The sequence below is a fragment of the Gekko japonicus genome, unplaced genomic scaffold, assembly GCF_001447785.1.
Source record: "Gekko japonicus isolate JY-2015 unplaced genomic scaffold, Gekko_japonicus_V1.1 scaffold1789, whole genome shotgun sequence".
Taxonomy (NCBI): domain Eukaryota; kingdom Metazoa; phylum Chordata; class Lepidosauria; order Squamata; family Gekkonidae; genus Gekko; species Gekko japonicus.
In genome coordinates this window covers 278,628-338,431 of record NW_015176026.1, presented here as the reverse complement: position 1 = coordinate 338,431, position 59,804 = coordinate 278,628, and the positions used below count along the sequence as shown (strand labels likewise).

The 59,804-nt window shown below is 43.5% G+C and overlaps 1 protein-coding gene and 1 pseudogene across 2 annotated transcripts; both read right to left on the bottom strand.

Annotated features, from left to right (window-relative positions):
• Positions 1–12,190: 12,190 nt before the first annotated feature.
• On the bottom strand, positions 12,191–43,772 carry NDST1 (N-deacetylase/N-sulfotransferase (heparan glucosaminyl) 1). 2 transcript variants are annotated; one of them, XM_015426606.1, is made up of 14 exons: positions 43,248–43,772; positions 37,659–38,141; positions 34,854–34,941; positions 34,070–34,224; positions 32,567–32,752; positions 29,874–30,002; positions 28,534–28,716; positions 27,800–27,896; positions 26,968–27,091; positions 24,682–24,856; positions 24,341–24,511; positions 22,658–22,767; positions 19,708–19,810; positions 12,191–17,576 (listed from the first exon to the last, which is right to left on the bottom strand). In XM_015426606.1, exons 1-14 carry the CDS (start codon positions 43,755–43,757, stop codon positions 17,457–17,459), a joined length of 2,634 nt encoding a protein of 877 aa, XP_015282092.1. In that variant the 5' UTR covers positions 43,758–43,772; the 3' UTR covers positions 12,191–17,456. The 2 variants fall into 2 exon arrangements, with proteins under 2 accessions (XP_015282092.1, XP_015282093.1); XM_015426607.1 differs by lacking the exon at positions 37,659–38,141.
• On the bottom strand, positions 21,207–21,821 carry LOC107123368 (annotated as a pseudogene).
• Positions 43,773–59,804: the final 16,032 nt, after the last annotated feature.

The window sequence follows — 59,804 nt, the reverse complement described above, 5'->3', positions numbered from 1 at the left end:
AAAAACTTTGCAGGAAAAAGTTAGTTCACTTTTAAAATAAGCCTCTATGTGCTGGCTCAGCTCTCTCTCTCTCTCTCTCTCCAATGAGCATTTAAACCATCCTCTGCTACCAATTTGTTGTAAATAGTCAAAAATTGTTTAATACTCAGACTATTTGATGGATCTTGCTCTATTGGAAAGAAGAGAGTTCTTTGCTTTTAAAAATACTTTATTCTAAGGGAAAAGGGTTCACGGGATTGCTACAAATCAACATAACACTAAGAGCTATATTTCTATGCTGCCTACAGACAAAACAAGCACACACGTAATGGTGGAGATTTCCTCCTTCTTCTTGACCCTTGAAAGGAAGTCACCTGAAACAAATGACCAATCTGTATTACAGTAGAAGCTACTTTTCCCGGGCTAATCCCCCATTGGCTCAGTGCCAGGTATCCCTTCCAGGTCAGTCTAAACAATAGCAAACTAGGAATACAAGTTAACCCCATAATGACTGAATCAGACCTTGTAAACACATACATTTCCAACAATAAGAACATTATATTAAATATTGTGCAAAGTATGGACACTATCTTAAGCATCATCTTTTGACAGGTCTGGTGGCTCTGAGGAGCTGCGATCTCAAGCGCAAGAGGGCGGCAAGAGGGAATGGCGCCTCTGATTGGTAGTCAGAACTGCTGGAACCAGTCTGGCTGGCTCAGAATGGGGTTGATTGGAGCTGGTGTCCTCCGGAACTGACCATACCAAAGGGGACTGAGTATGCAGTTTGGAGGTTGGAACTGATGGAACTGAGTGGGTGGAAAGTGGTTTTTATGGCAGTGAAACGGACGGTTTCAAAGGGTCCACAGAGAAAAGCACCTTTCCCCATAAGGTCGCCTTCAAATGAAAAGCTCTATCCAATTGGGCTTTTGGGGTGAAACCTTGGCAAATTTTACATGCATCTACATTATGCGCCTTGCCCAAGCACATTAAGCACAACTTGTGCTCATCACTGTGTGTCATCTTAGTATGGGCCGGTAGCTATGGGGAGACGATTGAAGGCTCTGCCCCACTTCTTAAAGGCCCCCCTTCTTTCCAAAAGCATTTTAAGGGATCCTTTGAATGCTTTTGAGAAGAGGGGGGCTGGTGCAGGCCCCTCTCCCTCCCCTCCTTCAAGATCTAAAGGACCCTCCAGCTGATTGGCAGGCCACATGCCCCCCACTGATCAGCTGAAGGAACCTTTAAATCTTGCAGAAGGAGAAGGAAAGGGGCACACGACATCCCCCTTCATTATGGCAAGTAATGGCAACCCCACCAGAAAAAAAAATTGCCCCACAAGACACAAAATCCTGGCTACAGGCCTGTCTTAGTAGTACATCAACTGTACTTCTTGAAGAGACTTTTGGAAGCCATGCCAAAGGGGTGGCAAGAGGCAAGTCTGGCAACCCAGCGGGTTATCACACAAGGGAGAAGGAAGAGGGGGTAGGTCAGTGAGAGCTGCCTCACCCACATGACAATGAAAGGAGCAATAATCTGTTAGGTTTAATCAACGAAAAAGTCCTCCAAGGAACAGAAATACCAAATGGAGGCATACAAGTCAAAAAGATCCTGTAAGTACAGAGCAAAGAGATAGAACTCCTCACCAAATGGCTGCAAGAAAGGAACTCAGGAAAGGGGGCACGCCCCTTCGGAGCATGTAGTGGTTTGGAGAGAAACCTCCGCGCTTGCTCCAAAGGCAGGGGGTGCACCCTTGGTTCCTAGAAGCTTAAAAAACTCCAATTGCAGCTGGCCTGCACAGTCACAATCTGGGGCCACACAGAAGAAAGAAGATGAACACATATGCTGTATATGTATAATCAAGGAACTGTCAACTAGGCTCCTCCAGCTAAAACGTACAATTTTATCCTTTGTGCCCTGATAGCTGTTGTACGCACCTCTTTGGGTATACTTGTATTACAGTGGTCATGTAGATTTCACCAGCTAGATGTATGGTTGAATTACTGTTTACCTCATTGAGACTTGTAGGCATTAATTTGCAAAGTGTATTTGTAAATGAGATCTTGGTAACAATCAGCACAAGAGCACCGGAAGGCAGGCAACTCAAAAAGAGGATTCTCTCACCAGCCTGCAGATAGACATCCTCCCCAATTATGAATGCCAACATGTGAGACGATGGCATTTTCTGCACATGGACAGCCTTGTCTTGTTGCTGCAGTCGTCGATACAGTGCAGCAGTAATGGGGCTTCCATGTGGTAGTAATTTCCCTGCCTCAGTCCCTTGGCCGTGACCATCCCCTGTACCTCCAGCGCTTTTTCAAGGTTCTCTTTAAACGGAAATAAATATCATTAATATATAAGAATCAGTACCAGGTCCTCCAAATTCTCATCATTCAGATGGTTATACTGTTATAATGATAACAATATTCAACTGCCAATTAAAAAAAATACAAAAAATCATGGTGGGGGAGGGAGAGAGGGAGATGTTGCAGGCGTTGGGACAGGGAAAATAGCTGCCGTGTAGGCAGGACTGTGAAAACCTGGACCTTCTCACCCACACAGCAGCTATCCAGGTTTTGTGGCAAACTTTTCCAAAACTTCAGAGGAAAGCAGTGTGGGAAAGATCAGACAAAAACCACTGGAAACCTAGGAGGCACAGGAATGCAGCATAAGGTGGTGGTGGGGGGAATTCTTTGCAACACCATTGACCCCTGAGAAAACAGTGTGGAAACAACCTACATGAAGGTATATCAGTAAACTGTATGTGCTCTTTATACAGACACTGACAGCTTTTAGTCAAAGAGACGCTGTCGCAAGCAGCGGCTAGAAAGGTTCTCTAACGGCTGCTACCATTCTGGTACGGGTCCCCTCGGGAGGGCCCAGAACACTCACCCTGCCCCTTTATAGACTCCTTTTCCAGTAGGTCTCTCCTCATAAGTGACCGAATGAGGCGTGAGGAGGAGCCAGGCAGAGTAAAAAACCATTTTTATTAAAGAGATTTGACGACAACTGTAGTTCAGTAACATATGGGGAAAATGAGCACAGTAAAAGTAGGTAAATCAGCAAAATAAGAAACCCTAACACGGGAGGCGGGGTCATTGACACAATGATGGTGGACGCCTTTCCCAGCTCTCTGGGGAGGCGTACCGCACAGCAACGAGGGTGAGAGGCACAGCGGGCTCTGCGCTTCCATGGGAGTTCAGGGAGAACTTCCAAGCCAAGGGCTTTGAGGGTGAGCCTCTTTTCCTGCTAACGGCAGGGGAATGGAGGCTCCCCTCCGCCCTGACGGTCCCTCTCACTGACTGCATCCTCTTAGTGAGGCCACAAGCTTTATTGTTCAGACAAGCAGTCTGCTGCTCATCTCTACGTTCATTAATATCCTTGATATTTTCTTGGGACAACATTATTAATCTTCTGATGAATACCTCTTCTTTCCAAACTTTGACCTCAGTCCTGGCCCCTTCAAGTGTTACAGGAGAGCACAGAGTTGCCCTGTGTCCTGTTTTCAAATCCATTGAAGTAGATCAGTTGAGATGGCCTGTGTATTTCTTGCATAACAGGCAGAGATTACACATTCACTTTGTTTTTTTGGACTGGCCTAGATAACGCTTAACTTGCCGTATTCAAGGAAGCTGTAGGATTTCCCCCCAGTCTCCTATAAAAAGAATTTCTTAATTAGTTGGTCTTGGCATGCTGATGTTTGAACATATGCAAATCAGCTGGGACTCAAGAGAAGTTTCTGGTGGAAACATTTTTCAGATATATTTTCATCAAGTATTCCTTTGTGTATTGACTGAGACGTGATGTACTAACGAAGAAAAACGCAAGGAAAGTGAACTCTTACCATTTCCACTTCAGCTTTCAGGTTCTATCAGTATGAATTCTAACACACAGTTATAAAGTTTTATTATAAACTCCAACTTCAGAAATGAGTAGAGCAAGCTCTAAGGTAAAGGACTTTTTCACAGTGGCTACAGAACTCCTTTCATCAGGTATCTACCGGGTACTTGATCTGTGTTTCAGGCATTAGGCCTTTCTGAATGCCATCTATTTCTTTTCTGGCTGAAAAGTTTATTTCTGGGAAATGATGGAGAAGGGAAGCAAAATAAATGGTATGAATTGGATCTTGAGGGAAAAGTTTCCAGAAGGAGTTGTCAGAGTGAGTCTTCTCTGCCTTGTCTATCCCCCAACATCTCGGTACGCACTTCAGAAATCCTTCAAAACTGGGGTTTGGGGGGGGATGCTTGTGAACAAAATGCATCTCAGCTGAAGTGAGAAAGGGGGAAGAAGGCAATGGAAAAGGGAAAAGGCAGCTTTGCCCAATTCCCCCCTCCTTATTGTGGTTCATTTTGTTTTTAAGAACTCCCCCTATCCTACCCACCCTACCCCTTTATCCCCTCCTTTTCCAGTAGATTTCACCTTATAAGTAAACCAGCAAAATAAGAAATCCTAACGCTTCTGACTATACTGTACCTAGCCTTCTCAGGGTATTTGGCCTCAAGCTGACTCATCCTTTTTGGATGAGGGATCCCTTCTTCTGCAGCAGCCTCACCAGCTCTGCTCCTTGGGAGTGAACCACCTCCCATTTTGGGGCAAGGCCTTTTATTCCTTCTTCCCAGGCACCACCCTCTACTCCTCTGCTAGTGTAAGTTTTCCCCTCCAAATCCCTGTTAGCCAACCACAGTGCCCAAAGGATGACCTGGAGAATGCAGGCCCTGATAGCTACTCTAGTACAGGCTTCCCTGGTGCCTGTATCTGCCCTATTATAGGCCCATGATCTTGATAGATGTGCATAGTAAGTATTGGGTCCAAGCCTTCTTCGGAAGCTGTCCTCACTTACAGCATGTACTCCATTTCCTAAGAGCTTGGAGAAGAGCATTCCCAGCAAACGTGCAACTACAATCTTATTCCAATACAAGACTAGGTCCCCCCCCCCCCAGCATGCCATAAAAGAGGGTGTCACCTTATATTTGGATACAAGTTTCAGTAAGAGGCAGTAAAAATATTTTTGGTATATAACATTTTAGGAAGGTCATGTTACACTCTGGGTCACCTTCCTTTCAAGTGAATACAGTAACTTGCCCTCTGTTTTTTGAATAGCTTCCGAAACAGTTCCAAAGTGGATCATGATAGAAACAGTCTCTGTTGGAGACTAATCACAGAAGATGAAATACAAAATAAGTAACCAATCTGTTTAGCTGTACCACCACCTTGTTGACAAAACTCTGAGGTCTCAGAAAAAACAGATACATTACATAACAAAGAAGACCAGAAAGCCCCAAAACACATTAGCTGAAACTACATCCCCCTGCCAGGGTCTGGGAAATGTATTTATCTCCTTGTCATCTGAACTCCTGAAAGAGCATTCCAGTGGGGAAACAACAACCCACAGCCCTCCCCCCAGAACTTCAGACTACAAACTGCTTCTACAGTTGCTACAGAGAAAAAAACCTAAGAACCAAGACCAGCAGCTGGGAAGACAGAAGAAAGAACTGGTTCGGTGGTCCTGCTGCTGCAGCACGGAAGGGAAAGGAGGTGGGGGGACTGCCTCACAGTTACGCAACATCCTTTTTCCAGTTTAAATACACCACTCTCATTGCTGAGCTAGTAAAAAGGGGATCATAATAGTTACTGAAATACTCACCATAAATAAGACCATAGATTCCCCCCTGCTCTGTATTGGTATGAGGGATGACGGCTGAACCACCGAGGTTCAGCAAATGTTTCCAGGAACACAACGGAGCCCTTGCATATTGATGACAGCCTTTCAATCAGGGGTGCCCAGACCACATTATGCCAAGCTCTTTAGAAACGCCTAGAGCAGGGGTCCCCAACGTGGTGCCAGAGGCAACACTGCATCTGCCAACAACTTTCCTGGCATCTGCCAAGTGTTTTTGAAGTGGGTGGGGCCAGGTGGGGCTTTTGCCCAGGAAGGTTCTGATTTGCCATGCAGGTTTTTTGAAAGATTGCTTTGGCGGCAGCTGTCCCACAGCACTCAATGTAAGTTAGGAACCACCAACACCTGGTTAACACATAAGCTTTATTCTGTCTGAGAGAGGTTCTTCTCCATTACTTGTGCAATGAAATAGGTGGTAAGTAGGTTTGAACATTTTCTTTCTCACATAGGCTTTGGTTCTATATACTTAGTTATCCAGTCTGGTTACATCGCTTTGCTATATTTTTTAGAAACTGGTATTGAACTCCATGTGAATTGGGCAGCTTTTCCATTGAAGTGCAATTTTTCACACATCATCGTAAGGCTTTGCACCAATTCTATGTTATTTCGATGTACAATTACCAAGATGCAAGTATTGATGTTTACATATTTATTATATTATTTAGAAGCTTATAGACTCTTGGTTAGAAGAAGACGTTTGTTGAAGTGGCATCGCATTCCGGAGACTACCGTCCCGTTGTTGTCATCTTCTATCTTTATGTATCTGAATTTACAACTTGAATGTATTATTATTACTTTTGTACATTTCATATTTACAACTTCACGGTTTTTGTTAAAGAAATATTGAGCGCACTATGAGCAGTTTTTGAGAATTCCAAAGGTGCCTGCATGCTCCAAAAGTCTGAGGACCCCTGGCATAGAGCATATCTGCACAGGCCTCCAGTGTTTGACCCAGCCACTTTCTTCCTTACTATACTTTACCCTGCAACTTCCCTATAGAATTATATCTAGTACTCACTGGACAGGAGAGGCAGGGAATGTCTTAGTGCTTTGCTTTGTCAATTTCAACAAAAAAGGGAAGTTAAATTTATGGGGCTCAGCCATGGCACTCTGAATGCTGAGGGATGGTATATAGAATTTCCCTCACCCTATGATCCATTGACATTAGCAGAATCCTCCTATCATACTTACCATGTGGAATGACTGTAAACAAGCTGACCAGAGTAGCACTACAAATACATAATGGTTTAGGCTCAGTTTCCCTTTCAGCCCTCTGATTAAATATCACAGAATTAGAAATTGGAGGAGCATTAAAAAGTCTGGCTGACCTATTGCTCTCACCTCACTCCAGGGCAACCTTTACAACTCAGACCACACATGCATTACAAAGGAATGCACAAAACCATCCAGAGATTTTGCTGGACTGGAACATTCCACCCTGTGCTGGCAACAGGACTCCTTTCCCATGATGATGGACTGCTCGCTTCACCTCCACCTTGCTAAGGTCCTGGTTCACCTTCCTTGGTTTAAAACATCTTCAGGAGAACAGCAGGGGAAATGGATTAGGCATGATAACATTATGTATTTATTTATTCTCTTAGACTTTTAGCCCACCTTCCCCTGCTGTTGCAAGGCTCACAACACAATACAGGTAACAATAAAAAAAGAATAATTTAAAAATAGGTTCTCAGCTGTGTTTGGTCACACTTGTTTTGAGCTTTCCTCCACTCGCAATCTAGCCTTCTGCTAAAAGTTGTCCGTTGTGTTGTTTTTGAGGGAAATCTATTGGCTGGGTAGGAATCCTCTGCTTACAGAAGTTCAATTCTTTGCCCAAGTTCTAGGAGGCCTTTAGCGTCAGGCTCTAAAAGTTCAAACAATTGCCCATGGTGTGAACATCAGTGTGCTGCAAGGGAGAGATTTCCATCGTGCGCATAGCAGTGAAGCAGTTTTAACATCTGCTCTAGTGCCCTCAACTGGATACAATATGCACAACAGAATATTGCTATAGGATGCCCGGCATTGTTTTGTGTACTATGCCACAGAACAAGAGACACAGATTAGGTAACTATATTCTTTTCAGTTCTAACTATTTTTGTTAGCAAAAGTGTACACCGAGGTTTATAGTTTCTGGATGAAAAGAACTGCATGGTGCTTAAGTGTTTGTGCTCAGTCAGCCTATTCTCTTAGCTGTACTTAGAGAAGCAAGCACTCTGTTCCCTTTGCCATGGCAGCAGGTAGCACACCCTTCCCAAATATTTCATTAGAAATTCAAACAAGAAGAGTCTGGTAGAGGGAGAAAATATCAGGGCTTGAAAGACAAATTCACAGCATTATAAGTCTGAGATTTTTTAAAAAGCAAAATCAAAGCATCCATGGTGACTTCTATGCGAAGAGTGATCTTGTGCAAAAGGCCCAAAATTTAATTCCTTTAACACCAATTACCTGCCATATACCATTTATGAGATATGATTGTGAGGACACCAGTTTTTAGAGACAGGAACAGACAGAATACTTGGATAATAATGATTATCTTATGGCGTTGTGTGTAGAATAGCCAGGAGATCCTAAGATTCTCTGGCAGCCAAAAGTTCTAGCTCTTTTAGCATTGTGCATCACTAGGTGGTGAGCAAGAGTTGTTTTAAGGCAAGAGACATTTCAGAGCTGGTTTGCAATTGCCTGCATCACAACCCTGGTATTCCTTGGAGCTTGCCCTTTCAAATACTAGCCAAGCTTCTGAGATCTGATGAGATCAGGCTACCCTGGATTATCCAGGTCAGGGCAGAATAAAGCAAGTTGCTTACCTGTAACTGGGGATCTTCGAGTGGTCATCTGTGCATTCACACCTCTGGGATATAGTGTGCCTGCGCCGACTCCGATCGGTATAATGGAAAGCAGCCAGTGTAAAAGCTTTCGCTACAAACACTGGGACCTGGAACTCTGCTGTTTTGGCAAGCTTCAGTGCTTCAGTGCCATTCTTGTCAAGAGTGCAGCAATAGCAGTTAGGCTGCTCAGTGCCCAACTCTGCCAGCCAAATCTGTGGCACTCCTTAGAGATATGCTGTGTATTACCACACCATCTGTATTATCCCAGCTCCAGCTGCTGGCTCACAGGCAACCTCTTGAATTAAGAATGCCCTTGATGGAGGGAAAAAACATTGCTATGTGACAAGCAACAGCTAAGGGGAGTTTTTATGACAATGGCAGCTTCTTCCACACCACCTAGAAATTAACTGTTATTGATGCAGCCCAAACTATTCAAGCTAAAAGAGAATTCCAACCCCCAACATCAACAAGCAATTTTGTTTTGTACAGGCATTGTCAATACTATTCTAAGCTCCCACGCTATGTGATCTAAAGATGTGTTGGTGGTAGAGTAGGAGCCTGCTAAGTAACCAGAGAAGCAAAGCTATTAGGAAGTTTGCCAACATTGCGAATTAAACAACGAACTAGCACAGCTGAAACAGCATAAACTAACACTGGAGGGCATGCTGTCAGGATCCATGCATGCACATACCCCCAACTCCTATGGAAAGGAGCATATAGGAAACCTGGAATCTCTCTCTGGTTTTTGGATGGCAGCCATGGCATCTCTCCTTGTAATCGTCTATCCAGTCCAGCATCCTATTTCCCACAGCAGCAGACCAGATACCCTGGGAAGGCCCACAGAAGAATTGGATTTATACCCCGCCTTTCACTCAGAGGCTCAGAGCAGCTTATAACCACCTTCCCTTCCTCTCCCCACAACAGACATCCTGTGAAGTAGATGGGACTGAGAAAGATCTGAGAGAACTGCTCTTGAGAGAACTGGTATTCAAAGGGTCGTTCCCACTGAAGGTGGAAATCCCCTTTAGCTCTATTGATGGGGCTATGCTTAAGGAATTTTTCTAATCCGCTTTTGAAGCCATCTGTACACATGGCCACCACTACATGCTCTAGCAGCATCCAGATTAGATTCCTGCAATGTGCTCTGCATAGGCTGCCCTTGAAAGGTAACCACTATGACCATCTTCGGATGCCCACAGCGTTCCAACAAGCCAAGGCAAGACTGCAAATGTGTATTAATGCCCTGCATAGTTTGGGATGAGCACACCTGAAACATTGCCTACTCCCTTATGAACCTACCCAACTGCTGTGGTCATCTTCTAAGGCCCTGCTTCGGCTTCCCCTGCCTTCTGAATGTAGAGGAGTGGCAACATGGGAGAGGACCTTCTTGGTCATTAAATAAATAAGTCCACAGGTAGCGAATTCCACAATTTAATTACATGCTGAGTAAAGTAGTATTTCCTTTGTCTGGAATGTATTGCCCATCAACTTCATTGAGTGGCCCCTAGGTCTAGCATATTGGGACCAGGAGACAAGTCCTCTTTAGCCATTTTCTCCATCCCATGAATAAACCGCTGTCATATAAACCATTAATAGTCTTGTTTCTAAATTGAACGTTTTAGCCTTTCCTTATAAGGAAGATGGCTCCAGTCCTCTTGATCATTCTGGTTGCTCTTTCCTATACCTTTCCCAGGTTTAAAACAGCCTTTTTGATATGCAGCCACACTATAGATCTACTAAGAGGTGGGTCCAGCAATTCGTCAGCAGACGTCAATGATGGCTGCAGACCTTTCCCAGCCTTCCACCAGCATTTCCTCCAGAGTTCCTCATGCAGCCAACTACAATCTTCACCATCTAGACTCAGTAGCATCCTAGAATTTAATTTGTTGATTGGCCCTTCATCCCGTCGATTTGACTCGGTGCTTCAGACACCCTGGTTGTGGGCAATAGCCACCCCGCGTCTTCCACAGTAAAATCAGATTAAAAGAGTGAATTCAGTTTCCCTGCAACCCCCCCACCTTCTTCCGTGGACAATAACCATCCACCCACAGCTCCAACAAGATGTTAGAAAGGTTTTGTACTGGTTATTTTAACAGCAATACACACTTATTTTTCTTGGAGTAACAAAGACGTGGAATAGATATCAACATTTTCTCCAGACTTCAGAAATTCCCCAAGCGACCACACATGTGGCACCAATCAAAACTGAGTTCCAAGATCCTACTCACACATGAGATAAAAGTATGCATTCCATACGGATACTGATTGAAGTGCAATTGCAGGAAATGTAACACATGGCTAAATGCAAGAAGTGACAGATCCCATATTAGGAAAAACTCCGTCACAGTAACAATACAGCTGCAAGAATTTTATATGCTAAATACTGGAAAACAACAGAGACTCCAACAAAACAAGAATTTGTGAATAAACTGTTTGAAACAGCTGAGAATGATAAACTGACATTAGAGATGAGAGCTGGAACTGAATGGACTTTTCAGAACACTTGGAAGAGATTTTATGACTGGTATAACAAGCATAATAACTTGATTTGTGGAAATCTGAGAACACAGAAAAGGGAAAGCCATTAAGATAGACAAGGGAAAATTACTGTAGACAAGGGAAAATTACTGTGGAAAATTAACAAATAGTTCATCGAAGATAGAATATGAGATATAAGCCTCTCGCTGTATGTTTTGTGTTTGTTAGTTGTAGGTAGGTGTTTGTCTGTTGCTATGTATGTTTGTGGTTTATAATGGGAAAAATCAATAAAAATGTACCCTTGGGTACTTATAAAAACAAAAAAATACTCCCGAGGAGGTGGCAATGGCAAAATTGATTCTGGTAGTTATACATTGCAACCAGTGTGTGTGTGACACTCTAATAAGCTTCAGATACAACTTTCTTATAAACTTCATTTTAATCTAGCAAATGTTTTTTTTTCTAAACTGATGCTGCCACCTGGTGGGGAACCCTTGCCAATCCATGCTTCTCTGGATCCCAGAATTTTTTTAATTATTGAGAAAAATTTCAAACCTCAACCAGTGATTGTATTCCAAATGGAAACTGAACAAAGCTTTCAGGATCAGTAGAAGATTTCAAAGTTAATTTCTAATCTTTGGTGAGTATTTAAAGTTTAAAATATTTAAAATTTTATGCTAAATATGTAGTTAATGGAACTCACCAACGGGGCTTTACTGGCTTCTAAATTACTGGATTCATAGCCATGTGATAATGTGAATTCCTGAAAAAGTATTATGAATTGGAAGAGGGGTGGAGTTTCTCCTAGACATTCTCTAACATTCTGCTTCTTAATTTGGATTTTTTTTGGGGGGGGGTCTGCTTAATTCTAGGGAACTTGACATCACACAGAAAGAAAGTAACAGGCATCCTGATAATTTTTTAATACCACATGTTAAATAAGCACAGCTCTGAACACACCAGACACTCTTCCGCAACACACCCATGTGGGATGTGTCAGCAGCTGTGGTTTGCCCCAAGTTCACATTCAAGACCAAAGTAGGAAAGTCCTAGAATGTTCCACAGTGGTATTGCATTCCATTTCAAATTCAGTCTTAAAAGAAGAGAATACAGTTCACTCAAGTATTTAAAAACAGATAACCCCATTTTATTAGCAGTTAATTCAACAGGACTTTACATTAGTGACACAGTTTTCAGAACCCAAAATGGAGTTCAAGTACAGATTAAAAATAAGGGGGAAATAAAGATTCTTAAAATAGTCCCTTCCCCTCCCTCCCTCCCTCCCACCAAGAAAATACCCTTTTCCCCATGGGAAAACCATACAGAATCTCATGCAAAAATAAAAATGGGAACTGACAGAAGGCTCCTCCTTTTCTTAAGAACAATCACCAAAAAAAAAAAAACATAAGGACAAGTGTTGTGTTTCTTTTTAAAGGCCAGATCTTGACAAACTCTCAGCAAGATTTGCTCATCCAGGGAGAGTAATGCCATACGACTCTTACAATGACCAAATGAGTTAGAGGAGAGACAGATTTCTTTTTTCATGTAAAGTGCAGGCAAAAATCACAGTACTATTTTGGAGCCAGTCTAAATTTACTTTTTTTAAAATCCAAAAGATGTCTAAGATTAGATATTTTGCATTTGTTGCTTTGACAGTGCAAATGCCAGAGCCTAAGAAGATGGAGACGGTTACCAACTGGACCCAAACTCAAGCATATGTTATTCATTTATAAAAAGCTTCTACACCAGTTTTCTAGTTAGAAATTGCAGAAAGCAGTTCACAATGGTAACAATAAAGTTCATAATGAGACTGAAATTTCAGTCAGTGGCTGCAATACCCTCTGAACATTACCTATTAAAGCCATTTGCCGAAGTCTCCCTTGAGAACTATCACCTGCACCTTCCACATACATAAGGGAAACCATGAATTTCCTGCCATTTAACATCTAAACCTGTGGCCTGACATTTATGACAGTAAGAAACACACAGAGAGAAACTGGGGTCAGGAATGGGACTGCTGCATTTGAAGCCTCCTGTTCCTAAACTGCAAAGAACATTCAGTCTACAAAAGCAGTAGAAATATTCCACAGAAATCACCGCCCTAAAATTGCTCATTGTATTTGTTAGATTTATAGTAGATCACCTTCTCCCAAGCTCTCTAGATGTCTCACTTATACCATTAGAGCCATGTTGGCATCAGAGGCAGATCTTACTTAGGGAGCTCAGTCTCTTCTTGCTTAGTCAGCCATGACAACACAGCCCATGTTCTGTTTAGCAGTTGCAGAGGTGGGGGGGGAGAGATGTTGATCGTTCAGTAGTGCCCCACCCCAGCCTTCTAGATACTCTGGCCACAGCAGGGTCCCTCTTCATAGGGCCAGTGGTAAAGCCAAGGGAAACAGTACACCCCTGCAGTATCGCCCTATCACCTCCCCTCTTTCTACCACAACTGGTCAACTTCATTATTTTAATTGAAAATTATTTTTCTTCTAAACCACCCTGGAAGCTGGCTTAGTCTGTAAATGGACCAAGTTAGGTGTGAGAGTGAGACAGTATATCCGTAATTTTCCCTCTGTTCCTGAGCACCAGAACTGAAGCAAGGCATGACCAACACAGCACCACGTCTGTGAGGAAACAAAAAGTCCACATGCTACCATCTTCTAGAAAAGTTATTCTAACACAACACAGTTACTTCAGAAAAATAATAATAAGTTGCCTTCAAACTAGTACCTTCCTCGATGGCAGTGCCTGCACCTACCGTCTCTTTGTTGATGCTCTCCCACTGGAGGTTGACTGTTCAGTGTTTCCTGCAACTGTATTTTAACAGCTAGCTCTCTTGCTTCTGCTACTTATAGATCTGTCTTTGTGAATTACACCAGCAACCCCAAAATGGTGGAAAATAAAAAGGTCCAGCAAACCTCTTTTGTGAAGGTAGCTGTCACCTCCACTCATGGCATTCCAAAAACTATGAAAAGCTATGATCCTGTTGTCTCCATCTGTATTAATTTTGCCCCAGGCCCAAAGCAACACCAGTACTGAGTTACACCAAACCAACTGCATGCTTCTTTTGGTGTTACAAGCTTTGTCCCATCTGACCAACTGACTTGCTCAATCTCATTGTACCTCTGAAGGCATGGCTTGCTAGAACTGGTATTCGCAGAATCACTAATCTGTAATAGAGCAAGGAAGATGGCTGCTGGACTCCATTTTCAAAACTGCTAAGCAGCTAAAGAAAGGCCACATGAAAAGCGCTTATGTAGTTGCTCTAACTGGATAACTCTGTTGCCAGGTACATTTCTAATGTGAACACATCACTTGAAAATTGAAGTAGGGCAGACAGCTAAACTACAAAGTTAAAGTCAGTCACAGGCTGCCTAAACTGGCACCCTGTAAAAGCCTCGTAATTTTTGCAAGACTTCAGCTCTTAGAATACATGCAGATGCTCAAGAGTCAGCTAGATGTGACTGTGGCGAAACTGCATACTGAAACATAGATCTGCTCCAAACATGTATAATGAACGTATGTGTGCATTATTACACAGTAAAAGAGAGTGTGCAAGATGCAGAACCATCACTCCTCTCCAAAGGTCGTCCTAGTTACACATATGTCTCCATTGCGCTCCAAAACCAGGAACAGTGATTGGTGGAGGTAAGGAGGTAAGCTATAAGCAGGGAGAGGGTTCTGTTCTCTTATGCCTGCATTCTAGCAGATAGCTACAAACAGGAAAGAGCTTTCTTGAACAACGGTGGGGAGAGAAGAAATGGACAGAGCCAAGATAATGCAGAAGGGGCTCATCTTACAATGAGCAAGGGAGGCACATGACATACAACCTTTGCATTTTCTTCTGGGTTGCTCCCATCTGAAAGGAGATACATGTGTCCAGCCAAGATTGCCTGGGAAGGGAGGATCTCTTGACAGCCAGCTTATTTCATTCCAGTTACTGAGAACTTACTGCTACAGAAGGCTGTGTGCACACATTGTATTTAATTTCTTTAAAAAGGTATTGCCCACCACCACCACACTGCAATTCACATTTAGTTTTCTACAGTATTATATCCTAGCTACATACTCCTTATTGTTTAATCCTGTTTGAATAAGGTCTCATGCAAGAGAATCAGCAACTCCTGACTGATCCACAAGGTGGAGCTCATGCACAGCATCAGGGTGGGCATCGGAGAAAACCCATGTAGAAGAGTAATAGAGTTCTACAGAGTCCTGTTAGTCTAAAGAAGCAAACATAAAATGGAGTCTTGTGGCAATCTGAAGACTAACATGTTTACCATGGCATAAGCTTTGGGGCCTTGAGATCATTACATCAGGAAGATACTTATGTGAAAGGGAATCAAACTGACTGAAGATGGCTGAGAAAACCTGAATGAAGGGAATTAAGTGAGCTGGGGGCAGGGGAGACAAGATAAGAATAAGGACGTCATGATGAAGTCTTCACACTTCACAGAGGGAACCTGCAACTGTTTCAAGACAAGACCCTGACCCTGAGCTTAGGAAGAGGCTTGTGTTCGTATGAGGAACTGTTCTCCTGGCTCACAAGACAACTGCTACTTTGAAGGATTTCTGCTTCTGAAGGCCCCTGAGGGATCAGGCCAATTGCCCATGAGCGCCAGCACCCTATTCCTCACAATGATGAGCCAAATGCCTCCAGGATGCCCACAAGCAAGGCATGAAAGCAACCTGATGAGATAACCTGTGGTCTTCAACTCTAAAACATAAGCACTGAGGAAAAGCCTTCTCTGCTGAAGTCTTCAGTTCCCAGTCTATAAATCTCCTTCCATTGGCCTTTACAACCAAACGGTGTGTTACTATTTACCAGAACTGTCTGCATTTGGAGGCAGAGTACCTATATTTCTAGTTCATTAAACCAACCCCTGCACTGTGTTGAAAAGGAAAAAAAAACAGAAACACATCAATCCGTGCTTCTTCCTTCCCAAATCCAACCTTCTCAGCTTCATCTGAAAAATGAGTCTTTCAGTCATTCCTTATAAAGGCCTTCAATAAATAACCGTATTAGACTGGATAAGCCAAGTGACAAAATCACTTATGGTTCTGCTTTAACTTGTCACTTTCGCCAAAATGAGGCAGAGAGGTAACGGCCAACTGCAAATATAGCTGAACAATTTTACCATCAGCAGCTTGCCTGCCAATTGTTATATATGTACACACTTGGCAAAACTGCAAAGGCTGACTTTGTTAGCAGAGCTTGTCACTCAGTCAAGAAGGGGCCCTGGCAGAAAATACTGGAAAAGCAAAGTCCATGGAGCTGTGGCAACAATACACTCATCCTTTAAAAGTTCTTCTAAAATGCAAACATTAGGGAGATCAACCAAATCTATGGGCCATATTACTCCCACCCACCCCAACACGAAAAGGGACAAAATAAAAACCCAGGAACTGAAATACAAACTATGGGAATCCAAAAAAGCTCTCACAAAGGAAGTTATTAAAATACTGTCTCTTTTAGTTCTCAAGAGGTTCAGTGTTCTTAATCTTTTTGGCAGCCATTAGCCCAGTGCCTATACATTTCCCCACCCGCTGCTGATGCCCTGTTCAGTTTGCTTTTTCGAGCTGGCAGGCCATGTGCTAAAAAGCAGCAAGGATACTGGATGGCCTCAGTCTTTTACCACAGGAAATACCACTCACATTTTAAAAAACCTGTGACTGCAGACAGGGATGGTTGGTGGGACATATTCAGACAATCTTCTTGGCAGATAATTTGTGAGGTGAGCGTGTGGGTATCCCCCCCCCCCCTATTCCTTATCTCCACCCCCACCCAACCCCAAAATAAAAAGATGGAAAAGAATAATCCATCTGGGATAACCTAAATATTGCCAGCACCAGCATCTTTCAATATCACCTTGTATAAAACAGAAGACACCTCCTTTCAGCTAAGAATTCTACTCAGTTATACTGCCTCAGTCCAGTCTGGGTTTGAGCCCAAATTGCATAACTGGGTCCATGCTTGCAGCAGGGTCCTCATCTGGCTCAGACTTCACACAACCCACGTTGTCGGGTCTCCTCCTACACTCACATGGCACAGCAATTAATCCCAAACTGGCCCCACAGGAGTTCTTTGTTCCCTCTTTTCCCCATCACCTGAGGAGAGGAGTCACTTGCTGTAATACTATTTCAGAAGAGGGAACTGAAGTGTGGAGGAGAAAGCAGATCCTCTGTGAGTCCTCTTCACCAGGAAGTGGCAATACAGAGTAGGAGGCAACCCTGACACCAGCTGTAGCTCCTGGGGAAACCGGAAGGGATCTGCAGAATGCTGACTGACTCAGGGGCGTGGCTAATCAACTTCTTCCAAGCCACAATCTCAACTGTAGGGGCCTTTCCCCATTTCCCCTGAAGACCTTGAATGGATATTGCTCAAAATGCTTCTTCTTCCCAGGTTGTGCATCTCACACCCTAACATGTCATTTCAGCTCAGCATTCAGGTTTGAGATCCTCCCCGTGGACTCATTCTACTATTGCTCAATACAGGAAATATGAAGTGGCTATCTAGTGTTCTGAAGTTCCTCCCGCAGCCAAGTTGGTAGAGTCTGGCCCATTTTGTACAGTAGCTTGGATAGCTCTATGTTGTGGTCCCGGTAATAGTCCCTCAGGAAAGCTCTCGACTGCAAGAGAAGGCGGGGGGGGGGGGGGGGGGAGGAGAGAAAAAACAAAAAATAACTGAATGCCATTGTTACAAGGGCCACTTCACACATTACACAGAGAACTTCCAGGTTTATTACCAAGTGTATGTTCAACAAGTATCATCAACCAATCACAGCTCCCTAATGAATGCTTGTAACATTCACACTTTACATCTTTAGGATAACAGCTAAAAAAAAAAATAATGTGCGAAATGCCCCTAAAATAGTAAATCTCACAGAACGGTTAGTGAAACTTTTCTGCTGAAAGGGTAAGCACTAAAGGGAAATGTTTTAGACTGATTCAGCCTTGCCAACCTGACATCCAGCACTGAGCCCATTAATGGTTACTGCTAGAAACACAGGAGCTGCTTTCCTGTGGTGTGTGCAAGATTTTTAAGGCATTCTGAAAGTCTGAATGTGTGTGTGTGTGTATATAGGGAGGGGTTGTGAGGCTCAGTGGTACAGCATCTGCTTTGCATACAGAAGGTCCGAGGTTCAATCCCTGGTATCTCCAGTTGAAAGAATTAGAAAGCAGGAGATGCAGGAGGCCTCTACTCAAGAGCCTGCACACCTGCCACCAGTCAGAGTAGACAATGCTGACTATGACAGAACAAATGTTAGCAGTCACAGGTATTCATAGGAACTACAAGTGCTGGGGTATTTTGAACCAAATAATCTGATCAGCCATTCAGGAAGGACTTGTGCAATTAGGAATCGTGTCCAGTGTTCCCTCTAAGCTGAGTTAGTGTGAGCTAGCTCACAGTTTTTTAGCCTCCGGCTCACACATTTTTGTCTCGGCTCAGGAAGGAGGGCTCCAGAGCAGACTTATCTATGCAGGAGCCAAATCACCTGCTCACAACTTTAATGCCAGTAGCTCACAAAGTAGAATTTTTGCTCTCAGGACTCTACAGCTTAGAGGGAACATTGATCGTGTCACCTGCACCAATTCTGTCAGGGTGATAGAAATGTAAGTTAATTGGCATTTAAAAGTTTAGAAATATGTTTACTCAATCTGTCTTTTTTAGACCCAGACCTAAGCATCTGTCTCCTGGTATTTCTGTGCATTCAGATTCACTGCATAGGAATCCCATCTCATACAAGAAGCCAGACGCATTCTCCATCATTCAGAAAAGCAGAAGTTAATTCCCACTAATCTGTGAGAGTTTACCTACAGTTCTAGCACTGGCTTGTTCTCAGTCCTCCATCTAACTGGCTAAGGAGTACTTCCCCGCAGTCCTGATGGGGGAAGCTTCGAGCCACACAGAAGGAATCCATGAGATTCACGAGGGGTCCTTTGGTAGATCCTAGAAAGTTAATGGTAATCTTTTCCCAGAAGCCCATCTAGATACAGCACATGGAGACCTTGAGCTGCCAGACACTACCAAAGATCTGACCAAACTCAAATTTTGCAAACTCTTTGAAATCACCTCAAAAGAACCATGTTAGCTTTTGAGGATCCTTGTGGAGCTTAATGTCTTACATGAGGCAACATAGGAAAGGCCTACAGAATCTTCTGTCTTTCTACTCTCCCCCACCACTTTTATCCTCTTTAAACATAAAGTCACATTAATTCCAATTTCTTTGCAAACAAATTCAATTTTTAATGACACACAGCATCCTAAAGATTCTTTTTACAAGCTTGCTCTCAAACTACTACAGCACATACCAAACTGATACCATAACCAGATTAACATTTGAGCTTGTCTGACTGTAACTTTTTAAGGCATTCTGGGCACATTGAACTCCCAAGCAGTGACAGCTCAGAAAGATTTCTGGATCTACAGGGAAAACCAGTGGGGATGCAAAATTAGGAGGTGGAGGGGGGAAAGCTCTGTGTGTTTCTCATACTGCAGATCTATCTTGAGGAAACAGGGGGGAATGGCCCACACAGCTTCTCCCTATTGCCCGCAAGGCTTTCATCTGTCTCCTTACTATACAGATTGTGAGATTTTACCTCAGGAACACTGTTCTTGCACTGATAATGTAAAATGTGAATGGAGTGCAAGTTGTGCAGAACACTGGAAATCAAAGATTCAGTAGTTACACAAATCAAACTTTGCATCTGCAAAAAAGTATGAGTAGGAAGAGCTCTTGGCAGTTTTTATATACTTACATCTAAATCCATCTCTGGATATTTCCTTCCTTTACTTTTCCCCAAGCACTTGGTTTTCCCACCTTCCAGTAGTTGGCACCAGAATCCTTTCTTGGGATCAAACCTGCAATGACGAACCCCAAAGAAGAATGAGCAAGCAAATTCACTTGCCCTTTGGGGATTTTTTTTTAATAAAAAAATAGGACAGTTTTCTGTTACATAAGAAATGCAGAAACTAAAACTATGCTGGATTGTGATACATGGCAATAACCCAGTGCAACAGGGACAGAGAACAATTAACACACACACACACACACACACACAAAACATTAGCACCATTTTACCAAATAGAGATATGAAATGAGTCCTATCATCATTCACCCATGTTAGTTCAGTTGGGCAAAAGTATAAAGACATTAGAAAGAATGCTAGAAAACCTATCACAGGTTAGAGCTTCTGTTTTTTTGTTTTTTGATGTGGCAGGAAAGATATTCCCATGCTTTTAACACTTGCCTTTCTGAATTGTCCTACTAATTTTATAGTCTCAGAGATTTTTCAAAGTGCTGGGAGCAAAAGCAGCAGCTGTGGTCAAATTGCCTCTTGTTCTTGATTTAGAGGCTTTCCCTCCCCTAAATCGAAACATACTGTGTAATCAGTTTTTTTTTAATTGCTTATCACTTAATTGCTTTTTATTTTAAGTATTTGTTCAGAAGCATTCAACGCTATTTGATTTACAAGTACTGCATATCTTCTTTTCAAGCTAGCTATCAGATATTTTTACAGTGATATTTGTCATACATTGTACTGCCCAAAACTAACTGATGGACTTAGTTGACGTCGGTAAAAAGGAAAGAAAAAAAAATGCTTTGTAGCAGGCTGCAAAATTTGTGACTGCTCCTATTCAGAGAACTGGAAATCAACACCCATCCACAGTTTTTTCCCCATCAGCCATACTCTTTATTCAGAAACAAGTCCACAGGTCTATGAATAAAGGGGGAAAAGGAAGGGTCAGTGAAATCTAAGGCCAAAAGAGGTTACAGCCCCTCAGTGGCAGACTTTCCCCCATGAAGAGATATTTCACAAGCATAGGGACAATCGACCCTTTCACTGGCCACTGCTTCCCCAAATTACCGCAATTCAATGTCTTCTACCTTTGTAACCTTGCAATGTCTTTTATCTTCGTAATCTTCACTTCAAGTATGGTATACCAAACTTCAGACCACTTTATTATCTTAGACATCATATTATCTTCTTGCCTTTATTGACTGTTTTGTTGCCTCAGAAAGCTTTTTGTTTGCTTGCACTGTTTTCCAGTTCTTCAGTCCTAGCACTACTTTTTCATGGTTTTTTAAATATTTTAATATGTTAAAAATACAGCAAAAATATTTTTGTTCAAAGAGGAAAAAATATACTACATGACAACACTGGTCGAGGTTTACTTGAAAGCTGCGCCTGGTTCCACAATTTTTCAATGGAGAGAGAATTAAGAATTCATCAACCACAATACCTCCATGTTGACTTCAATCATTTATCAAAGCCAAGATCATACTGTAAAGGTACATGAAGAAGCAAAGGAGATGAAAGCCAAGCTTAATCATAGCCCCCTCCATATGAGATTTCAGCTGTCCTCGATTATGAATCTCTGTGGGGTTAAATACCCCTATGTTTCCACTGGGAACCATAATGTACCTACATCAATCAATCAGTCAATCATAAGCTTTATTGCATTAGCTCACAGCCTTAGCAATTAACACCAAAATACCAACAAAATCAGAGTTATAATGCAACAATCACAATAAAAATAAAAACTCTAATATGCATTACAATTTTATAAACAATCATTAAGATTGCACACATATATATTCCACACACACACACACACACAAATCTTCCAGGTTGCTACAGGTAAACTGAAAAGGAAGACAAACCAGTGCAGTGAAATAAGCATTAATACAGTGACAATGGTATGGCCAATCAATTCAGGGATTATGAATTTATTTAATTTTGAGCAGCAAGATCTAGCATTAATGTAGTCGCATTACAAATCTGATAATGTAATTATGAAATAAACGGAAAGGGAAATCAGAGCACAGCAGTCTAGGAGCAAAAAAAAATATGAATACCACCAACTCCATCCTGCCTCCGCTATCCTACTCAACCACCATACACCACCATGCCTACTCTTCCCTTCACAGCCACTGTACCACTACCACCAGTCCTAGCACTACTGCATTGTTTAGTTTATTAGAGATCTCTGTTGTCTGACTGAATTGTTTTCATCACACTTCATAATCTGCCTTGAGTTTCAGTGAGAAAGTCAGGCTATAAATAAAGAAGATGATGATACTACTACTACTACTACTAATAATAATAATAATAATAATTTCATCACCATAGACAGGAATCCACAGCCTGTGTGCATTGGTGCAAGCATAAATGTGAAATTATCAGGGAGGGACTGCTTGGTGTGCATTTGGAGCACAGAACGGCAGGCAGAGAAAAGTTAAGTGTTCCCCTCTGCTGGCCTTTTCCATTCCCAACCTGGCCCCCCTCAAAACACCTTTACAGGGAAAAAAGAATTGCTACATGCATTTTGGCCCTAAATTATGGTTTGAGCCATAGGTAACAGAACTCCATGAACTAAGGATACCGTTATTGCCCTCTGAATACAGGGCACAATGAATTTAGTTCCCTCCTGTCCTGAAAAGCCACAATAGTACTTGGGCAGGCAGGTTAGCAAAGCCCCAGAATTGTATTTGTACCCACAATAGCGGAGGAAGTCTAGATTCGAGTACACTTTGAGTACTCATTCTTTGAGAACTCATGGAGTTCACATCTCAAATTAAAACCTAAATAATCAGGCTGGATGAGTGTGCGGACGGAGGGAGGGAGAAGAGAGATGTAAGTTATAAACATGAACAGGCGCAAGATTTAAAGGACTAAAGTAACTCAAGGAAAAGGATGGACTCACGCTAGAGTTTTGTGGTAGTCTATGATGTTTGTTACCCCGAGAAATTTCTGGACTGTTTCCATCACTTTGGCTGGTTCTGTGCGTAGCAGCTTGCCATCCAGAACAAGAATCTGAAAAGACAAACAAACACACACACACACACACACAAGAAACCTATGAAGTTGGCTCACTAAATTCAACTCTGATTTGAAGCTTAACATAGCCCAGTACAAGTACAAAGTACCCACTGACAGCCATCTCCTCTCCTTAGCTATAAATGAAAGCAGAACTTGTTGACAACCCAGCTTTCTACTGCTCCTTTCCTCAATGGGACAGGAAGGAAGGGGCATTATCAAGGCTCAGTACATCGTGTCAACGTTCTATACTTGTCTTTCCCAACAGATTAAGATGGAGTGGTTAAAAAAAGAAGGTATGGATATGCATTTTTTTACATACCTAAAATAAAAGCATTGTTATCAGCACTCTTGAGGAACCAAATGTCCCAGAAGCTCGCACTTATTGCTCTGGTTCCTACACCAAAAGGAATCTACAGCAACCAAACCCACCCCACTGGGAACACCATGGCAACAGCTCCCATGCCTGGTGGGACCATTTCCCTCCTCCAGCTCATAAGAGCCCTTCTTTGCAGCAGGCAGACAAGCAAGCCAGCTGCCCAAGAGCCCTCTGGCAAAACTGGCTTCCAGCTGCTCAAGGTAGGCTGTGGGGAAAGAGGTGCCTGAGGATGATGTCAGCAGGCAGCACCCGCTGCCAGAAACCCAGAGGTGGCTGGAGGCATCAAGCCAGCCAGCTTTCTTAGATACATCAATTGTTGCGTCTAAAGTATCTGACAGAAGGGTGTTCTCATTTTGCAGCCCGAAGTACAGCAGGCTGAGTGAATGGATTCCTTTTTACAGTCCAAGAAAATGCAAAGAGAAAATAACTGGGGACAGACCATTAGAATTGCCAATTCTTAATATCCCCTTAAACATTTAACAAGCACTGAACATAAATACAATGTGCGGGTGCAGAACGAGTGTGGTATAGTGGTCCGGGTACAGGATTAGGACTGGGAATAATCGGGTTCAAATTCCTACTTGCCATCAAAGTTTACTGAATGATCCTGAGCCAGTTATTCCTCTCTCAGCCTAACCTACCTCATAGTGTTGCAATGATAAAATGGAGGATGGGAGAACCACATCTACACAAAGAATCTGTGCTCTTTGGAAGAAGGCAGGTATAAAAACAGAATGGAAGGAACTGCCATATGGCTGGATTTTTAAAATCACTCTTGTGCCAGAAGAGGAACTGCAGGGGGTTGGCGACTGGGAAGATTGTGTTGTTGACCCCCCCACCCCACCCCACAAACCACCAATTTGTCCCCATGATGTTCCTGGGACATTTTAGGGGGACCAGTGGGCTGCAGCAGAGAAGGGGGAGGCACAAAGTTCTATGCCACTAAAACAAGTGCTTTCTGTTAGCAGAAATTATCATTCCGGTGCAGCCTATAACTCGGGACAGCATGGAATCCAGCCACAGAAAAATATGGCTCAGTCACCACTCCAGTTATGTATGCATTGTCCTTAAGACCTATGGAGAATCCCTCATGTGTGACAATGCCAACCATCTCAAATGTTTCCTCTCTGAAAGGCAAATACTCCCACGTTCGGTTCGTGAAAGATAATACAGCCCTTTTGTCCTTCTTACCTGATTGGCATGGAAATTATTCAACCAGCGTTCTATGTGGGTTGCATACCAGCCTGGTACTAGGCAGCGGTTCTGTAAGGTGCGGAGCTTCTGTGAGGCCTCAGTCCCAGCTGTGATCACCTCATGGAAGGTGTACTTCAGGGCAATTGGGTCATCATGTGCTCGCTGGTGCTGTTGAGACAGAAGTTTAGAATGTATTAACTAGGAAAAGAAACCAGCTGGAAGCTGTCGTCTATATGCTTCCTTTCAATTAAAAAGTATCTCACTTCTAGGTCTTAAACACAATACCACAGCAGAATTTCAAGGTACAGACTTCAAGGCCATACAATAGGGAGGCTTACCTGGTACCAGGAGTAAGCCCGATCTGCCGGGTTGATGAGAATGGTGATTATTTTAGCCTTGGAAAGCAGTGCGGCAGCCCGCCTCGGCGCCACTTCTGAGTCAAAGTAATTGGCACTCTTCTCAAAATAGAAGTCCGAAGTGGTGTTGGAGGGGATGGGGAAGAACTCCATATACCTTAAGAGATGCCAGTGGCAGAAGAGAAAGATGGGTGAAGGCAGTGAAGAAACTGTTTCTACTATTTCTCTAGTGTTTTGTTTCATATTGATATATAACTGTGTTTTGGATTTTTAAAAATTAAGGATTCAGGAAATCCTAAACCATTTCTATTTTAGAAGCATCCTGATTTTTTTAAAAAACCTGTATCAAAAAACAGTGTGTATGTACAAAGTTATTACAGAACTAACACAGTACTTCTGTATGAACCAGAGCATTTACTGAGAACACCCTCAGAGGCTCTTCTACATGATCTTGCCTTCCTCTTGAGATGAGCTAGGTAGTTGCAGCTTGGTTCTGATGCAACATCTCTGAACCCACCCCCACCGAGGTTTACCTGATGCCTTTATTGCAAGCATTTAGACCCCACAAGACTACTATTATTACAGTTAAACTGCTCCTAGCATAAATGCATAATTCCGGCCCACTGGATTTGCTACTGGTTTATTGTGATGTATGTTTATTTCAGTTTAACAGATGTGGTGTGGTTTTATTGTATTTTTAACTTCTGTTTTTAAGTTTTTGGTGGTGGTTGTTGTTAGTCATTTTTCCAAAATTCACTTTGCTCAAAGTAGAATGTATTTGTTTTAATTATTAATAATAATTAAAACAAATAAAAACAAATACTACTCTGCTTTCCTCTTAAATCACAGGCTGTGTTTTATCACATAAAGTGATAAGATCAATTGCTATCGGCCAGCGTGGTAGAGTGACCAGGGTGCCTTGGCTAGGATCTGGAAAACCCAGGTGCAAATCCCCACTCTGCCATGGGAGCTTGCTGGAAGGCCTCGGGGCCAGTCACGCAGCCTCAGCCTAACGTACCTCGAAGGGGGTTGTAGTGTGGATAAAATGGAGGAGAGGAGAACAACACAAGCTGCTTTGGGTCCCCACTGGGGGCTTCAACTGAAGTAACAAGTAAACATTGTAACTTAAGCTAATGAAAAAGGGGGAAAGGCAACTGCTGTCCTAGCAATGTAGCGAATACATAGGAACTGATAAACAGTAAATAGTTTGCTGTTGTTAGTCATCACACTAACATCATACATTGGACACGATATATTTTTTCCCTCATTTGCTCACGCTGAGGCCCATTAAAACAAGATATGCTTAAAAGACAGCATCAGGGAAGCTTCCTCCCAGTACGCAGATCAGACAAACACGTCCAACCAGTTCTGTGCGTCAAACAAATACTACTCTGCTTTCCTCTTAAATCACAGGCTGTGTTTTATCACATAAAGTGATAAGATCAATTGCTATCGGCCAGCGTGGTAGAGTGACCAGGGTGCCTTGGCTAGGATCTGGAAAACCCAGGTGCAAATCCCCACTCTGCCATGGGAGCTTGCTGGAAGACCTCGGGGCCAGTCACGCAGCCTCAGTCTAACGTACCTCAAAGGGGGTTGTAGTGTGGATAAAATGGAGGAGAGGAGAACAACACAAGCTGCTTTGGGTCCCCACTGGGGGCTTCAACTGAAGTAACAAGTAAACATTGTAACTTAAGCTAATGAAAAAGGGGGGAAGGCAACTGCTGTCCTGGCAACTGCTGTCCTAGCAATGCAGCGAATACATAGGAACTGATAAACAGTAAATAGTTTGCTGTTGTTAGTCATCACACTAACATCATACATTGGACACGATATATTTTTTCCCTCATTTGCTCACGCTGAGGCCCATTAAAACAAGATATGCTTAAAAGACAGCATCAGGGAAGCTTCCTCCCAGTACGCAGATCAGACAAAACACGTCCAACCAGTTCTGTGCATCACACTTCTCGGGGCGCTCTGAAGACAAAGTGGGGGGAGCAGCCTGGCTAGCCCAGCTCAGCACTGCTGCCATGGCAAAAAAAGAAGAAGCCTCTTTCTTTCCCCATTGCTCGGCTTTTCTCGTACTTCCCAGCACCTACGGCTAAATGCACTGAAAAATACCCAGATGCAAAATAGCTTTTGATACAGCGCCATCGACAATTAATTCAAAGCTCGGCTGCCAGCCCCGCATGCCACATTCCCTGCACATGCTGCTTCTCACCCTCCTGGCAAGTGGGGCCTGCATAAAATAAAATGAAAAACAAAGCCTACCAGTCAATGCCCTTGTGGTAGTTATGTCCATTGAAGAACTGGATCTCCTCAAAGGTCTCTGAGCTGGGGTAGTTACTGCTCAGGTCAGGGTGCATCCCCAGGAACAGATAGAGGGCCGTGGTCCCTTTACATAGAAGGGAAGGGGGGTGGGGAGAGAGAAATACACCAAACTGAGACTGGGCTTCCCCTTTTGGTTTGCCACACTTCTGCCAGCCGACGTGATCTTCCAAGAACTCAAAGGGATTAAGGCACATAAAACTTTGCATATTTATCCCTGAAAGGCTGCCAGGAATTCTCAAATCCCTTCTGTGCTCTAAAGACATCCCTCCTCCCGCCAGACCTTGCTCCTCATTTGCAATATACAGCAGCAGTTCATCCCAGCCTCTGGCATACGCGGCCTCTCTGAGAGTTCACCACTTTTCCACCCTCATCCACAAAAATCCGGTCCTCTGCTTGCGCTTAATCTAATTATTTCAGGCCAACGAAATGCTTCAGTCAGGTATCACCAGACCAATTTATACCCATGGTTTCAGATTTTTCCCTCTATTGCCACTGTTATTCAACCATAAATAGTAAGGGTAGCAACTTCCTAGATTTCAACTCTTATTCCAGCTTCACTATGGCCTTTTCTTAGTGGATATAGCATGTGGCTAATGGATTACTTAATGGCTCCAAAAACCAAGACAAAGCAATGGCCTTTCCTCCAACAGGCAGATACTATAAACAGAGACAGAACTTCCTTCATACCCAACAACGAGCCCAAGATGAAACAGGAGTGGGGATGGAATTAAAGGGTTCAAGCACACAGAACAATCCATTGACTACAACATACCTGTCTTCTGAGGACCAATGATTAGCAGCTTGGGGAACCGATCACAGGTCTTCTCTTTGGACCATATGTCCTTGTGGCGCTTGTCCTCACAAGGATCCTGAAAGATGACAGGGATGGTATCAGACACATCATGAAAGGAGAGGAGTATTTTAGGTCACAAACTACAAGTTCTGTTCTTGAGAGATTGTTCGAAAGCCAGAACAGCCTACATCCATCTACAAGAACAAGGACCTCGCCTGTTATGCGAGCACTCTATGCCTGCTGCATACATCCTGCTCTAAATGACCTGGGTTTCCCCATCTTAAAAGTGGAGGGAAAACACACATCCCAAACTTTATTGCAGTCCCTGCCTTCTCCAAAAGCAAGCAAAGAACTGTACAGAAATCTAACCACTAAAATAGATTCCTACACAGTGTTCAGAGTTACAACTACAGCCAGTAACCAGATTTGACATGCAGCCCATGTTGATGTCAACTGCAACTAGGGAGAACAGAAACCAGCCAAAACAGGCAAGTCTAGCACTATTACACAAACACTGTGAAGCCGCTCTTGCTGTTCATGTTTGCTACCAAGAGATTGCTCACTTTTATCATGGCTGCACTGGGTGCTGTGGATTCATATTCTGATGGGCCTCAGCATAAAACACAACTACGTGGCTTTTGGTTTCCAAAAGAACTGTTAAAAATCCCAGTGGAACAACACAGTGGACATGTACTGGAGTCATTTGGACCCACCTGCCATAGAGGGTCTTTCTCCTCTGAGAATATCTGGAAATACTTCTGTGCCAGTTGCACAGGTGGCAGTGTCTGCAATTTCAAGTTAGTCCAGGAGTTGAGGAAACGGACCAGGTGTCTAAAGGTGTACAAACCCAGGCGGTCATTGCCATAATTGGAAAGGTGAGTCATGAAGATACTGATCTGAGGGAAGAGAAAAAGAGGGGGTGACAAAAAAAAAATCGGAATCGATTGGCACGTTTAGGCAATATAGTATTGTACTAGTCACAATGTCTATTAATATTCCCTAGAAGATTGAATTATAACACTGAACCAGAGGAGGGCTTGTGGGAAGATGGGGACTGAAGGCTTTACAGTGATGCATGAACTAGCTGAAAACACACGCCCTGCTTTGCTGGAACAAGGTCCCATGCATTGCCATCAGTAGCAGACCTGATAAGGTAACTTACAAAATTGGACGTGGTGGAAATGGGCATACCCCCATTTGTCTCCAACATCTGATAAATAAAAGGTAAATTATCTCTGAATATGAAGGTTCCATTTCTTGTCTGCCATCTTCCACTATTTCCATCTTAGGTTAAAAACAAAAAGATACTCACCATTCATCGTTTACTTTTCCTTTATGCAACTAAGACCACCACAGATGAGAGCGATCATACTCTATAGTCACCTAAGATGGTGCCTTATGGCAATGCACTCTGTAACTTAATTATGCATTGTCTACAACAGAATTTCTCACCATATGCCCCAAATCTGTTGCCAAATCTGCTGTCCCCCCACCATCCAAGTTCTACTCCACAGTGTTTAGTTTTACCAATCTCTTCTTTCTCCTTACTAGGTTTTTTTTCTAAACTAAAAATGGAAACTCCTTTGAAAATCCTTCAGCTAAATCCATATCCTCTAGTAATCCTGTATAAATTGACACCTTTTGCCCAATAACATGACACAAGCAGAGAGGAAAAATAAATATAGTGTATCACAGCAGAGACGTACTTATGACTTGAGGAGCAGTTTAACAAAACAGGTCACCTGAGAGAAAGAGCATGTGACCCACATTAAAACACAAAGTCCTTCGCCCCCATTCAACATTCTATCTAAAATCATAACACGGCAGGAAACTGAACACAAATAATAAGCAAGCCAAAGTCAGCAGGGAGAACAGAAGGGCCTAGACACCTGGAAAAGCCAGAACTAGGCATTCATTCCCGCTCTGAATAAAGAGTTTGGAAAACCAGCCCTGTTAACAACATTTCTCCCCATTTCATGCCATCAATCACATGTCTTCCCCTAGACCCTGCGAAAAGGGGGGGCCTCTCATTTCTCCTTCAGGCAGCACTCACGGGGTTAAGAAGCACAGTCAGGAAAAGTTCGCCTCCATTGATGATCTTATCCAGTTCACTGGAGCCTCCGGGATATTCATTATAGAATATGGTGTGTGTGAACAAGCCACATGTCTGCCGTGGGAGAATCTGCCGAAAGATGGGAAAGGAAGCATATAATATATAGTAAAGTGATTTAAGAGAGAAGACATCAGCCCATTCCTGTTCGCCTTACAAATTCTGGGCATGTCTGCCAAGTTATCAGCTTTCCAAAGGATCCATTTTCACACACGTGGTTGTTTGACCAATACACACCACGTCCTTCAACAGTTGTTTGACACTATGCGTTGATTGCACAGCCAGCACCAGAAACCTCTTGCTAGAGTGCACAGATCAGGGAATTCCGCCACATGACAGAGGCAACAGGTTTACATCACACACACACACCCTCTTTATCAGATGACCTGGAAAAGTACTGACAATACCTGCTGGGCACTTGGAAGACACTGCTGTGCTGCTTCTGCTGCAAATAACTTTTTAAAACTGAGTTTTATGGAGAGGATTGATTTTTGTTTTAGACACAAGCTGTATGATGATTGTTAAAAACAAACAGTGGGTTGCCTGGAGACCTTTGAAACTGAGTAGGCAGGTTATAAATTTGAAAGTAAATAAACTTCCACAGATATTTGCAGCCACCTGTCTGAAAACCATAAAGCTCTTTTTTTCCTGAGGCACCTTTCTTGCTTTTGCTGACGTGCTCAGTCGTGCAAACTTTCTATTATGTTTTTCATTGTACACATACTTCTCCATCAGATTCTACAACTAATTGACACTTCTCCTGTTCTCCTAGTTGTTTTTTTAAAAAAAAATACTGCTAAATTATTGATACCATCCAAAACACAGCCCTATTCTTCTCCCTGACCTAATCTAGGAACCAGCATAAGCATTTAGCTAGATTCAGCCTCAGGGGAAATATTGATTTGCTCCTCGTTCACATTGGAAGGCTGTGGTATTGCAGAGGCTAGAAACCAGAAAGCCTAGGGTTCTTATCTCTGCTTTAACTACACACTCACTGGGAAAGTCACTAGCAGCATTCATATATTGTGATAAACAGGAGTGTGCATTCGGCTATATCAGAGTAAAAAAAAAAATCCGAAAAATACCTTATCAGTATTTTCTGGCTATTCTTTCAGCTGGATATAGATTTGGGTAATGGCCAAGCAAGCCCTGGAGGACGATGGAGGACAGGAGGGCCTGGCGTGATGTGGTCCATGGGGTCGCGAAGAGTCACTCAACTGTGCGACTGAACAACAACAAGCCCCAAAAATCCCCCCAAAATTGGGATTTTTTGGGACCGTCAGACAGTCAAAGTTAAAGGGTGTTTAAAGGGACTACAGTTCTTTTAAACGCCTTCTGAGTGAACTCAGTGCTTGGAGGTGTTTAAAGGGACTGCAAGCCCTTTAAATGCCTTTGAAGTTCACTTGTGACTTAGAGAAGGCATTTAAAGGGACTGCAATCCCTTTCAACACCTTTCCTCCCCTCCATTAAAACCAATGGAGATTGGGGGCACCTTCTTTGGTTTCCTGGTCCAATCTTTTTGAAACTTGGGGGTGGGGGGGAGTTGAGGAGAAGCACCAGCAACTATGGTGCAAATTTGGTGCCTCTACCTCAAAAAACCGCTCCCCGAGCCCCAGATACCCTTGGATCAATTCTCCATTATACCCTATGGGGACCGTTGACTATAATGGTCCCCATAGGGTATAAGGAAGCCAGAAAATTCAGGATTTATGAATAATCTCAAATCTGAATACCATGCCAGTATTAGGATTCGGGAATATCGTAAAATATCATATTTTTTTTCCCCTGCTCAAACTGAAAAATACTGATTTTTTTTAACACCCCTAGTGATAAACAACACAACAAATTTTGGTTACTCTGCCTGGTCATAAAAAACCAAATCCCAGTTTGCATGTATCCCAGTTCAGTGCCCCTTCTCTGCCTCTCAGGAAAAAGGACATTTTCCTTATACTGCTTACCTCTATGGCCTAATAGTCTTAAGGGGCAGTAACTCATACTGTAGTTTGTGAATTCAAACATATCATAACATACTACAATTAATATAAACTGTGGTTAATAAAACAGTTATAAATCCTGGTTTGATGCCAATGGATGGTTAGCATTCAGACATCAGAACTAACCATGGTTTATTTACAGACCAAGGTTCATAACAACATCTGAGTATAGCTACTATTTCTCATCTCAGCCTGGCTCAGAGGCTTGCTGTGAGGCTAACAGATCTCTAAGAAATCCTTTAAACAATGGTTGCATACAAATATTAATGAATTTAGAGTACTGTGCGTGGTGGTGGTGGTGGTAGGAATTATTTTCCATTTCCTTTCCTCCAAAGATGGGGAAAAAATTATCTTACAATTTCATTTGAAGGTATACAGCACAGTATACAATAGCAGTCCCTAACAGTTAGCTACATCTGTATTTAAACCACACAATATCGTTCTGGAGTAATATCACCACAGATTAAACTCCTATTAGGTATCCAGAGAAGTGACACCTTGCATTTAACCAGACTTTAAATTGTGTCATGTAGCCACTGGTTATCTTCCAAGCTGATGTATTAGCAGATTTGGATGGTGTACAAACAGTGGGAGGATGAAAACAAGTTAACTTTGAAATAAGCTGATACCCTTTCTACTTACCATGATTCCATTATGGATGAAGCCACGTCGGTAGCGAGCTGGCTTGAGGTGAGGATACTCTTCGGTGCTTGTGACTCTTATCCCCCACACTTGCTTCCATGCTTCATATAGTTGTACATGGACTGGGTACACTCCTGAATGATGGGGTGCCACAGCATATCCCATGTCAGTGGGGATACCATGCTCCTAAGAGGAGAGAAGGCAACTCATTTTTGTCTATCATATTTTTATACTGCCTTTCCTCCATGGATGGATAAATGACAAACATTCTGGACTCGGTTTATTTAAACACACACACACACACACACTTCTGCTGTGCTTTATAGCCAAAAGGCTCTCTGAGTTGTACTTGAGCAGCTACTCCAGGGGGAAACAGCCTATTAACCTATTTGCTAAATCCATGACTTACATTTTTAAAAGTCCCTGTGGAACGCAGATAGTCATCAAATAATATGCCAAATTGTTTTGTTTTTAAGGATTATCTTGTGATAACTGTTATGTTTTCCATTCTTGTCTTTTCTAGTTCTTATAACAGCAAACAAATTACCTCTTCTTGCAAATCATGCTGGTTTATAACTGTAACTCAATTCCTTTACAAGAGTCAATCATTAATCTTTAGTATCTGCTCTTTGAAGGACATTTGTCCAAGCTGAGTCTTTCCTGTACTAAACGAAGAGTACAAGGAAGAGTTAAGTAGACTTCCCAAGGAGGGCTCTGTTAAGAACCAGCTGCCTGGCAGCACCCATCTTATCAAAAGGTCTAAGAACTGGACTAAACGTATTGGAGGCTAATTGTCAAAGTCACTGGACTCAGGAATTTGAGTAGCATGCACTCTAAAGCAACATAATTTGACTAGGCTGTAAGGATATTGTGAAACTAAGTATTTCAAAAACACAGGCAAAAAGAGGTTAGCACATCAAAAGAAAAGTTGGAAATAACTGGCACAAACAATGGGATAGAAGTCCTTGGTGTTCTTAAATTAAATACTAGTAACATGAAGCCAAGTGGCATGTAGATGTCCCAGTTCTCTGGGAATAGTGCTGTTACTCTGTGCGGCCACAGAGGGAATGGAATACTCAGTCTCTAGTTTTACAATGCTACAATACCTGTGCAGTGACAGGAAGCCCTCTGAGAAGTATCATGCTAAACTTATTCAGTAACAGAGGCTTGGATCCTAAATGCTGCTGCCTATTGCAGAATCAGTTCTCCACTGAGGAACACATCCCTCTGTCTCCAGGTGCTTTTCACATTGCTTGAGCAGAAGCCCTGGCACCAAAAGGAATGTAGTCTGCACAATGGAGGACTATTTTCACAGTACAGAAGGGCACAGTGCAACAGAACGCAAGGCTCAGGATCCAAGCCAAAGTTCCTTGGGAGGATGCCAGGTTTTGGATGGTCAACTGGTAGCCACCAAGACTAGAGGACCACCCTAGTGCTCATTACTATTTCGCTCACCGTATCACCCCTGCTCCCCTCCTCTGCTCCCAACAGCATTTTACTCACAACAGCAAATTTCTTGTTCATGGTCATTTGCTCCGCCAGCACAGACTGGTTATGGAAAAGGTGAGGCTGCATGTGGCTCCACATGTGGGGGAACCACCAGAACTCCTTCACATATGAGAGCAGCAGGTCGTCTCCCTCATCTTCTGCATCTGTACCTGCCAGGCCCAAACCATCAACATCACTAATAAGAGGCTGAATACATCAAAAGGAACACCACCACCCTTACAGACTCAAACCACTCCAAACTCTTTGCCACACTGTTTTGCCATAAACTGGACGTTTTGAGGTAAAAAAAATGTAGACTGAATCTTACCACATTTCTCCCTCTGTTTTTATCATATATCATCACTAGTAGCAGCTTAATGTCTTATATACTTAGCAAAGTCAGAGTTTGCCACACAAATGGTGTGCTTCAGGGCAAAATAAAAAAGACGCATGATCACCTCACCATTCCCCCCCCCCCCATGACCTGTTTGTCTGGCAAGGGGGAAACAGACAGAAGCTATCTAATTACCTCAGTGTTTGACATACAGGCAAGCGGCAGCTCCAGAAAGAGGGAAGGGAATGCTGCAAAGGAGAAGAATCAAACCTCCTTCCTCCAGTGCTGTGATACTGACAGAAGCGCTGGTCTCCCCCTCCCCCAGGCTACTTTTAGCCTTTTAAAGAACAGCATGAGATCTTAATTATTGATCCCCCATGTCACATCTAGTTCGGCCTTCAGTAATTGCAAAAAAAGTGAAATCAAGTTCAAACCACAGGAAGGCAACAAAACTCCTTTCCTTACCTGTATGGAAGAATTTCCCTGAGTAACCCAGATTGAAGGTGAAATTTGGGATGTGGGTCCGCAGTTCATTCTGGGTGTCAAATAAAGCCTGCAGTATGGGAAAAGGATGTTTTAAGTTATAAAATATGCAGCACACCACATACATACATTCCACAGTTGGGCACACAGCCTGCAAAAGCATTTCTTGTACTACAGTGTTCTTTCTGCCAGTGTACATATAAGGCAGCACATGGCCTTAAACTACTGCTGACACTAACTTAATTTGTTTGCTACCGTTCGCTAGGTATTTCGGGCATCAGTGTGCCTAATAATCTCTTTATTTCACACACACACACACACACACACACACAAGTCACATACAGGCTGTGGTCAAACACACTAAATAATCCACTTTCAATCTACCCTCAATGTACTTTCCAACTGGATTTTGCCAGTTCACACAGTAAAAATCCAGTTGGAAAGTGCACTGAGAGTGGATTGAAAGTGGATTATTTAGCGTGTGTGACCACAGCCCTAGAGTTTTTGTTCAGTCTAATTCCTAGAAGAGGGAAAAGGAAAAGACAGGTATTTGCTTAGGATCTGTTTACTGATGCCCTGTGTTTGTACAACAAAAGGCAAGTTGAACAGCAAGCCCGGAAGCATCAGAAAGCGAAGGCAGATTCCTTTGGGTGTGCCACACAGCCCATAGCTGCCCTGACCTAGGAAGCCGAGACACCTCGGCAGTTTAGCAGTGCAGTTCACTGGGCTGCACAATCCCATTTCCAAGCCCAGCTTTGGCCCATGGTTGTGGCTGGCAGTGTTTACAGATCATTCTATAAAGTTTTATGTCAACAATCTGTGTTCCTGTATTCCACAAGGCAGACTGCCCACCACTCTAAGCCCAAAACAATTAAAAATGGATGAGTGAATTACCTTATAGAAAATGTCTTAAAAACTATAATGAAGGGGATGTTGGGGAGAAATATTTAATTTTCCTGTTCTGTATATTTTGCAATGCATAATAATTTTGATACATATAATTTGTTCTATAATCCCTCTTTTTCTTTTGTATCCCCTTGCTAGTATACTTTACTTTTTAAAATATATATATATGTGTGTGTGTGAAAAAATCAATGAGTGAAAAGCTAACCAGCATCCTGCAGATTCCCCATGAATTCAGGAACACACACACATGTGCACAGAGAGAGAAAGAGAGAGAGAGTGTGTGTGAGAGAGAGTCAGTCTGGATGACACCAAAGATCCTCTTCTCAAGTTACAAGAGTGACATGGGAGCAGCTGCAGCATGGCTCCAGCCCACATCACTGGAGTAACAGGAGGAGCCTCAGAAGCTCTGGCTGCAGCTCGTCCCCAAGGCAGCTGCTGCCCTGTATTCAGCAGAGCAACACTGGCACAGGAAGGGCTCCAAAGTGCAGGCTCTCTCCATGCGGTAGTTCTCACGTCACTCTCGCGGCATAGGAAGAAACAACACTGCAGTAGGTCCCCATGTCGATAGTATAACACGAGGAAGCCTTAGGGCCAGTTGTTTTTACATCTGTATGTGAGAAGTCACATGAGGTGAGGTTTTCATTCAAAATCGCCTAGTTGGGCAGATAAAGCTATAATCCCCCCCCCGAAATACATCTTGTAGCCTCCCAGACAAACAATAAAATTGCTGTCAGCCAATAATCCAATATGTCAGCATACACACATTACCTCTCCTGATACTGAGGACCTAGGACGATTTGTGTGAACAGAAACCATACTGGCTGACTTACCCCTTATTAGATAAATACAAGCAATTGAGAAGATGGGCACGGAAAGAAACCATGTGTAAGTAGGCAAGGTCTTAACACAGTTTTTCATCAGGCACAGAAGCCATTCAAACTTTGCACAATGGCTCCCTTGGGATATTTAGGGCTTTGTTCAAGGAACAGCTGACAGCTAAATCTTTGACCATGACACCAAACTGCACCAACTATCTACCAGGTTCAGTAACAATCTCCACTTTTAATAAGGCAAGTTGTTGCACATTTACCTATTGGCTACGTTACAAATATTCTGTAGTCCCAATTAAAAGTGGAAGCAGACATGTGCTTAAGTAGCCAAATGTTCTGTTTGTTGCCCAGTATATCCATGCATGCCCATACTTATTTACTGGCTAAAACATGCCCAAGGTTTAAAGCTTGCGCAGAAAGAATCAATAGAATTACACAGAAGTTAGACTGATACTGAGTATTTCTTGCTCTTAAATGTCAGTTAAATGCCTCCATCTTTAGAATACAAGAGAAAACTGTTCTTTTGCAGTATACAGTCCACTTCATGAGACACAGAAAATTTTTATACAACAATAAATTGTACATGTACTTAGTCTTAACCCAAGATATTAGGTATTCTAATTTAACCATAAAGAAATTCAATTGTACATTTCTGCCTGTACAATTATTTTTAGCAATGCTAATAGAGGTAATTTGCAACTGATGCTTTAAGCTGTTAGTTGAGAACCACCAAGTTTCTGAAAAAGATACCATGCCTCTAGATAAAAGTTTCATGAGGATGAGATCACCTGGTTATATAGTCTGCATTTTAACGTGTCACTTTTTCCAGTGTTCTAAATCCTGAGGATGACTGAAACACAATGAATGTTCTAGAAGGGATGCCTAGACCCAGGCAACAGAATCCACATGATGGATTCAGGTCACTGCTCTAAGCCCCTGTGCAGCAGATTTACATCTCTAGACTTTAGATAAAAAGAAATTAATCCACAGAGCAGTGAGTCTTTCCACAACCCTTCCATTAAGCACAATACCTAGCTGTGGCTATAATTACCTTGACATCATCCACTTTCATGCGAGTGCCTTCCTTGCCAACAAAGATATCATCAATGTCTACCAAGATGTAGCGATCAAGGGGGAGGGAAAGCCTCTTGCCAGTGAGGAAAGAAACCGCGTCCACGAAGACCAGTTTGTGCAGCCAGAAGTTGAGGTTGTTGCCGAAGAGGACTCTCTGGATGCCGTCATGGAGGCCCAGGTCTTGTACCACAGTGGTATGGAGGGCAGCATCAATGCTCATGTGTGGGATGGATTCTGCTGACTTGGTCTTAGCTAGGAGGACAGGTTCATAGGTGGAATGATTTGACTGGAAGACTGTCCAATCCTCCCCTGGAAGCAGGCCCTTCTCTACCTCACTGGGCCGCGTAATGTACAGCAGCGGAGATTTGGGATTGATGCTGCAGTCCTTAAGCGCAAGGTTGGAGTGGAGAAAGAGGGGGAAGCCTTTCAGCTGAGCACTCAGTAAGCTGTTCTCATTGGCCTGTGGAGAGATTACATGAACTAAATGAGAGCTTGGCCAGAAATGTGAGGCAACCGTCACAACCAAGGACTAGGGGGCTTATAGGTCACAATGTGCCATGTTGTAGAGTTCAGTACAGAACGTCTCTAAAGAACAGAGTGCCACACACACAAAACTGCCACAAGAATGGCCTTTCTGAATCGAGCCATCATCCATTTTGTCCAAGCTACTTTTGCCAATGACCAGTGAGGTGCCCTAGGATCGCTCATAAGCAGAACGAAATGTCAATAGCCCTGTCCCTTTGTTTATCCTCAGCACCTGAAATCCAGAGGCATGCTGCCTTTGTACATGGAGGTTCCACTCAAATATCATGGTTAATGGCAGATGACAGATCCATCCTTCATGCAAATACATCTAATCCTTTTCCAAAAGCTATCTAAGCCAGTGGCTATCAACCACATCTTGTGATAATGATCTGCAGAAGTTACTTTTGAAGCTTTCTTTTGCTTGTCTGAAACTTGCGTCGAGGCCAGATCAAAATTAGAAATGTTCCAGTGAGAGATTTTTCTACATTTGGAAAGTAAAAGTCATCTAGTAATATGGAATACAACAAGTACAGTGTTACTTTAATTTTAGCAACCCAAGGACCACACCTCTTAGTACAGCGTTACTTTAATTTTAGCAACCCAAGGACCCCCATTTTTTCTCACAGGGAAAACTAAAACACACTTAAGAGTCCCAGTTACAACTTGCTCTCTCCATGAAACTGCAAATTCCACATTATGGGGTACGCATTATCAGTAATGATCAGCTCAAAGCAGATATAGATACTGCTGCTGCAACTCACAGTAGCCAGGCTGTACTGCCAGCTCAGAAAGCCCAAGCCATACCAACATCTAGTTGGATAGCCTTTGGTGCCCTTGCTGCAGGGCTCACTTGCTACGATGTGGCCATACCAGGAAGGAAGTGGCAATGGAATCCAGTACCTAAAAAAACAGTTAGCCAGCACTTTATACTAGGTTCTGCCCAACCTCATGCTAAGCAACCTGGGTCTGAAGCAGAAGTCACAAACTCAGTGGCTGCTCCTCTTCCTGCCCTTGCAAGGAAGCACAGCCAGCCATCTTCACAGCTCTTTAACCAACACAGCAGCAGCCATAAGGAGGCACCTTTAACAATATGATTCATATATCAATATCTAGAAGAACTAAGACTTTGGGCCTATTCCAAAACAAGCAGACTGCCATTCCGTAATGACCTTCAAATGCCCAGTCCATTCAGTCTCTTTCCCCTCTCTTGGGGGACATGGCTGCACCAGAATGGCCTGGCCTGTATTATTTCATTATTTGTTATATAGCTGTACTGTTGTAACCAGCCCTGAGTGTAGGAGGCTCAGGGCGGGTTACGACAGTACAGCTAAAACAATAGATAATAGCAATTAAGCATAACTATAAAATAGTTTCAGACTGTATGGGGCCCTTAATGCTAAGTTAGCCCTTACCCCAGACATGCTGGGTATTGGTGCAGAAGATCATTCAACCATGTTCACAATTTCTCAGTTTTACAGTTAAATGATACAGAAGAACTTTCTTGGCTGCTAATAGTGAGAACACAGGGAATGTGACAATGGAAACCAGAGGCAATAGGATAGCATCATGTGACAACAATGTTCAGAACTGAATTTCAGGTGGTCCATGATGTGATAATGTTCTAGAAAAACTATTCTACAGAATTCCAAACCTCACAATTTCCTCAAATCGGGACCTCAAGCACTAGATTACTGGCATAAAGAACTGCTACAGATAGGGTTGCCACTTGACCAGCGAGGGTCTCCTGGGGCACTTCTAGGAGACCGGAATTTGCACAGAGCAACTTCCGGCCAAACTAAAAGGCCCCCCCCCCCGGAGATGACGTCACTTCCAAGTGACGTCATCTCGGTGGGGGCAAAACTCTATGGTTAATTTGACCTCAAAACCACAGCGTTTTGCCCTGGCTTCCCCGATGTGATTTTATTGGCTATTACCCACAAAATACAGATAGGAACTCTTGGTCTGGGGCAAGTGATGCTCTGTATTCTTAGAGCTTGGGGGGGGCAACAGTGGGAGGGCAACAGTGGGAGGGCTTCTAGTGTCCTGGCCCCACTGGTGGACCTCCTGATGGCACCTGGGTCTTTTTGGCCACTGTGTGACAGTGTTGGACTGGATGGGCCATTATTCTTTTGTAATGACGTCACCTGGAAGTGATGCCATCACATTGGAGATGCACTTCCGGTTTACCCAGAAGTTAGTCAGGGGAGCGTGCATTTGCGGGAGGGGCTTCCCCTATTGGCCAGCTGGCCGGCATCGGGAAGGAGCCCACCAAGCTGGAGGGTCCCCTGCCCCCACTGGGGGGCTGGGATCCCTAGCTATAGAGAAACAAGAATCTAGTGGCTATATTTTGAAAGATTATAAGACCTCTGTTTTACTCCATGTCTTGGCTCCCATTACAAAAGGTCAAGGCCTAGTCACATAACATCTGGATGCATCCCTCCCAAGGGCCTAGTTCAGTGGCTCTGACCTTTATAACAGATGTAAAATACTGATCTTACAGTGACCATTGACTGAAGAATGGTACTCTGAAACAAGCCCAGAACTAAAATCAAACTACTACTTCTCTCTATGCTTCTGTTCCAAACAGATTAAGCCAGATGGTGCTGTGAAGGTGCCATGCCCCTGTGTCTTAGAGCAAACAGCCATCTTACAGTGACCTCTAAATACCAACTCGTTCTGTTGTTTTCTGCTCTCTTATGGACATAGCTGTGCAGACAACTGAGGGTTACATGCTGCTTGTCTGAATCATATGGTCCTGCTGGTTCCATAAGTTTGTAGGACAGGGATATGTGATAAGGATAAACATGGTGCTACCCACACCCACCAACCAGCTGTTAAAGCAAGTCTTAGCATGCATGTACTCAACCACCTTGAACCCCCTCCCCCCGGATCAGAGTGCCTTGCTGAAACAGCTGCATAGAACTGTTTAGGTCAACAACCTTTGTGGCTGGAGTTTTACATTAAGCCTACTAGTTTCACAGAAGATGGGATCTGCAGACTGTGAACTCTGGAACACTGATTCTACTAGTAGCTCTTGCATGCCTCCTCCTTCCAACATTTATGTCAAGAGAAAGGGCCCATGCATAAAACAGTTTTTATTATTACAATATACACATTGTGTGGTCCATGTACTTTCCAACAGGACTGAGCAATGAGTTCCAAAACTGATGCTGTTTTGTGAGATGAAATAAAGCTTTTCAAAAGCCAGTTGCATCCAGATACATTTTTCATACATCTGGAAGAGGATTAAATCATAGCATACCCATATCGCTAAGCATCCAACCATACCTCTACCAAAGATATAATTTTTATCAGTGGACTGGAACACAGAAGGACAGGAAGCGAGAGAGACTTTGCTTTGGCATTTTAAAAGACTTAACAGATTGATTATAGCAACAGCTTTCACAGGCATGAGTCAAGTGAGCAAAAGGGAACTCAGAAGAGAAAAAGATCACCCTGCAGAAGTGTCCGTTAAAACAGCAGGACAGCCCCGGAATTTCAGAATGAAGCCCCATTCAGATCACTTAATTTCTGCCCTTGATTCTTAACCTTCCTGGCTTACACTCTTAAGCAGAAAACTGCAATAGACTCAGGCAACTACTGTGAGAATTGCCTTGACCTCCACCATGCAGAAAGTCAAAACAGTCTTGAATCCCTCAGAAACCACCAAGGAAAGACAGAATAGGGTAGGGTTATCAAGTGCTGAGCAAAGACACTGTGACGTTTGCACCCCCCTCCTGCTTCCGGCTGAAGCTTGTTCTCACACATTAACTAATTCCCCAAAGGGCCATTATCATCATCTTTGTACTTTCACCAGCAAAATTACAGGCGATGGCAGCCAAGCTTCATCTGAAAAGGTGCAGATTTGTAAATCCGCTCTTGGCACCAGTTAAAAACACAGCACTTTTAGTTATCAGCTTGGCACTGGCAAGATATCAGGCCATTCAACAGCGAGGAGTGACTATGAGGAGGTGTCTAAGGAAGGCTGACATCTTGCAGAGCGCTGATCTTCCTGGGCCTAGACCTTAAACCTGAGTAAACCAAGAGCACCTTCATAAAAACACCTGCCACAAGGTCCTGGAAAACAGATAGATTAGGCACAGCCATTTAAGTAAATGACACTGAATGCCAGAAGCATCCTATCAGACTAAGCCTTCAAAGCCCCATTTGTTCTCAGTACTATTGCTGTGTAGAGGGGCAGGAGAGAAGAAACAGGACAGGGGGATTTTTCCACACAGATAAGTTAAAATCTCTGTCAGAAGGAACTTTGTTGAAAAAACAACTGTGAAAGGGATGACTGCAAGCGCTAATAACTTTCTAGAGTTATTAGTAACTAAAGATGAATTGTTCATTATGAATTGTGACTTTGGACTAGTTCAGCAATACTTTTCCTACTACTCACATCCTAAAAGGTTTTCATAACACCATATTCAGACACAAATTTGGCACTGAATCAGCTGACCAGTTTCTAGAAGGTTCTGAGTTCTGGGAGACAGACAGACATCGTGCTTTTGACCTCCACTCTTAGTAGTGGAACTAAGCCCAAATTTCATTCACAGAAGCCCTCCATCAGTCCTGGGGTGGGGAGACAATCTGGATGTAGGCAGAAAAATAAAGTTGGATTGAGGAATCACAATGCTGGGGTGGTGTCACTGACCAGAATAAAAATGAAACCAAACCAATAGTTTTTAATACTTCCCCCTTTTACACACTCCCCACTAGCAGAAAATAAGTATATTGGGGAGAAGAGGTTTTAGCCTAGCTCTTTTCTTGCTGTGCTAGTTTTCAATTCACAGGGAATTTTTGATCTAGGGGAACATTCAACAAATGGCATACAGACACCCTACTACTTGAAGTGGTGCGGCACTCATTTTATCTACCTTGTTCTGCTGTAGGATTAGATCAAGGCACACTTGTACCTGCCCAAAGAACATTCTGCTTTCCACAGATGGATGCAGCTAATATCCCACAAAGTTAATGGACTCAGCAGCCCCTTCTCTCTCGTGCTGCAAATGCTTTCCTCCAGGTCAAAAACCAATACCTTGAAAAAGCCAATGATTCCAACACCATACTCTACGCAGTACTTGTCCAAGAGCTCGCGGTTCCAAGCATCCAGGTTCACATACTTCAGGATGTTCTCATAGATGATCAGTGCAAAGCGTCCTCGATCGTGGTCTGTCAGTGTGGGCATGTCCCCCTTCCCCGGAGCAATCTCTGTCAAGTATTTAAAACGGCTGGATTCCAAGATGGCCACAATCTCCTGGCCCAGCTGAGAGTAAAGGCTTTCCACAAACACTAGAACCAAAGGGTCCGTACGAGAAGAATCTACCACTTTGATGGGCTTTAATGGAAGCAAGCGTGAAGGGGCAACCTTCGGTTCATCGCAGTCTGGGCTGGGGATGTCCCCAGAGGGCTCCAGTCCCCTCTTCCACCCATATAAATAATATGCAGAGATAAAAACACTGAGCAGGCAGAAGGCAAACAGCAGGAACAGCACCAGCTGAGGAGACACCTGGCGGAAACTCCTCCGGAGTCTTACCAACAAAGTCATCCTTGCTTTGAAAGAGAGTTCAGATTCCTTCCCCCCCACCCGCCCTGCCCCCCTCCCTCCAGGTGTTGACACAGGAAAGGCTAAGGATAATTTCACTAAGAGGCAGCTTGTACATTGGATCGCCCCTCTGGCAGTCCATTATCCATCCTGGTCTTGTTCATGTCACCATGGCAAATCCATTCAGAGTTCCTCTCCAAGGCAAAAATACCAGCAGTGTCCCATCATCACTGTCTCATTGGGGTGGAAATTCGGCAGACTGGAGTGTCCGGAACATCCCTCAACAAGTAGGGATGCATGACTACTCCTTGGGTGTGTGATCAGAGGCACGGTTCTGCAAAACAAACAAAAGGCAAGGGAACAGTAAGCCAGGCTGCTGCAGGAAGAACCCACATCAAGCAATGTCTGAGCAAGGTCTCCCTCCCCAACAGACATTCATAACCAGATGCTAATGCAATATACTTTCCCTCATTATACAAAGACAGAACTTCATGGACCCACTTCCATGTGTTGGAATTTAAGCTTGACTGGAAGACATACGCTCTGCGTGCCAGAAGAAAATTAACTTTGTACATGCACAGGTGCTACTCCCTCCTTTTTAAATTCTTCACGTACATAAAAGGCAACGTAATTTGCTCTAATTTTGACACAGCAAGAACTATAACATATACATTCATGATCTGAAGGAGAGAAGGGGGGACAGCGCTTTGTGCTAGGCACTAAACTAGGCAGCCGTTTGAATATTTTCAATTCAAACATACCATTCCAGGACATAGTCATAATCCAAATTAAAGCCCCCCCCCAAAAAAAACAAGCATCTGAAAGTGGTTAGGAAATGCAAGTGCTTACGGTAGGGGTGCATAATCTGTGTATGTGTGTTAGAAGCACCATACATTTTCATTGTACTCATTACCACAGGTATATGTTTATTGTGTTTGTATTCATTCCCATCAGTTTCAATTGAACTGGAAAGCACCACTGCAGCAGCAGTGTCAGAAGGGGGCAGCAGAGGCACTGGGGCTGCTATCCCAGCAACGCAGGGTTGGCACAGACCTTGACACTGCTAGACATTCAGGAGCTACGGTGCCACAGCACTAAGGCCCCAGTGCCTCCTTGTCGTCCGTGTCCCCCCACCCCCCATCAACAGGGGCTGCTGAATTATCCTTGCTGAAGCAGCAGTTGGTGGAATTGTTAATGGCTCAGCAGCAAAAAGCAACCCTATCGATATTCCCATTTGTTTTCATTGCCCTACCGAATGTAAGGAATGTATGTTCCTTATCAAACGAATGCACATCCCTAATTTATATGCAAATATACTTCACTGGATCTTCCTAAGGCTGTATCCTCAGTCTGCAGAAGGCAGACTGCATATGACAGACGGGCTTCAACCCTCCCATTAATTTGCATTCAAGGGAAACCAGAAATTTAGCTCCGCAGATCCACAGCTCAACCCTGGTGGGCCAGCCAAAAGACCAGCTGGCATACAGTCCAAAGAGCTAAACATCCATCAGGCGTAGGGTGGGTCCAGAGTTTGTTTTTCCAGTTTAGTCGCTCCGTCCGAATATAGCTTTGAAGAAGCCGCCACAGTCCCTGCACCTGCTTCGGCTTAGCGTCAATCATTTGCCCAACACGCCACAAGAAACCTTTTAATACTCAACAGTTTGACGGCACAAAGGACCATAAGAATACGGTTGCCTCTCTGTACACTGAGAAAGACATAAGGAAACAATTGCCCCAGCTTTAGGCCGTGGAACAAAATCACGTAACAGCCATTTTCATTTACACTGGGGAGGTGGTTGCTGAAACAAGCATATCCCAAAGGCCACAGCCCAAGGAAGAAAACCCTCAACCTCTATTTTTAGGGTCCTTTTTCCTCCAATACCTACAAGGTCACCAGTTCAGAGAAGCCAGCCTCAAAAAGGCAGATTAATCAATGCTGGGAAAAGGCTGAAACCAACTTTGTCTCTATTAGGGCTGCCAAGTCTCGTTGAATCGCGGCGGGGGATCGTCATTCTTTACAGGAGCTCTGCCGCGGGGGACGGCAACCGGCATTGCACTGCCGTCGCCAGGATGTGACGCTACGCGTCGCTCTGGCAACGGGGCTGTTTGGAGTACCGCTGCCAGAGCAACGTGTAGCGTCACATCCTGGCGACAGCGGTGCAACGCCTGTTGCCGTCCCCCGCGGCAGAGCTCCTGTAAAGAATGACGATCCCCCGCCGCGATTCAACGAGACTTGGCAGCCCTAGTCTCTATCTTTAGAATAACAGATGAGCATCTCGGGCTGCCGCCCCCTATGAACCAAGCTGCAATACAAGCTATGAAGATTTTACACCTTATAGATTGTCATATCACCTTATTGTCATTACACCTTATAGATTGTCATATCACACGCTAGCAAGGTCATGCTCAAGATCCTACAAGCTAGGCTTCAACAGTACGTGGACAGAGAACTGCCAGAAGTACAAACTGGGTTTCGAAGAGGTAGAGGAACTAGAGATCAAATTGCCAATATTCGCTGGATTATGGAGAAAGCAAGAGAGTACCAGAAAAATATCTACTTCTGCTTCATTGACTATGCTAAAGCCTTTGACTGTGTGGATCACAACAAACTATGGCAGGTCCTTAAAGAGATGGGAGTACCAGACCACCTCACATGTCTCTTGAGAAACCTGTATAAGGGCCAAGAAGCGACAGTTAGAACCGGATATGGAACAACTGATTGGTTCAGCATAGGAAAAGGAGTACGACAAGGATGTATATTGTCGCCTTGCTTATTTAATATATATGCAGAGTACATCATGCGAAATGCTGGCCTGGATGAATCACAAGCGGGAATTAAGATTGCTGGGGAAAAGATCAACAACCTCAGATATGCAGACGATACCACTCTGATGGCAGAAAGTGAAGAGGACCTCAAGAGCCTCTTGCTCAGGGTAAAAGAGGAGAGCGCAAAAGTGGGCTTGAAGCTCAACATTAAAAAAAACTAAGATCATGGCATCCGGCCCCATCACTCCTTGGCAAATAGAAGGGGAAGTCGTGGAAGTAGTGACAGACTTCACGTTCCTGGGATCCCAGATCACCGCAGACTGTGACAGCAGTCATGAAATTAAAAGACGCCTGCTCCTTGGGAGGAAAGCGATGGCGAACCTAAACAGCATGATAAAAAGTAGAGACATCACCCTGCCAACAAAAGTCCGCATGGTCAAAGCAATGGTATTCCCAGTAGTCATGTATGGCTGCGAGAGCTGGACTATAAGGAAGGCCGAGCGCAGAAGAATAGATTCTTTTGAACTATGGTGCTGGAGAAGACTCTTGAGAGTCCCTTGGACTGCAAGAAGAACAAATCAGTCAATCCTCAAAGAAATCAACCCTGACTGTTCCCTGGAAGGCCAGATAATGAAACTGAAGCTCAAATACTTTGGCCACCAAATGAGAAGGGAGCACTCACTGGAGAAGACCCTGATGCTGGGAAAGATTGAAGGTCAAAGAAGATGGGGACGGCAAAGGATGAGATGGTTAGACAGTGTCATCGATGCAACGAACATGAAGTTGAGCAAACCAGAGGATGGCGGAAGACCGGAGGGCCTGGAGGGAGCTGGTCCATGGGGTCGCAAAGAGTCAGACTCGACTGTGCGACTGAACAACAACAAGATTGTCAAGGCCATGTCATTCAGCAGGCACTGTTGTATTTGACACGATGGACAAAAGTTCTTTACTTTGCAGGGACCCAATGTAGAATGGATATGCTTTACGTTGCACCAGCTGCCTTTAGACCACCTGCCTTGCAGGTAGGATTGATTACAGAACCAGCCTAGAGAGGACACAGTCTGCTTATTGGCATGGGACTGTCCACAGACACATGGAATTTGGACACTCCTGATTCTAGAAATGTTGCAATGGGCAAAGTGACAGCACACACCCACAGACCCTCCCACATCCCACACAGCTGGAAACAGGCTTTTGAACTTTACAATTAGTTTATGGCGCTCTTTTGTTTAAAGAAGTAGTTCCATGCCAAGTTCTGCACTGTATTAAATCTGGAAGTTATTAATATATTAGTTATTAATATATTATTTGTCAAATGAATTTACCCTTTATCACTAAAATCCTAGTTCAACAGTTATGTTGTTACTTTTTCCTACTTACGCCTTTTAAGATCACGTGTGGAGAAGCATCTGGAAATTACAGCAATGCACGTCACAGACAAGCATCTGTTCCAAAAAGCTGCTCCAGGCACGCTGGGACTTGCACCGAGCATTCAATTTGTACAAGGCCAGTTTCAGTCTGCTTCCCTGCTTTTAAAAGCAGTGAGAAAACCACCCTTACGCTTCAAGTTTAATTCGAAGCCCCTCAATCCACATCTTAAAATATTATTGTACACAGAACGTTCATTAGACATACATTGTACCTCCACAGCAGCACTATAGGCTCTCTAATGATTCCTTCCAACACAGAGATACCCAAGAGGTCTAACAATATGGCTGCCAAATCACTAATGGAGACTTGGATTCCATGAACCAGCAGAGATGACCTCTAGTGTACTATGCGAAAAATTAACACAGGGAACACCATTTGCCGTTTTAAAAATGGCTACCGCCTGTACCTTGTTACAGGACATACCAGATAACATCCTAGGTTGGAGAGGTTACGAACAACATGTACATATCTCACCCACTCCTCCTTCTCTGTATCTAAACACAAGGGGGAAGCCCTGAGCCCTTTGGGGAGGGCGGGGTATAAATGCGATAAATAAATAAATAAATAAATAAATAAGAACAAACTTTGCTTCTACGGAGCAGAAAATAAAATAGATGCTTACAGTATAGTAGAACAAGTGGTTTGCTACCAGTACAGATCCACAGAGATGGTCCAAGCCCTTCACTGTCTGCTCTTAAAGACAACTCTGAAACTCCAGGCAGCAGGTGGGATATGCATGTCACCCCCCATTAGTTACCAATAATCTATGGAGTTCAGTTCAAAGTACTGGCTATCACCTAGAACAGGGATGGCCAAACTTGCTTAACATAAGAGCCACAGAATAAACGTCAGATGTTTGAGAACATCACCTGACGTGAACAAATATTACATACATGTTTTTATTAATATGCAAATTTGCTTTTTATTAACATTAAATGAGACTGCCAAAAATAAAAACAAAAGGGATAAAAATAGATATTGATGATATTTATTTGTCCAATTATATTTGTAGGCTTGGGGGGGGGGTGGGCTTTGAGAACGCATTTCAAGCTAAAGTTGCTTTCTTTCTCTGCTCCCCCCCCCGACTCAAGCCTGTCCAGGAAGGGGAACACTGGCTGGGGAAGGGAGGACCTCCCCTTCGCTTCCCCAGCTGCCCTGCCGGGAGCCACACAATGTGTGTAAAAGAGCCGCATGTGGCTCCCGAGCTGCAGTTTGGCTACCCCGACCTAGAAAGCCCTTAATGGACCATCACCTAGAAAGCCCATGTATCTAAAGGACTACCCCTCCCAATATGCACTGCTGGCCCTCTAGTCCGCCTGTGCGAGTTTTCCTCTGCACTCCCCCCCAGCCCATGGGGGCTTGCAGTGAGGACACACCAACTTGGAGCTTACCAGCTGCTGTCCTCTTTAAAATCTGTATCCCTGGTACCTGGCATTATGGTTTTATGGCACACATGGCCCAGACAAGGTAACATTTATGTCAGATCCAGCCCTCATAACAAATGAATTCGACACCTCTGCACTAGGGCAACCAAGGCTGTTTCAGTCCCCCAGGCCGGAACCACTTGCCATCTCAAAGTGTGCAAAACTGTCAATAAGGCTTTTTTTTTTAAGAGAGACTAGAACAGAAGTAGAATGAAAAGCCCAGAACGGAATATAATGGATTAGGATTGTAGGCTACTATAATAATTACTGTAGGTATCACAGGGTTTTACTGCATTGTCTTTACATTGTAAACCATTTTCTGTGTTGTTTATAGTATAGGTTGCCTTAGTTTGTTGTTTGCACTGTTCTCCAGTTCTTTGCATTGTTCTCCAGTTCACTAATCTCAGTCCCACTGCATTGTCCAGTGGCCTCTTTATGCTGTTTGATAGCACTGTTTATATCCTGTAATCTGCCTTGAATCTCCCTGAGAACAGACTATAAGGTAAACTAATACAATGTCACAATGTTCCCACAGTAAACAACTCTAAATGTGCAAGACAAAACAAAGGGTGATGCTTAAATCAACTGGCAGACTGTGGCAACAATAGTGCAGAAGGAACTGTTTTAACGTCAAGAAGTTCAGGTTTTCCATCGACCAGATTCCCCTCCTCACAGAATGCCACTGAGATCTGTAAACATCCACACAGAGTAAGAAGAGCAAAGACCATCTGTTTGTTTCAAAGACAGCTGGCCTGGAATTCAGTGAACTTTGCATGAACAAGACACTGACCCTGGATATTCCACACAGTTATCTCTAAGAACCAAACCTTTCAGATTCTGCTTCCTACATTTCTATTTTTAAAGATGTCCATTACTAACAGTTAGGCACATGCGCAAGCACCAGTGACTTGGCAAATACAGACTGTCTGCCATAGTTTAGTAACTGCGTGCAGTGCACTACAAAATATTGTTCCTCTTACTACTCGCAAGCCCGAACACTCTTCTCTCCTGAACACTCTTCTGTTCTCCTCGCCTCAAACCCAGTTCTGCTGGGTGCAAATCAAAAGTTGCCCGGTGACAGCTGGAAGGACACACATCTAGGTCACCAGCAGCACCCTCTGGACTAAAGCACAGCAGCAGCCAATAGCTTACTGCTTTTGACTTTCACACCTTAGCAGGTGGAGCACAGCTATTAATAGACTCCAGCATGAATCACTAGCAATTCAGAGAAGGATTTTCTAAAGGCCACAACAGAATCTCCCAGCTGCAACAAGCCCTTGGTACCCTACTAAATCATAGCTCTGAGGCTGCTATTGCCAAGGCTGACTCTGACTTTTATGCCACCTTTCAGCACGTTAACATATTTGCAGTCATGCTGAGGGACAGTTTGCTTCTCATCCATCTGCGCAGTAAAGGATCAAGCAGCCACCCTTAAATCGCTGGAGCACAAGATGCCCCAAGGAGAAGGCTGTAGGCTGAGAGGCAGTGCCTGCTCAAGAAACAAAACTGTGTCAAGAAAAAGTAGTGGGATTGAAGGATATCTGTTGAGAAATAGCCTAGATTATACCTGGTTTGATCCAATCATTTGTGACTCTACCCGGACGAAGAAGTCTCTACCTGGAGTATGATGTCAAGTCACAAACAAGGCATGGCTACCCTATGCATGGGGCGGTCCAGGCAAGAGATGAGCAGAGGTAGTTCAGTTTGCCATTGCCTTCCTCCACAGAACAACCCCAGTCTTCTCTGGTTGTCTCCCATCCAAGTACTGATGATGGTCAACCCTGCCCAGCTCCCACGCTCCAATGAGCCAGGCCCTAAACTGGGCCATTAGGGCTACTATAACTCTTCCTTCCACTGTTGCCAGTTTGGTGTAGAGGTTAAGTGTGCGGACTCTGATCTGGGAGAACCGGGTTTGATTCCCCACTCCTCCACTTGCAGCTGCTGGATGACCTTGGACAAGGCATAGTTCTGTCAGAGCTGTTCTCTCAAGTACAGTTCTAGAAAGAGAGATCTCAGCCCCGCCTACCTCACAGGGTGTCTGTTGTGGGGAGGGGAAGGGAAAGGAGTTTGTAAGCCGCTCTGAGACGCCAAGTGAAGGGTGGGGTATAAATCTAATCTCCTCCTCTCCCTCTTCTTCTTCTTCAACCAAATACATAATGGAGCAACATACACACTACAAATCTCATTCTAAGGAATCAAATCTGACCTGTGCAGCCTTCCCAAGTTCCACTGCCAGGGTAAAAGAAAAGCCTGGTATAATGATAAGGGCATCTTGGCTATGATCTGGGAGACCCAGGTTCAAATTCCTACTTTGCCATGGAAGCCTGCTGGGTGACCTTGGGCCAGACACTCTCCCTCAACCCAACCTCCCTACAGGGTTGTTATGAGGATAAAATGGAGGAAGGCTAGACAAAAATGTACCAGATAAATAAAGTATCCTAAATTCCTCAAATTACTTTGTTTCCTGTTTCCCAGCAATCCCTCCTGTGTCTCTAAGGGGAAGAGGGCTGCCATTTTCCTTTATATCTATACACAAGTGCAAGACAACAATGTTTTTTTTTCCACCACCACCACCACTAACCTTTACAAACCTGCATCACTTCAATATTTTTTTTAAAAAAATACCAACACCACCTCAATATACCCAGTACTACTGAGAACAACCAAATGATTTCTGACTTACAACAAAGATAACCTTCTTGCATCTGGTTCATCCGCTTAGCAGCGATGGAGGCCCTGTGCAGTATCCAGTTAGACACAGAGATTTGTATAACATGGCAACTATTCCTGTTCTATGAAGCAGCAAGAACCACCACTCCCTTTATGAAGCAGCAGCAAGAATCACCCATCCCTTTCCAGTAAAATGCCTATGCCATCAGGTGACCTAGCTATGACAGGCAGACCTGTGACATCAGCGCAGCCAGCAGCAACTCCTCTGCCTACAAGGCAGAATAAGAAGTTTAGGAACACTGGAATCAAGAAGAATATGAGGGCAAACAGAGAGGGCAGGAGAAAGAGAAACTGTACAGCCATCAGATAGTGGCTTCAGTGCCATTCATGGTCTGTCATACTCATAAGCCCTTTGCTTTGTTTTAAATGCGTCATCTCCCCGCCAAGTCAGCCCACTGTACAGGACTGGCTTATGAGTATAAACCTTTCCCAGGATATCATTGTTGTTGTTTTTCAGGCATAATTAAGATGAATGTCCATACACCTACACCAAAATATTGTGTTTTACACATGACTGCTTCATCAATGAGCGGGGGGGGGGTTTAAAACCAATACCGCTCTACTGGGGCCAGCTTGCCCTTTACCCGGGTGGCTGCCATGGCGGTGGTTTTATTCTCTCCTCCCTGCTGCCAGCTTGCTTCCTTCCCAGCAGCTGTGTGGGTGCTGGGATAAGAGCGCAGAATCTGCAAAGAAGGGCGGGGAATTGTTGGACATGATAGGCCTTTACTTCCATCCCTGGCACAAGGCCCATAGCTCACGGAGGCTCAAAGCTTACCCAGCCTCCATCTCACGTGACAGTTGTACCTGCCAAATGTAGGCTGTGGCCTCTCCCATTTTCCAGGAACATGGGGGTGGGTCCCACATTGGGAAACAGTGTTCAGAAGAGCCACAGGTGGTTCCTGAGCCACTGAGCGAGTATCGCCGCTATAGGTGATAAACCCCAAAAAACAGTTAGGGACAGAAGCGAGGACAAAGTGGAGCACACAGAAACCAGGAAGAATGGACACATCTCTCCCGCTGCCCCTTCTTTCTTCTGGCTCCAGAGACAAAACACAAGTCATACCAGAACGTGTACCAAACAAACAAACAAACCCCAGCCTCATTGATCCTCGAGAACTTTGTTCAAACATTGTGACAACAGGACCACAAAGAAGGACTTCACCCAGGGATACTAACACAGGTTTCTGCTTTCACTCTCAAAGGCAAGGTCAGCATGAAAAGCTTATTTAGGGAAAGGACCATATCTGTCACCAAACAGTACTTTGATATTTTTACACAAATGAACATCTGCAGTAAAATTCATAAAACCACACACACACAGCTTTCAAGAGCTGAACTTTGTAAGGATGACTAATTATAGGCAAATGAAATGCAATAATCTGCTTTAATACATTTAATTAATATACTGATGCAAATCTCATCTAATGTTTACACAGTTAACATACAGGTTTTTGAACTTGTGGCCTTTCTTCCCCTCAGTATATGTAATCGCAAGTAGAGTATGCTACCCTGTTCTTTGAAATTTTGCAACTGGCAAAATGGAGTGGAGACAATGAACTAACATTTGTATTTGAAGCTTGCTTTGGATACATATTTCAGTTTTTGCCTATCAATGGATTTCAGAAAAGATCATACACACCAAATAAATGAACCAAGGTTTACAGTTATATTCAATGGTATATTTTACTCCCAGCCACACAGCATCCTATGAGGGGAAAATATAGCCCCACCAAAAACACACAATAATTTTGTAAAGGAAAGGCCACAAGACATCTTGGCCTCATGGCTTGATACTGGAGCAATATTGTAAAGTTGCTACACATGTGACAAAGTTCTATTGGAAAGAGGCACTTGAGCGTATGTAACTCCCAAAAAATTTCAGAAAAGAACACAGTTGAAGTGGAAAAGATACAGAATTTTAGAACTCGAACCATCATTTTGCAGAGGGCTAGAATATAGTTTCAGCTTCAGCCTGTTCCTAACTTTGTAGACAAAGCCATAGTCAGAGTTTTCAAAAGATCAAGAGAAAGAATTTAAAAGTTCTCCGAAAAGCCATTTTCTCACAAATTCTCCTTTGGAACAGTATTTTTGTGCCCCTAAACACAGCTCAGCTCCTTCGTTTGTCAATCAGCGGTTTTCCTAAAGGCAATCGCTTTGAGTGACAGGAGCTCTGCCACGTTTCAACAAGTTCCTCTGCTGGAACCACAAGAATAAATAGTTCTTTTAATCTCTCAAAGTGCTTACTAGACATTAACCATTACACTCCCCTTTTCCTCCCAACGAAGAAAGCACACCCCAGCAACTTTCCCCTTCCATGGGAAATGTTTGTACTTATAACATGTACTGGGGGTGGGAGGAAAGAAACAAAATATCTTCGTCAAGAATCCTGCATCACAGCCACCAGATGGTTCTCTGTTACTGTGTTTCTAGGATTTACAGTAATTAATATCCCACCAACCAGCCACCCCATCTTCGCTAGTCATCCTTCCTGCATGGAATAAAAAGTCACAAGCCCTCATCAGTGACATCAGAGTTCCCATGGCTACACACTCAGAACTGACAACCAGCAGATTTAATGTCAATGCATGGAGAAGCAGGATGGGAGACAGTTACTGACAGGAAAAGATTATGCATTCATCTTTAATCACCAACATGAAGGGCTTGGGGGGGGGAGAATCACAGCATGACAGAATCACAGAGTTGGAAGGGGCCATACGGGCCATCTAGTCTAACACCCTGCTCCGTGCAGGATCAGCTTAGAGCATCTCTGACAAGGAACCAGTATTCAGATCAACTTTTGTTGTGGTAAGGTGCTCTCCTTCTCCTCTAGTTTTTTATAACTTATTTTTGAGGGGGAAAAGACATATTGTTGTTCCTGTAGATCATGTAAGAGTGGTAAAAGACTTAAGCTTACATTAGGGATCAGCAACAGAAAGCTCTAGGGTCAAATCCAGCTCTTCCATACATGCAGTAGGGATCAGCAACAGGGTCAAATCCAGCTCTTCCATACATGCACAGGTATAGCTGGAAGTCTAGAGGCAAAACAGCTGCATAGAACTTTGCAAAAAGGAATAAGGTGCCTGATTCATCAACCTGTATTCATTACTTCAAGTCATTTATTTATAGTCTGCCTTTCTCACTGAGACGCAAGGTGATTTACATACTGTAAAGTCAATGCATTCAAAAGAATGAGACATCTTAATAAGCAATGTAATAAGACTAGGATTACAGCACTCTGAAGCAAAGCTTAAGTATTAGACATGATATGATAAACAATGCAGAAAATTGTATTACGTAAGTATAAAAACACATGATACATAGTGGTATAAGTTTTACTGCTATGTTGGTATTGGGGGATGTCTGCATCTCCATACTTAACAATTTTCTCTTGTAAGCCAACAACTTCTGCCTTCCAAAATTGGGTTTCTTTTTTCAGAATCCAGCATGAGATAGTACTCGTTTAAGGTGGGCCACAAAATATTGTTTCATGGCATGACATCAATAAACATATAAGAAAGTCTCCAGGGAACAGGTGAACTACAGAGAAGTCACTGCTCCATCATATTTGGAAGGACAGTAGAGCATCAAGGAGCATCAGGATGGCAGAATGGGAAACTTGCATGCTAAACCGGATGCTAGCAAAAAAACAGAAACCCACAAACACACAAAGTTCATTGAGTAGCACTAGAATAGTCCAAACCATTCACTCACGACACCTTCTACTTCAGTCAGCAGATCTGTGGTATTCATTGAGATTCATGCACTCTGTGTGTACAATGTCACCCATTCAGAATCCTGTTCTTCAATGCAGGAACTTTTAAACTGCATCTCTTGAAGCACTGAAATACTGTTAAAGCCTCAGATGCAGATGTATTAACATGGATTCCAGTGAACATTAAAGGGAAGACAAACAGAATGGCAAGGTTAAATTTGATGTCAATTAACTCTGACATTGATTAATTACAGTAATTATCCAGTCCACTTCTATAAAAACAGAAAGCTGGGGGGGAGGGGCAGGGAGAACAGAACTTTCCCCATGGACAGGCAGTCTTCCTTTCATAGAAAGTAATTCTATTTACAACATTAGAACTATAGATTCCTGCTAAAGCAGCAACTCATATTCAGCTTTTGGCCCTAGTATACACTGGCCTGACCCACATACTACAGTTCAGCAGTGCTGTGCAGAACAGAATTCAGTTCAGCATGCCCAACAGGAACAAGCGACGGTGCTTTTCTGTCTGCAGACACACCACTATTAGCCCATGCTCCAGTTCCTCGAGATCAAGCCAATTCCATCCCATGGAGTCCTATAAAACACATCCTAGAGCATGCAAAACTGTACAAGGTGTAATGGACTAGAACAACTCCCAGCACGAGCAGCAAATACCTGTGTTAGCTGATTATGCTCCCCATTCCAAATCACAGCTTGGGTACTGACATCACTAGAGTTCCTCTGTCAGAAATTTAAGAGGCTACAAAACAATATAATTCAGATTGCATCGTACAGTGCTATAAGAAAAAAAGGATCACATTAAGTTGGCATAGCTCCAAGATGATCCACACACACCACAGCCCTACCCACAACAGGCCCCTTGTCAGTCTGATGCAGTCGGGGGAGGGCTTCCTAACTCCAAATACAGCACACACTGAGTATGAAACAAATCTTACAACAAGATCTCACACACATTACTCAGTTGAAACCCCTCTCCAATCTACGGGAAGAAGACAAGTGCCTCTCCTGAAGAATTAGGGGAACAAAGCTTTCTAATCCAAGAGGCTACATCTGAACCAACAGAATAAATGTTTCCCCATGAACATAGTTAAGAAGAGCACTCTGCAAGCTTTACACCTCAACTGAACCAGACACTTTTTTGTTCTCAAATAATCACTGGAACAGGCAAGTTACAGATGCCGGATTTAGCATCCCATCTGCCTTCATCTACTTAACTCCCATGTAAAATCATTATACCCCATTTACTTGGAGAACCACCCCATCCTTCTCAAATTCCTTTTTTAAAAAGTTTACGAAGCCAAATTATCCTCACCTACCTTCAAAACAGCGAGATGCTTCAGTTGTACATTAGCCAAGGAAGTACTCTCCTTTCATTCCCACAAAGAGGATCTAAAAGAAATCCAGCTCCCCAATATGGGAACTGTGTTTGAGGATTTCTACATAAGGGCACTTTCAAATGTCCATGTGCCTTCTGAGATGGAATAGTTTCAAAAAAAGAATCGTATCATATTCCCTGAAAGGGATAATGCAAAGAACAGTGCCTCATGAATTTTCCTTTAAGAGAATTTTTATGCATTTGCTGCCATGGATTTTAAGTTGTCCCTCCAACTCCAACAAAGACCAACTAATGTATGAACTAACTTGACTAGAGAAACACTCTCACTGGGGTATCTTAGAGGGCATCTATCCATCACCAGGGTCTAATTATCCCCTCCCCCCACACACACCCTTGCCAGCTGGGTTGGTTCCAGGATTTGGGGGCATTCAGAGAGTACTCAGTCACCAGTACATCACCAGCCACTGTGCCCTCTGCCTGATCCAGTCCCCCTCCATCACCAGCCACTGTGCCCTCTGCCTGAACCACCCAAATGCCTCTCCACAACTAGTCACCTGGGCATCTTTTCCTTACAGCTCCCTCAACTGCAGGCCCTCCCAAGCCTATGAACTACACAAGCACCTTTACTCTAAGAACTCTGGGCAATATGTGCAGCAGACAGCAGAGGTGGTAGGAGGGCTTGCCTGTAAGACGGAGTTCTTCCGCCAGGCGTATGAGTAGAAGCCGCCACTACCATCACTACTGTTCCATCATAACCTAGCCCTGGAAGAAGGAACATCACTGTTTTCCGGAACAAATGACGCTGAGTAGGTAGAGCAGTTGTAATAGAGCAGTTGTAATACGCCATCGGGTGGAATATCATGTTAGAACATCCAGAGCACTTTTGTTAATAATAATGTTACTTTACTGTAGTGATTTTAAATGGTTTTAAATATGTTTTATATTGGCTTATGCCTCCTTGTAAGCCGCCCTGAGCCCACGTAGCGGGGAGGGCAGGGTATAAATTGAATTTATAAATAAATAAATATATAGAGGGCGGGCTGAAGGGTGCAAGGGCAGTGGGGAGGTTCTAGCAGGGGTGGCAGCAATGGACACTGCCAGAAGCCCTGGGCCACGGCAGTTGCCCCATCTTGTGGTATGCTGCTGGTGGCCATGCTAGTCAAAGCGCAAGGCTCAGAAAGCAAGAAAAGCTGTCAGCATCTCTGAAACTATGAACTTCACACCTGACACATTAATATAGAGCATCTCTGATGTACAGGCAGACAGATGTACTGATTGAAACTTTATTTTTTTTAAATGCCGGTTATTGATTTTCCCCCTTAAAACAAATTGCTTACTTATAATAAATTGCTTACTTACAATTAACTGGTAAATGTGCATCCCAAGAAAACCTTTCGCATAAGCTTTAGAGTTGGCCAACCTTATCTGGTTTCAGAGAAGAGAGGAGAGCCCTCTTGCCCAGCAAGGAGCCAAAGGATGCACGTGACTTCCTCCGAACAAAAATAGTTTACCCCCTTCTTTAGAAAGTTCTGGGTTGTGGAAAGAAGGCTTATGACCGAAAGACAGAGACACAACAGTCCTGAGTCATGTTGAGCCTTCAACTGTTACACCCTTCTAAAGCCCATTTACTTCAATGGACTTAGAAGGGTGTAACTCTTCTTCGGATGACTCTGTAAATCTCCCAGGACCAAGCAGTGCTTTCACCTTGGTTTTGGGCAACTACCCATCACGGCAATCATTTCTGTTGCTCTCCACAGTCATTTCAGTTTTGACCTCAGTCTCCGTCAACAAAAGGCAACAGCAACAAAAACTGGACACAGTATTTAAAATGAGACTCCAGGAAGGATTTGTACAGCTTCACTATCCTTACAAGGAAGTTAGATTAATAACACGGCTGCATAAACACAAACTGCTGTACGTGGACCAGTAACGGCAACAACTATGATGATGGGAGGGGCTGTACAGACTAAGACCCCATTTCCCATTCACCAGTCTTCCTTCATCCAACTAGAGCTCTTGAAGAGCCTTGGGAATTGCAAGAGAGCAACCTGACTATCTTGCAGCTCAAGGCCACAGCTACCAGTAAAACTGTAAGGGGGGGGGAGCAAAAAAGCAACTCTAAGGCAGCAAACACTATCAGATGAGTTAAGGCTGTTCCCGGAAGCCTCCGCCAACATTCCAGGCAAGAACAGCCAGCTAGACAGCTTCCTAATTGTTGATGAGAGCGCAGTTCCCTAGCAGGGCCCCTCCTGCTCCCCTAAAGCAAACTCACTCCACCTCAAGTGTCGTGGTCATGGCTCCGAGCAGTCCTCCTACACACACCCCCTTGAGTGGCAATTCCCGCTGGACGATCTGTGTAGTGCTTGGGTGTCAGAACAGAAAATTAGGTGTAATAAAGGCAGCACTTCATTAATAAATCCGAACTCCACATCACTTATGATCCCCAAGCTAAATCACAGAAATAATCCACTTGGAAAGGATACATCATGAGTGACAGAATTAGAAGGCTTATTTAAAAATACTGGGGAAGCCTAGTTTAAACATTCATTTTAGAAGTAGATTAGTTAATATCTTTTAAATAGCTAGTTACAACAAAAACAATGATTTTCCTTTTTAAAAAAAAAAAATGC

What these genes read in the sequence shown, in the direction of transcription:
- NDST1 (XM_015426606.1), bottom strand. Translation starts at nt 43,757, where the DNA reads ATGACTTTGTTGGTAAGACTCCGGAGGAGTTTCCGCCAGGTGTCTCCT. An exon ending in TGACTGTGCTTCTTAACCCC is followed by an intron (nt 28,717 to 29,873) that starts GTGAGTGCTGCC and finishes CTCTTCCCTCAG; the next exon opens with ATCAGTATCTTCATGACTCA. An exon ending in GGGCTTACTCCTGGTACCAG is followed by an intron (nt 24,512 to 24,681) that starts GTAAGCCTCCCT and finishes CTGTCTCAACAG; the next exon opens with CACCAGCGAGCACATGATGA.